This window comes from Ascaphus truei, chromosome 2 (assembly GCF_040206685.1).
Source record: "Ascaphus truei isolate aAscTru1 chromosome 2, aAscTru1.hap1, whole genome shotgun sequence".
NCBI lineage: Eukaryota > Metazoa > Chordata > Amphibia > Anura > Ascaphidae > Ascaphus > Ascaphus truei.
In genome coordinates, this window is record NC_134484.1 from 244,592,382 (window position 1) to 244,664,470 (window position 72,089).

Genomic DNA, 72,089 nt, shown 5'->3' on the forward strand with positions numbered 1-72,089 from the left:
TGTTGTGATTATTAGCAGCCACACATACTCAGTATACCTTGGAATATCAGAAAAGAATTGAGATTATACTCTGACCTATCTTTACTTACTGTATCAGCACTCCTCATTAAGTTGAACACATCATTAATATGGTTGCCTTTGGACTTATATAATTAATATATCCTGTGTGACTCTGTAGCACTGATTTTGGTACTTTGGTTCTCTCTGCTATTAGGACTGTGAAGGTGAATGACAAATGAGAAGGGCAACTCCATAGCAAGGGGTACCAGGGCTGGATGTGGGAAGGGAATGCTATAGGAAGATGTAAGGGTCAGCGAATACCAGAGAGCAAAGTGACAACACTCTAGGGTGGGCATAGCAGGCAGTATGCTGAAACATGGGAGTCATGATAAAGAAGACTAGCTTTTCAAATTTTCTTACAGTTCGCTTCAAATGCATGTTGTTTTCTCAAAATTTTCAGAATTGCTCAGAATTTCCCCACATTTCAACAGAATTTAGCTAAAATGGCTTGGAAAGCACACTGACAATTCTTGATTAAATGTTTTTACAAAGCTTTCTGTTTTAGCCAAAATGTTCACACAAAACACATCACAGCACCTTTGGCCTGATGCATAAAGTTCAGTGAAAAGTGTGCACATCTCTAATTATTATATAAAGCTGGGGACAGTAAACAGTACATCTGGGCAACTTTTCCTTTATAGGGTGCAGTCTCTTTCCTCTGTTATGACGCGGTAGCTACTTAATTGCTACCCACTTTACCTTAACTTAAGCTAATTACTTACTTCATTGCTAGTAGCAGTTCTTGAGCAACGTTTCAGTCTCACAATCATTATAATTGCTTTTTATTTGTAATTACAATATTTATTATAGAACCTTGAAAAATATGTATTATTTGAATAATAAAGCATGAAAAATAGAGCACCTATATAAAACCTTTCGTTTAGATATTAATTTTTGGTTTACATTTCACATTCGAATTATGTAAAATATAACTCCATAGTTTGCTAAAAAATAAATTACTTACTACACAAATAATGATTTACTTTGTACATATATGCACATGCATCAACCTATTTCTGATGTCCTTGTCACAGCTTACATAATAGGTAAATATATACATGCATTTTACTTGCTTGATCTGAAAGATACTTGTTTAATGAATGTGAGAACTAATGTTTTTCTAAGATGTTTTGGGGTAAAGATTATTTTACAAATGTATGGGCAAATGCATGTTGTATGCAAAAAAAAAGTTGTCACTTTTCACTGTTTGACATAGCAAATCTGCCATCTCTGCTTTGTTGGCCTATATGCATGAATAATTTTCCCAGTATTTGATTGTAATAGAGCAAGAGAAAGGGAGAATTACCACAGCACAATCTCTTGTTGTCCTCTATCAAAATTCCGTTGGTCTGAGCTGGCTTACAACGGTGTAAAGACATCAGTGGCATGTGTTATAATATATTGGGCATTGTACTCCTAGAGAACGTACGAAAGAAAGAACATTGTTCTACCAGGGAGCAATTCATTGGGTTTTTCCCAGAGACTCTTGGGTCAAGTTTTTATAGGCCTATTTGATTTTCAAATTCTCTTTTTTTTCTCTCTTTCCTCTCTGTGAGCCTTAGTGTCCAAACTTGTCTACATTTACTTCCCATGTTTTGTGCATGGTAGATGTCCTTTAAAAAGAGTATCTCAAATAGGTCTTTATTCTTGTTTTGTTGGCTCTTTTTCTGTGTTTTCATGAACTCTGGCCCTGGCCATGGCAACTGCGAGAAAAATGTTAACATTGATTGACAGGATTAAAAAAGCCTCCATCCCTATCCGCATTTCAAACACTTTCAGAACAATAGTGTTTGGTGTGATTGAATTAATGAGATATCGTGGACTGTCAAAAGAGCACACATACTTTACATAAACCTGATTATCTTTGCATGGCAGAAACTAAAAAAAGGAGGGAGCAGAGGTTTGGCTTTCAGTTATACCTCCAAAGGAGCCATCAAAGTATAGGCCCTGGCTCACAGAGTAATGTGTTCACTCAGCTGGCCAACCCTCCCTCCCTCTCCACAAAACTGCCTGGCCCTGCTTAGCATATATCAGCCATGGGTTTTAACAAGTCTATTCAGGAAACCAGGCCCAGAACAACACTCTTTTCAAAACTCAGCACCTCTGTGCCGATTCTTTTCCAAGGATTCATTGTTTAACTTGAACTAAGCATACATTTCAAAGTGTAGACTTTCACTGGCCCCAAAATGCCATGTTAACTCTGTCAGAAGGACCACGACACTTATTATGTAATAACCAAATATATTTTGAAAACGAAGTGTAAATTAATTTTACTAGTTGCGAAAATTAACTGGCAAATACATAAAGTTCCCCTCCCAGACCTTTGCCACAAGACGCTTAAGGGTTATGACATCTTGTTTTTGCTATAACTAATGTCTTAGCAAGACATTAGATCTTAGCAAGCATTCACATTCTCACATGCAGAAAAACATGTACTGTAGACATGGATGTGCACAGTAGAATTTTTTTAATAACATTTATTATTTCAATGCTACTCAAAACTTGCAGGACTTTTTGTTGCAATAAGGGTTTTTGTTGTTTAGTTTACACTTTAAATGTCATAATTTTTTAGTATCGGAGACACCGAAGTGCAATTTCGTTACATTTATATTTTAACCACCAATGCACTTCAATGTAGAGATGTTGCTATGAAACACAACAACAATTGTATGAAGAAATAAAAATGTTTTGATTCTAATATAAAAGATGTAAACTTCAAGCAAGCATTTACAGAAAGTATTGACTATTTTGCTTCTTTAAATTGTAGCAAGATCCATGAAGAGATCAGATACTGTATATACACCAAACAACAGCAGATGTCCCTGTTTCATGTACCCATTGAATAGAATATATTTTCTATTATCTCCAATACAATATGCAAATTTCCACGCTAATTATTTCTGAAAGTTCAGATACCGAAGGTTACATTAGTAGTACATATACACGTGAAACACTACCTGCACACTTATCCAGCACGGAGCAGAATTCCTGTAAAATTGTCAAAAATATTGTTAATAGTATTTATTATGATTTAATATGCAAGAAAGAAACCTCAGCTGCTCATTATATACTATGACTCGGTTCATAATATATTTGCTCAAATTTATTTTTTATTCAATAATTGGATGTTTTAACGTGAGCCGTAACATTTCAAAGAATCAGTATTAATTATTTATTTATACATTATAAAGCCCCAGTCTTGTATTAGCGTCCAATTTTGACTTACATTAACGGCTGTGGTTCTCTAGCAAAAACTCCTTGTTAATTGTCAAAAGTAGCATTAAACAAAGCTAATGGCGCTAATCGAAGACCTCATTATATATTTTTAAGAGCCATGGCTAACAACACTGTAGTGCCCAACTCTAAATTGAACTCTAATTCCAAAATTAGCTGCACCATCCCTAAGTTTTTTTTTTGTTTGTTTCAAACTATTTTTATTTCTTTTTTGGATAACATGGTGGGAGGGTGTGGGTACAGAATAAAGAAGGGGTGGGGGAAGGAGGATTCAGCCCCCACCGTAATCAACAGGATAAACAACAGTGATAATATCGTTAGAATAATTTTAACAATCTTGGTGGTTATAATCAGAGAGGAAAACAATATAAACAGACAATCAAGGTGGGAGTGGGGGAGGGGGGTTTAGTGGAGATGCAGGAAGGAGGTTGCTTGGGTAATAGTCCTTATATTTTTCTGATTCATTGATTTTTTATATGGTTTCATTTATAACTCTCGGACAACTTATCCATTACTCCCATAAAATTGTAATTATGACTTAGTATTTTTCAAATACTTTAAATTTGTATATATTGTAGTGATGCTATGTCTTCTGGAAAAGCACTTAACCAAGGGTTCCAGATTTTTTCAAATGTATCCGTAGTATTATTCATAAATGCAGTAAATGTTTCAATTTCTAAGACTGTCGCACCTTCTCTTGGAAATCTTGATATGATGGTATAATAATTTGTTTCCATTGAAGTGCTATTGTGCATCTGGCTTCTGTCAACAGATGTGCGATAGATTTGTTTATGGTGTACGACACATTGGGCGCTGCTTTCCCTAGGATCAAAATTACAGGGTCCATTGACATAGAAACCTCAAACACCCTGGTGATCTTTCTTATAATTTTCCTCCAAAAGAGAACAACCTTTGGGCAGGTCCAGAATATGTGGAATAATGTGCCTCTACAGCCACAATTTCTCCAGCATAGCGCACCCGCTCCCTTATAAATATGTGCAGATCTCTGACCAATCTTCTTTGGAAATCTATGCTCCTATATCGTTTTCCCATTGAGTCATATACAAGTGTTTTTCGTTTTTGTCCTGAGAGCCGTGTCAAGAATATATATTTGATATCAACACTCTTTGGTACGTTTGTATATGCAATTTTCTTCAAATTTGGTTATTTGTGTATCCCCTTGCGGGAAAGATTTTGACATAATAAAATGCCCGATTTGTGTGTATCTAAAATATTATACTTCTCTCATATTTCTTCAAATGCATATATTTTCCCTTGAACATAACATCTTTAATCCTAAATATTCCTTTTAGGATCCAAATATTATTTCTACCTGTTATACATCCCCTCCATAGAGGGGTCATAAGTGAGGCTCGTCCCTTTAGTCCCTTTCTTTTCTCCCAATTATTCCAAATATGTAATGTATATTTAATAACCGGATGACTGTATAACTCTTGAGGCCTATTCTTTTTAGGGATCCACAGAAAAATATCCATATTCTGCATCGGAATCTCATTTGCCTCAATTTCGATCCATTTAATCTCTTAACCAAATTTTAGTTGGAATAGGGACTGGAAGGCTATGAAACAGAAAGAGTAATTTAGGAAGACAATTAATCTTTACTGATATTATTCTGCCAATCCATTATATATACACTGGCGACACACTTTATTCGAGCTCGGCTAGTCCCACGAATTCGGGTATACCCGGGTGTATTGAGGTTTGTGACTGTTTTCTGCCCGAGTGCATTGAGGTATTTTCCAGGCAGGGATTGAAGCATTTTATTCCCGCTGGCTGCAATACTGCACAGTATATATATATATACTGCATTACAATTCATGAATTTATGCCATCTGGTAGACACGCGAAGCATTGCAGCCTATTAAATCCTAATCATTATCATTTAACAGATCAGCCGCCCGTCAGCCAGGCATGAACCCAGGCTGGGAAGGCAAACGCAACGGGGCTTGTCAGAGGTGAGGAGCGGCGCATTCCAGGTATCTGCCAGGTACATACTGGGTATTTGCTCGAATAAAGTGTGTCGGTGCAGTAGTAGCCATTCCACTCTTCCAGATCTCACTTTATTATCTGAAACCGCTTGGGTAGTTAGCCTTATAAAGTTCTGAATATCTAACGGTCAGATTCACCCCCGGATATTTAATAATATTTTCTTTCCATTTAAAATTGAATTTAGTTTTAGTAATTTTAGTGTCCCTATCTCTACTCCTAATGTCAGTGCCTCTGATTTTGTGTTGTTTATTTTATAATTTGAGAAAAAATTGAATGTTGAGATTTCCTCAAATAGATTAGGAAGTGATGTCAGTGGTTTGGTAAGTGTTAGTAAAATTTCATCTGCGTAAAGAGCTATTTTATATTCTTTAGATTGTTTTGTCAGCCCTTTGATATTTTCTCTGCGCAAATAATAATGGAGACAATGGTGTAACGATGCACGGAACACGCCCCCTGTGGCGTGTTCCTTCCGTACCAGTTTACTTCTGACCGCCGCCCTCTAGCTGCGAGTCAAGATCCTGTGTTTTTAAGGATTCTGAAGCATACAACGCCATCTTGCTTCCTGGCAAATCCTGCCCTCTTCCTCCTGACAGGAACTCTCTTTGATTTTCTTTTGGCTATTAGTCATTTGCTGCCTGCCCTGGTGCCTGCTAGTACTATCATTGCATGCTGTTCCTGCCTGGACCTCCTTGGGACCTTTACTCATCTCATTTGGATTCCGGAAGACTGGGACTGTCACTCATATACTATTGAGGTTAGTTTACCGTCGGGTAGTGTAGGTACCTGCTTAGTAGGGTTCACCTTGATGTGGTAGCAGGCTTATAATTTCTTGGCCAATGGATTAGACTAAGAACCCTTATGTTTTATTTAGTTTCGCTGCACATTGCTGTTTCTAGCACTATGCCTTTAAGGAGGCTGGACGTCCTCCAAGAAGCAACTCCCTTGTGGGTGCTACCTTGTGCTCTGGACTCTACCTCCCCTGCTCCTTACTTGTGGCTTCCAACAACCAACGCGTTGGTGCCTGAGAATGCACGCACTCCTGCTCTGCTGTCGGAGCATGCGCGCACATGCAGCTGGATCAGTCGTGTCTCTGAGCCAGGCACCGCAGACGCGTCGCGCATTATCCTCTCAGAGGGAGTCGTTAAGCTTCCACATGTGTCTCACCCAAGTAGGATTGATATAATATAGCGTGCATGTTACAAGAGCGTGATCAGACCAGGTAATTGGGTTGATCTAGTGGGATTAGTGAGTGTTCTATGGAAAAATAATCTAACCTTGAGAATACTAGATGGGGAGCTGAGTGAAATGTATAGTCTCTCTCTTTAGGGTGTTAAATCCTCCATATATCCACAGAGTTACATCTTGTATACATCTTGCTAAATCTGTATCTTCAGAATTTTGCACTTTCAAAGTCCTTCTGGGGGGGAGGGGTTTGATTTTTCCAGCTTTATATCATAAACTACAATTAAATCTCCTGCCATAATTATTTTCCCCTCCACAAAACTTTGATAATCTAAGGAAAACTGTCTCATAAAAATCTACCTGTTTCTCATTGGGGGCGTAAATGTTAGCCAGTGTGACCATTGTGTTTCCCACTTTGCCCCTGAGGAACAAAAAACGACCATCTTTGTCGGAGCCACTTTCCTCAAGGGCAAATGGTACCAACCTTTCGACCAGTATAGCCCCTCCTCTTTTCTTCACCCACGCCGATGCGAAGAAACTCGAAGAGCCGACTGTCGAAAAACCTTGGTTGATCGTTTCCTGAAATGAGTTTCCTGTATAAAAACAACATACAACATTTGCTTATTAAAATCTTGCAAAGCTAACTTCCTTTTTCTGGGATTTTTTAAACCTTTAACATTTAACGTACCTTGTTTTAACATATTAAAATAAAACAATATTTTTGTTATTTTGTATGTGCGCAGAGACTTTGGTCTATTGTCTGAGTAGAATCTCTCCTGCTACGGGAATATGAGGTAGGGGGAGGAGTAAAAAAAGGAAGTGGGAAAACAAAAACATATACTCATTGTAACAGGGGACTTATCCCTGTTCACAAATGTGCCTCTAATCCAGCAGTGTGGTGGTTAACTGCTGGTAGGCAATTAACTAACACCACCTGCCGATTAGATGGCTTAGAAAAGCCTGTCTTTTGAGACAGGAAGAGAGACTCCTTTGCTCACACCTGAGCTGAACTTGGAGACAGAGCAGAGATTCCTTAGTCCACAACTGGGCTGAGCCAAGGAAGGGCAGATGTATTGAGCGACAAGCTGACCACAAGACAAAGAGGACAAGTTTCTAACCTGGAGCCTGACATTTTCTGTGCACACAAGTGTGCGGTTCCAGGAGAGCAGAGAAGCTTCCCCTACAGAAGCCCAGCTAACAGAGAAGACTTTTTCGTATAAGACTATTATCTATGTATGTGTATTGATAAATGTCTCCATGATTTGGGGCTGGTAAATAGCTTAGCTAACCAACCCAGTCAGAGAGGGCTGAGCTACATGTAAAGATAGTCTCCAAAGCAGAGATAGGTTTTCTTTGTTTGGCTCACTATTTCGCTTAAGTTGATTTTTTGCTGTGTTTTAAGCGACAGGCACAATAAAGCCTTGTTATAATTTCGCCTTACAACAGTCTCCATTGTGTACCTCTGCACATGTCCTCCTACATATGGTGTCAGAAATTTGGGATGAGAGGTGGCCTTTGAAGTTTAAAGGGCCGGAGATTGCCTGTGGAATTTGTTTTTTGTGCTTTTGCCTGCATACAGTCTTGCAAACAAACCTGAGCAACAAAAACAAAGATTCACCTGCAGCAGAGATCAGAATTAAAGGGATACACACCCAGGCAGGAAACTTACACTGCACTGAAACCTACAAAACCACAGATGGACTCTTTCCCCCAATCCCAAGAGGAGAGAGACTGCTGAAGCAGCAAAACCTTATTTGCCTTTCACAAAGTGTAATATGGTCATTGAAATAGGGGTTTTGCCTTCCAGCCATAGTCAGGGTTCAAGAAGTGAGTCAGCCCTTAAAAAGGGATAGGTGTTTGTTGTTTTCAAAAGTTTCGCTGAAGCAGTGAATACAGATGGTGACCCACGAGCGGTACTGATTTTGCAAATAAAGGTTGCCACACCACATAGGACTACCAGCTGTGAATGGAGTATATGCAGAAAAGTGTGAAAATTGATACAAGACAGTGCAGAAGCAGGGGAATTTTTAGCAAACAAATGCCGAGTGTAAAATTGCCCTACCGGGGAAAAAGTAATTGCTGAACTGTGTAAAAAGGTATTCCAAAGCCAATTGCTGAGTGTTGAGTCACCCTGCCGGGAGTGAAAGAAATATTCCACTGCAAAGAATGTTTTTTTTCTGCAATTAAAAAAGTCTGCCTGTGTATCTTGGGAGCAAAACAGACACCCAAAGTGTGAAGTGTGAATGCCATAATACCCAAAGATGAGACTGAAAATTACTGAACTCAAGCAGAAAACCAAATTTTGTTGCTGAAGCGGAGGTACACTGGCGACACACTTTATTCGAGCTCGGCTAGTCCCACGAATTCGGGTATACCCGGTTGTATTGAGGTTTGTGACTGTTTTCTGCCCGAGTGCATTGAGTTATTTTCCAAGCAGGGATTGAAGCATTTTATTCCCGCTGGCTGCAATACTGCACAGTATATATATATATACTGCATTACAATTCATGAATTTATGCCATCTGGTAGACACGCGAAGCATTGCAGCCTATTAAATCCTAATCATTATCATTTAACAGATCAGCCGCCCATCAGCCAGGCATGAACCCAGGCTGGGAAGGCAAATGCAACGGGGCTTGTCAGAGGTGAGGAGTGGCGCATTCCAGGTATCTGCCAGGTACATACCGGGTATTTGCTCGAATAAAGTGTGTCGGTGCAGTATGCACCTAGCAAGTAAATGGTGTAAAGCAAACAGAAGTTTTTACCTAGCAACTACACATCCAGCATACCTAATGAGGGATTATTCCTAGCAAGTAAATGGTGTAAAGCAAATAGACGTTTTTACCTAGCAACTGCACATCCTGCACATCCTGTATACCTGATGAGAGAAAATGCGTGCACAGTACTGCTGATATTGTGAAACTTATCCAAGAAAAAAAAAGTCTACAGAGATGCCTGTGAGAGCTACGACCTCTACAAGCAAAATATGCCCACCTGTAGGACTACCACAATTGGGGGTTGTAGCAAATACAGTGGCAACAGCTGCAATAGCACCTCCTGAGGTCAGGAAGAAAATTACACCTGAGAGCCCCAAAATGGAGGACAAGATGCAGCGTTCCTGTAATGAACCCTACTCCACGGAAGAGTGGCCCTTCCAGTCCAATAAAGAGGAAGACATCTCTTACGGGCAACCCGAACCGAGTCACACCCACAAAACACCCCAAGAATGGTGGGGGTGCCTGAACTCGGCACGAACCGAAAAGACCGCTCTCTCTGATGACGAATATGGTCGAAAGGAGAAAGAGCGGGAGCAGCAAGTCACCCAATATTTCTGTCAGCTAAAGCAACTGCAAGAAAAGCCTGGCGTATATAATGAAGCTGCTAAAGTATCAAATAAAGAAGGAGACTCCAGTATTCCTGATGGGACGGAGTCATCCAAAACAAAAAAGCGGAAAAAGAAAAGCGGTTTCTCACTTACCGTGGAAGGAACAGACACGTCCGCAGATCCTGTGGAGGAAAAGGGGGACTGAGTTGCCCTGCAGCCTAGAGAAAATGGAGAATTCGTCCCGCGGTTAACCGAATATCCAGAGGGCCCAAGGCAGAAGTCGTGTACCCCAAAGAAGTGTCTGTCCGGTGTCAACAGTGATGAACCCTCAACCAACCATCCCAGGGAAGTGGAGCCGGAACCAGTGAGTGACGATCCCTTGACCAGCCCTGAAGATGCCCTGAAAAATGCCAGGCATGACTGTGATATGCTCCGTGAACAATTGAAACAAAAGAAAGATGGTTACACAGAGCTACAGAAAAATAACTTGAGGCTACAAAAAGATGTGCTCACAATTTACTCTTTAGCCAGGACAGAATTGGACGATCTCAAGACTGAGCTAAATACTGCAAACGCTACTATTTCCGCCATGGATGAAAAGCAAAGCCAATCTGATAAAATGATGGCTAAGCTGAAGCGGAAGTATGAGGAGGCACTGAAGCAGATGACAGTCTTCCAGCAAGAGGTTCACACTCTTCGCATAGAGCTGAATGCCGCACAACAGGTCAACAGTGTCCGGACAGAGGTGGACGTATCTCAGACACTCCGCAGAGCACTGGATGCCTCACATCATGAGACCAACAGCTGCCGCACAGACCTGGAAGTTTCCAGAAAGGAACTACACAGTCTCACTGAGGAGCTGGACATATCTAAAGAAACGATTGTCAATCTTAAGACAGATCTTAAAGTCTCTCAGAAGAAGCTTCAGACCCTCAACCTAGAGAAGGAAATCTCATGCCAGGAGACTGTCATTCTCAAAGCAGATGTGCGTAAATGGAAGGAGGACTGCAAAGAGGCCCTGAATAGTACAGAGACTGGAAAAGGAGAAAATTTAAGATTGCAAAGATAAAAGTTAAAACTCTAAGAAGAAAATTTTAATTTGACAAACGACATCAAGGAAAAAAATGAAAAGCTGCACGAGCTTAAAGAAATAAATAGACTTTTGGAAGGTGAGAAGTTTGAATCAGATCACCGACTGCATAACCAACTGCAAGGTCTGCGTACGCACCTCAATAAGGCTGAGGAGAAGCAGCGAACTCTGCAGGAAGACAATCTGCAGACTGTTAAAGAAATTCAAGTGCTGCAGGAGCGTCTGATTACCCAGTATGTCCCCGCAAAGCAGCATGAGAAACTGAAGGCTATCCTGAGCGTTACCAAAGCAACGCTAAAGGCCAAGCTTAGAACCCAGGTGATGCGGCACAAAAGGGAGCACAAGAATGTCCAGAAACTGAAACAAGTAACTGTGGCCCAGGCAAAGAAGTTCATAGTGCTTCACAATGCAATAAAAATGTGGAAGCAAGCTCAGAGAAAGCAAAGTACGCAGATAAATTCCCTGAGAAGAGACTTGCAAGACGCACTCAAACAGGTTGAGACTCTGCAGACCAGTAACTTACAGATTCCTCCAATACGGAAAAAGGTATTGGCTCTGCCCAAGCACCAGTATCCCACAGTAACTAATGCCCATGAGGACAAGGGTACAGTGAGAGTTGGGGACTCCACGCACCTTTAAAACAAGATTATGAAGTTTGAGCCACCTAAGAAAGCACTAGCCAAACCTACAGCTGCCCAACAGGCAACAAACAGAGGTAGGAGTGCAGAATCAAAGCCAGAAGAATCCTTAGCTGAGGAAGCTGAAAAGATAGGACGTTCTCTGGAAAGGGCGGTGGAGGTGCAACTCAGTCCCAAAGAAGCTGAACTGGTGACTCCGTTGTGTGGAGGAGGTGCAGAAAAACCGCTTCAAAAGCGGAAAACTCTACGGGCTAGTCCTAACTGCTCTACAACTGTTGCCATACAGTTTGTCTTCAAAAAGAGGAGTGCCCGACGCAACGGAAATCTCATGACCGCGCACTCTGTATAAAGACTTTATTTGGAGAAAGTCCTCCTCGAGCGACTGAGGAGTGCTGATCTCAAACACCTTCGGGAGGAGACAAAAATAAACTGGAGAAAGGGCTCCAATCCAAGCGGGACAGAGGGTTCTCTTCCTCCATCCACTCTCATTCAAGTCACAAAGATCTCGAATGAGAGTGGAAGGATGGGCTTTGGCCGTGGTAAGCCCGAGCTTCCCACAAACAGGGGAGGTATGTAACAGGGGACTTATCCCTGTTCACAAATGTGCCTCTAATCCAGCAGTGTGGTGGTTAACTGCTGGTAGGCAATTAACTAACTCCACCTGCCGATTAGATGGCTTAGAAAAGCCTGTCTTTTGAGACAGGAAGAGAGACTCCTTTGCTCACACCTGAGCTGAACTTGGAGACAGAGCAGAGATTTCTTAGTCCACAACTGGGCTGAACCAAGGAAGGGAAGATGTATTGAGCGACAAGCTGACCACAAGACAAAGAAGACAAGATTCTAACCTGAGCCTTACATTTTCTGTGCACACAAGGGTGCGGTTCCAGGAGAGCAGAGAATCTTCCCCTACAGCAGCCCAGCTAACAGATAAGACTTTTTCGTATAAGGCTATTATCTATGTATGTGTATTGATAAATGTCTCCATGATTTGGGGCTGGTAAATAGCTTAGCTAACCAACCCAGTCAGAGAGGGCTGAGCTACATGTATAGATAGTCTCCAAAGCAGAGATAGGTTTTCTTTGTTTGGCTCACTATTTCGCTTAAGTTGATTTTTTGCTGTGTTTTAAGCGACAGGCACAATAAAGCCTTGTTATAATTTCACCTTACAACAGTCTCCATTGTGTACCTCTGCACATGTCCTCCTACACTCATATATAACCACATTTACTTACATTTTTAAACATACTTAACCTAAACTAATCTAAACTAAACTACACCTGTGGGATTTCCAAAGAATAAAGGACAGTAATTTAGCCCTCAGAGACTTCCAAGGGGAAGGGGGTCTGAATGATTGTGGGGTACCCCTTTCTTTTTCCTTCTCTTATAAAGAAAAAGACAGAATAGTGGAGGGGGTTTGGGGGGAATTGGGAACCTGAACAAAAAAACAAAAATCAAACACCACCAGAAAATTACTTTCAGGGTGCTTCCAGAGCTCCTGGGTCCTTTTCTTCTCTGGATCAGGGTATTGGATGGGTCGCAGCTGGAGGCTGGTTCCGATATCACTCCATATGGAGGCCAGACGGTCTTCCTCATCTCCCGGGCAGGGGAGGAAAAATGATCCTATTTGGAATCAAATATCTAGTCCTTTTCATTCTTTGTGTGAATTCTTATGTCTGGTAAAACCTTAGGTGACAGGCAGCAGTCATTTTTCAGAAACGTTTTGGATGTTTTCTCAGTCTTCTTGGTCTTTTTGCTTGCTTCCTTCCTTTCTGGGTCTTCCCCGGTGTCCAGACGGGTATCCTGGTAGATTTGCTGGGTGACCCTGCAGTCGAAGGGGGCTTAGGTCTTTGTATTAGACCCAATTTGATCAGTGCTTTTTTTCCTTCTTCTGGGTTCTTCATCACTATTGTTGAACAATTATGCCAGATCACTAGCTTAAATGGGAAACCCCACTTACAGATGCAGTTGCCGTTATTTGAACAAACTACTAGCTGTTTTTGTGTGCTCTGCTGTATTCCACACGGCATTAACGCGGCCAATCACCCCAGGCACTCGCGTTTATCGCTGTTGCTTTGTTTGAATTTAATGAATTCTGTTTCATATCCGTGGCAGAAATGAATGAATTGTAATGTGTACAGTACTGTGCTACTGTGCTACTGTATCAATTTCAGTGTTTAACACTGTTTAACACAAAAATGCCATTTTCTGCACTCACGTCTTAAGGTGGGAAGGGGCAGAAAGGTTGCAACGCGTGAAGAGTTCCAATAATGGCCGTTGCATCTGTATATCTGATTTGGTTGTCCCTCAGCATCTTTGTGACCAGTTGCAGTTCTTTTCTTTTTAGCAGAGTGGAGGGAGCTATGTCACTGAATATAGGTTTGACAAGAACAATCTTGAAGCTACTAGAATATCCCTCTTAGGGTTTAAAAGTAATAAAAAATCTAGCAGTTGCATAAACAACTTTGCGATAGACAGCAGCCGAGAAGATGGCCGCGTAGTATGGAGCTCCTCCGATCCCTGGGCAGTAAATAATTAAAAATCAGCTGATTGCGCGTCTGGGCAGAGAGCCAAACCACCGACAACAGCAGCGGATCACCCAGTAAGATTAAACTGAAAAGGGAGAAAAAACCCGAACAGTTTCAAAGTTTTTTTTTTTAAAGAACACTGCGGAAGCAACAGGATCCCGAAGATGGCAGCCACACAAAACTCCCTTCAGGATCAGAGGGAGAGGCAGAGGCTGAAGCAGATGCTGAAGCAGGGGCTGCAGGAGGTATGGATGAAAGCACCAGACCCACCACTAAAGTTGAACTTACTGAAATGTATGGTACAAAAGATGCAAACAGAAATGACCAAAGTAGTGTCGGAACTAAGAAGAGATTTGCACTTGATGACATAAATCACTGTCTAGAAAGCATACACTGGCGACACACTTTATTCGAGCTCGGCTAGTCCCACGAATTCGGGTATACCCGGGTGTATTGAGGTTTGTGACTGTTTTCTGCCCGAGTGCATTGGGTTATTTTCCAGGCAGGGATTGGAGCATTTTATTCCCGCTGGCTGCAATACTGCACAGTATATATATATATACTGCATTACAATTCATGAATTTATGCCATCTAGTAGACACGCGAAGCATTGCAGCCTATTAAATCCTAATCATTATCATTTAACAGATCAGCCGCCCGTCAGCCAGGCATGAACCCAGGCTGGGAAGGCAAACGCAACGGGGCTTGTCAGAGGTGAGGAGCGGCGCATTCCAGGTATCTGCCAGGTACATACTGGGTATTTGCTCGAATAAAGTGTGTCGGTGCAGTAGCTGACGAGCTGATAGCAGCCCAAAATGTCACGACCATTAACTACAAGCCTTAAAATCACAAGTAAACACCCTGACAGAGGCCCTGGAAGATAAAGAAAATTACGCTAGACTAAACAATTTGAGACACAGAATATACCGGAGACTATATTGCCTGAAGCGCTAACAGATTTGATCACGACTGCTCCAGTGCATGCTTCCCGACGAAACGGAAGAGAGACTGTTACTAGAGAGTGCATAGGGCTCTCGGTAAACAATTTGACCCTAATAAGAGAAGAGATGTTATATTGCGGGCTTACTATTATTCGGTGAAAGAAGCTGTTGCAGGGTAAATGCAACTACACACGCAGGTTCTTTGGATAAGGCTTATTTTTTAGCCTTAATTTATACAGCACACAAAACAAAAATAGCTTTTCATCAGCAAACAAAAGAAAAATTTATTTTTCTTCAGCAGACAAAACAGTTTCTCTTTATCAGACAGAGTAAAAATAAGGCAACTACTCTTTTCTATGCAGGAGACAGATAGTTCATAAATCATGTACTTTGCTAACAGACCTTGTATCAAGCTGTTCTCTCTCCAGAGTTTCAGGGGATTTTCCTGTTCCAGATAGCATACAACAGACAGACTTTCTATCAGTAATCTCCTCTCTCCTGAACAGCCAGCCCCATGTGTCTACAGCCCAGGGTTTTAACACACCTTGATTAGGCAGCTGGGATCCAACTAATTGTCCTGAGGTTCCCAGCTGAAGTTAACCTAGTCACTGCTGCACTGCAGACTAGACATAGGTCTGCCAGGCATATAGCTGGAGGCTTTTATTTACCCTGTCACATTCCTCCCCTGTTAGTGTGTGGCTGGGGCTACGCACGGCTGAAGCCCTACCATCCACCCCTTCTCTAGAAAAGAAGTCAGCATTTGCGTTCTCTTTTCCCGGCCTGTGCTGAATCTCAAATGAGAAGGGTTGGAGGGCCATATACCACCTATTCAATCTAGCATTGGAATCCTTCATACTATTTAACCACTTCAGTGGAGCATGGTCCGTCACCAAAGTAAAATGGACTCCTGCCAGGTAATGCCTCAAAGCCTCGATTGCCCACTTTACTGTGAGGCACTCCTTCTCAATCACTGAGTAGTTTTTTTCCCTCTGGAACAATTTCCTACTCAGGAAAAGGATAGGGTGTTCAACTCCCTCAAACTGTTGTGACAACACTGCCCCTAGCCCTATCTCTGATGCATCTGTTTGCACTATAAAAGGGCTGTTGAAGTCCAGGCTTCTAAGGATGGGACCCTCTGATAGACACCTTTTTATGTCCTCAAAGGCTCTCTGACAATCCCTTGACCATCCCACTTGTGAAGGGGCACACTTTTTTGTGAGGTCCGTTATAGGGGCTGCCACTTCCGAATAGTTGGGGATGAACCGCTGGTAGTACCCTGCTTAACCCAGCAGAGAGCGTACCTGCATTTTGTTTGGGGGGTCGGAACTTCTTTCAGGGCAACTACCTTGTCGGCTAGTGGCCTTACTTTTCCACCTCCCACTGCATACCCTAAGTATTTGGTTTCCGCCTTACCCAAGGCACATTTTTTAGGGTTGGCTGTGAGCCCTGCCTCTCTTAGAGATTTGAGGACCGCTTTCAACCTATTTAGATGGGCCCGCCAGTGTTTACTATAAATATGGCATCGGATATGCGTCAAACTTGGATACCACATTGACCTTTCGGAGGTCCATACAAAATCTTACCTTCCCATCGGGTTTAGGGACCATAACTAGTGGACTACACCACTCACTGCATGATTCCTCAATCACTCCTAAGTGTAACATTTCTTGTACCTCCTTCTCTACCAGAGCCCTACGACTTTCAGGCAACCTATAAGGATGGGAACGTACTTTTACCCCAGGTGCTGTCTCGATCGCATGGGAAATTAAGTTAGTTTGTCCTGGTAAATCAGAAAAAACATCATGGAATTGTGTAATTATTGCTAACAAGTCCCCTTTTTGTTCAGAGGACAACTGTTTACCCATTGGGATTTTATCGTCACTCACGATGTTCTCCCGTGGAGGCTGAGGACCCAAGTCCGTTTCCTCCTCCCCCGGGTGGATGACTAGAGACCGCTGCATCTTCCAGGTTTTCAGCAAGTTCACATGGTAAATTTGTTTACCCTTCCTGGACCCTGGTTGAGCGATCTCGTAATTCACATCCCCCGTACGGCGGAGAACTTCGAATGGGCCCTGCCATTTGGCCAGGACTTTACTCTCGCAACTGGGTAACAATAACATCACCTGGTCTCCCGGGTGAAACACTCTCATGCAAGCATTGTAATTGTAATGTCTCTCCTGACTGTCCTGGGCTGATCTAAGATTCTCCCTGGCAAAATGGCCGACCACATCTAGGCGCTTCCTAAGGTCTAGTACATATTGCAGGGTATTCTTAGAAGGGGACCGCTGTTCCTCCCAGGACTCCTTTAGGAGGTCTAGGATACCCCAGGGTTGGCGGCCATAGAGCAATTCAAATGGAGAGAATCCCGTGGAGGCCTGGGGAACTTCCCGCACTGCAAACAGCAGAAAAGGGAGAAGTTCATCCCAGGCTCTCTTATCTGAATCTACAAACTTCCTCAGCATCCCTTTTAGAGTTCGGTTAAATCTTTCCACCAATCTGTCAGTCTGTGGATGGTAGACCGATGTCTGAACAGACTTGACCTCTACTAACTTTAAGACATCCTGCATCAGTTTAGCCATGAAATTTGTACCTTGATCTGTCAACATAACCTGGGGAAGTCCAACCCATGAGAACAGTTCCAACAACTTGTTGGCTACTTGCTTCGCCGTTGCTGTTCTCAGGGGGAACGCCTCAGGATATCTTGTTGCATAGTCAACTATTACAAGGATAAACCTGTGTCCCTATCAGTACAGAGGCTGCAGCAGTGGGAATTCTTCTCAGGGACAAAATCAGGTTATAACAAACCCTGCAGAAAAATTTGATGCAAACACTTTAGGAATACACAATTTCCAAACACCAAAAGAATACTTCTTTTCAACCCAATGCAAGTGGCAAGGGTCTGCTGAAGCAGGCAGGTGATGAATCTTTTCCAGCGAGGTCCAGAAGTGGCCTTTGTTTCATGTAAAGGGGAGACTCTTGGGGTGGGTAGGACCTCGGTAGCCAGAACAGCGGGGAGCAGGCAAGAATTGTTGGGGTCACAAGCAGGGTTTGGTTCAGGCAGCAAGAAGGATAATCAGATTCACAAGCAGGGTTCGGTGGCAGGCAGCAAGCAGGATTGTCGGGGTCCAGGCCGGGGTTGGCAACAGGAAAGCAGGAGCAGGGCGGGGAGCAGGAAATGAGACCACGGATCAGGGAACAAACGGGGACAAGCCAGATCATAGGCAAGGGCCTTTAATACTTACCAGACTCAATACAGAACAGAATTGGACAGAAGCAGAAGCACAAGCATGGGCATGGGAGTCTGGCCACAAAACAAAGGCAAGGGAGGAACAGGAAACTATAAGTACAGGAGCAAAAAGAGGAGACAGAAAGACAGAGGAACCCCAGAGCAGACAGAAACTTGCAGCACACCCAGTGGACAGAGAAAGGAACTATGGCTAGGAGCAGAATGTCTAGAAAACCCTGACACTATGCTCGATCCTCAGGGAACCGACAGTATACAGTACATATCCTATGGGCATATCAGCCTTAATCTTATTGACCATAACATGTTAAACAGAGTAATTTACTGTACAGCACTGTAATTGGAAATCGCAAAGTTTATCTCTCCTGTCTTGCCTTCAAATAATTCTTGAGCAAGCTACCCCCGTATCTGAACAATCTTCTCACCTCTACCACACGCAACACTTTTCACCTGAGATCTGACTCCAAGGGATTATCCATTGGTTCCAAGTTTAACCAAAGTATCCATCCGCCCCCTTCTATTACCGTGCACCTGTGATGGTTCAAGGGATTCCTTCCCCTCCATGTGTCCCTGGCGCTGCACTCCCTCCTGCCTCTCATGTCTCTTCCTTGCCTCCCCATTCTGTTCTTCCTTCCTCCTCCCGCATCCATCCCTCTGCGGAAGCTCTCCCAGCGTCTGCGCGCGTTCCCTGCAGGGCACGCGATTCTTCTCAGTCTCCCGTTCCCCTCTACAACACTCCCCGCTCACGATCTCCCTCTGCTCCCGCTCCGGTCCCCTTACCTCCTGCAGACTCTCCTCCGGTTCTCCTCCCGCCCTCGGCGGGTGCCCCCGTGGCGCGGCACTCCGCACGCCTCTTGACACAGCCTGTGCGCGTGCACTCTAACCTTACAGAGGGCGCGCGCACACGCTCCTCTTGTAGGCATTCCCAGACCCCTGGCTCCTCCTCTCATGCTGTACAGGCTATCTCCCTCTCTGGCCCACCTGTCTCCTCCTCCTCTCCTCACCTATCCCTGCTGCCTCTCACTTCACCCTCTGCTCCTCCTCTCTCTCCCACTGGTGTTCCCTCCTTTATAACCCCTATCTGTCCTCTAACTCATTGCTCTGCATAGTTCTTTGTAACCTCTGTGTGTGCAGTCCTATGCTTGGCTCTTCTGTGTTTTCCAGCTTCTGTTCCTGCTCCTGCTTACCCCTGGTTTCCCCTGGCTTGACCTCTGCTTGTAATGGATAACCCTGCTCTCTACTGCACTTGAACCCTGCTTACGGACACGACTTTGCTGACTTCTGTATCCCTGGACTCTGGCTTACGAACATTACGATCCTGCTCTCTATACCCCTGAACTCTGGCACACGGACATCACTATCTTTACTCTTAATCCCAAGGCGTTACAAGTATTAACTAACCATCTTTCTACAGGCCCGGCAACGCCATACCACACTCCGGGCACGCCCTCACTGCTGTGGGTGCGTGGTAAAACTCTTCCCACCTCAGTACTGGGGACTGGCCAGGTCTGTGGGCATACAGGCGTTACAGCACCTCACAACTGGAACAACCTACCTGAGACTCTCAAAACCACCACCAGTCTAAGTTCTTTAAAAACTAAAGCTTTCTCACATTTTAATGTGGTCTGTAACTATTACTGTACATACACCTATAACTTATTTTATCTTTAACTGCAATGTCTCCATATTTATTGTATAACCTTGTTTACTTAATGTAATGCAATGTCTTTATATATAATGTATAACCCTGTTCACCTAATGTACCCATGTATTTGTAACAATGTATCTGTCATCATAACTCTGTGCCCAAGACATACTTGAAAATGAGAGACAACTCTCAATGTATTACTTCCTGGCAAAACATTTTATAAATAAATAAAATAAATATACTTGAGTAGCCGGAAACAATTAATAAATGTAATTGTTGCAAACATTAATAGAATAAAAAGCATCAAGCTGGCACAATACCATCGCCAAGCTAATAAGTCTAATAAAAAGTATTTGCAGATTATCACCCACTGAGCTGGCCTACTGGTAGGTGGCCGCAGGTTAATAGAGCTGTTTGGCAACAGTGAATAGCATTAACATAGCCTTTATCTTTGTATCTCATAAATATTCCTCTTAACCCTCTTAACATCCACATTTATGTTCCTTTTGGGAAGCATTAGGACTTATGGAGCAAAGCTTAATGTAAGGATTAGGGACATTAATATTGTCAGTGCAACCTTCATAGCCACAAACACCCAAACTACTATACATATATATGCACTCCCCTGAGAAAGGTCCCCCTTGTGGGATTGAAACGTTGGACTTCTGTGCTTTGTGTTTTAATACACTTTAATACACTTACTGAATTTACCGGTCTGAGTTCTGTCTCCTTTTTGCCAGTTTCTGGTAATGTATGTTTTTATATATATATATAAATATAAATATATATATATATAACACCACTGTCCTCTAGGGGCTGAATAGGGCAGCTATTGGACTTTTTGCACCACAGAGAGTTAATTTAATCCTCCCTAGAGAAAAACAGCAGCTGAAGCTAATCTGCCTACTCTGAATGATCAGGAAGTGCTTTAAGAGTATGGAAGCAGCAAGGCACTGAGAGACAGTTTTCCCCAGAGAAGGGGGGGGGGGGGAGACAGAGGAGCTCCCCAGCTACAAGGAGCTGGTTAAAGAAGCTTGCAGAGAGTGAGAGACACTGCTGAGAGAGCCATGCTGAAGCAGTGACGGTTGCAGATGACCTTAAAAGACTAAAGATAAGGCAAGCACTTTGTTATTATCTGCAGAGACTTGAATGGAATGTACATGTTTTGCGGCTGACAACCGGCTTAGCTGGCGGCCCAGATAGTAAGGGCCTGAGAAGTCAGTTAGTTTCCTGAATAGCGATAGGATTTTATTTGGTTTTCTTAAAGGGACGGTGGGCCTATTCGTATTATGTATCCCTGTAAATAAACCCCACGTATAGTGAAATACAGCGCTTCCTGCCTCATTTGGGACAAAAGAGACTACAATGTGGTGTCGGCATCACAATTTGGTGGAGAATGCGGGCAGTCCCTAAGGCACCCAGCAGCGGAAACTGTGGGTTTGAAGATAAATGTGGGGATTTAAAATTGACGCCCAACTGTAGTGAAAAGCAGGCAAAGCCCGTCCCACTGTGAGTGATCAGTTGTGCTTACAGCATGCACAGAGAATGTGTGAAGTGTGGATGCAATAGCCCCCAGAGGTCAGAAGATTTAAAGGTACTGAACTCAAGCAGAAAACCAATTTGTTTTTCTGAAGAAAGTGAAAATTGCATCTAGCAAGTGCTGTGTGTAAAGCTAATGCCTTTTGCTGAAGCGAGTGAATTTGCAGCTAGCAAGTGCTGTGTATAAATGAAATAGCGCCTCCAGTAGTTCAAGGTGAAGAATACACCTGAAGGTAGAAAATGGAGGATACAATGTATTTTATGTGTAATATGCATGGCCACACAACACAATGTCCTTTCAGGAATGGGTATCCTGTCGTGGTCCCACAAAAGGAACCGCACCAGAGATGTTTATGGTGTGAAAAGCTGAACCACACCAAAGACTGTCCCTTCAGGCAGTATGGTGACGGTGATGATAAGAGAGAATGTGTGCCCAGTGTTGCTACCTTAAAGCAGAACTTACAGCGGAGCCATGATGAGAATACTGCTATGTTAAAGCAGAGTTTGCAAAAGATGACGATGTCCCTACACCAGACCCGAGAAGAGCTACAGCCCAGAGCGTTTGGTGCAATAGTCACGGGAACAACGACACGCCTAGAGATGACAGAGGCTGCCGCTACCACCGTGTGCAGAGAGCCGAGCGAACCAGAGAGAACAAGTCCTGACTGGAGACTATGCTATGAGATGTCCCAGAGAGATGTGCAAAACTTCATCACAGACTTAGCAGTTTCTCAGCAAGAGGCTCGTGCTCTCAAAACAGAGCTGGAACTCTCACGCCATGAGGTCCGTGAATTGAAGGATGCTGAGGAAGAGATCCTTATTCATTTAGAAAAGGTAAAGAAGCAGTTGATCCTGGAAAATTAGAAGTGCAGGAAGCACTGCAGAATGCAGAGAGGGTGCAACTTGTCTCCCTGGAGCAGCACACACAAGCAGCGCACCTATGGCAGAGACAGCTGCAAGAGCTACATACAAGTCTGCAAGCGGCCAAGGAGAAGCAGCGCGTGCTACAGGAACGGCTGAGTACCTAGTATGTCCCCACAGAGCAGCACGAGGAGCTGAGGGCCACGCTGTATGCCACAAGAGCATCACTGGGGGCGGAGCTTGAAAGCCAGGTTATTCTGTATGAGAGGGAGCGTGAGAAGGTCCAGAGACTGGAGCAGGAGCTGGTGAAGCAGAGACGCAGCTGCATCCCCATGAGTCGGTATGCTAAGGAGAAAGAAGCCTGGAAAACAGAAGCAGCTGCAATTCTGGCAACAAAACTGCAGAGCTCCAAAAGATGAAGGAGGCGCTGACGCAAGCCCAGAGCAAGCACCATGAAGAGGTGAAGGCCCTGAGAGGGGACTTGCAGGATGGAACTGAAGTCCTGCAGACGCAGATTGCTGAGCGCAAAATACAGCTCGCCAAGAGGGAGGAGGTGACCGTCCGTCAGGTGGTTTGCCTGACATTGCGCTATGAAACCGAGATGGCAGATACCCGCAAGCTGCTGGACCACACAGCCAATGAGAGGGCTCGACTGCAGCTGGAGCTGGACAAGGTCTGGGAGGAGCACTGGCTGTTGCAGGTCAGAAATAAAGGAAAAGAAACAGATTTAAGCCTTGCGCTGAACCAGCTAGGAGATGTGGAGTCGCGACTCAACGCCAAAGAAACTGAACTGGCAGCTGCACTGAGTGAAATAAGAAATGCAGAGGGACAGCTTCACGACCTGAGGAAGGACCTGGAGTCTGAGCGTGTTGGCCGCAAGATGGCAGAGAAACAAAAGCATGACCTGGACGAGATACTCGAGGCCCTAAAGACTGAGCATGATGCTATGTTGGACTCTACTGCTGCCCAGCAGGAGGTTTCTCAGCTGAAGTTGGAGAAAAAGGTATTGGCCCAGCCCAAGCATTTGTATCCCACAGAAACGAATGCCCGTGAAGACAAGGGTACCATGAGAATTGGGGACAACGCTCAGTTGGAAAATAAGATTACAAAGCTTGAACTGCCTAGGCAAGTGAGGCGCTCAAGGAAGAATGACTGCAATACCGCTACAGTACTACAGATACTTTCCACAAGGCACAGAATGGGAAGACCAAGGTGCTATGGAGTAGCACAGTGGGAATCCAGTCATACTGCACTGGCCAGGGGACCCAAAGTGGATTCCTTGCCATGAGGGCAGTCACTGTGAAGAGACAGCCGCGAATAAGACGGAAGTGTGCCCATGATCGTAAGAGGAGAAAGACCGTACAGATGGCACAAGACAAGGAGATAGTGAGGTACCAGTCTTCAGGCCCAGATGACCTGGTAATTACCCCAAAAAGAAAATGCCTAAATTGGAAGGCAAGAAAAAAAAAGGGGGGGGGGAAGGCCGATGTCTGACAAAGAGATGGGTGCACAGGAATAGTGCACAGGCCGCTCACAGGATAATGTTTCACTGGGGGGAGGGATATGTGGTGCCATCGCTGTCCTCTAGGGGCTGAATAGGGCAGCTATTGGACTTTTTGCACCACAGAGAGTTAATTTAATCCTCCCTAGAGAAAAACAGCAGCTGAAGCTAATCTGCCTACTCTGAATGATCAGGAAGTGCCTTAAGAGTATGGAAGCAGCAAGGCACTGAGAGACAGTTTTCCCAAGAGAAGGGGGGGGAGACAGAGAAGCTCCCCAGCTACCAGGAGCTGGTTAAAGAAGCTTGCAGAGAGTGAGAGACACTGCTGAGAAAGCCATGCTGAAGCAATGACATCTGGTTGCAGAGGACCTTAAAAGACTAGAGATAAGGCAAGCACTTTGTTATTATCTGTAGAGATTTTGTATGGAATGTACATGTTTTGCGGCTGTCAACCGGCTTAGCTGGTGGCCCTGATAGTAAGGGCCTGAGAAGTCAGTTAGTTCCCTGAATAGGGATAGGATTTTATTTGGTTTTCTTAAATGGACGGCTGGCATATTCGTATTATTTATCCCTGTAAATAAACCCCAAGTATAGTAAAATACAGCGCTTCCTGCCTCATTTTGGACAAAAGAGACTGCAATGTGGTGTCGCGGCATCACTATATATATACACACACACACACACACACACATACACACACACACACACACACACACATTTTACGTTATGGTGGGTGTAAAATGCGACAAAAAACCTTCACCCTTAGCATATAGCCAATAAAGAATATCACATGTCTTAGACAGATCTGCAACCCAGACTTTCACCATTATCACCTAGCATTCAGCGCTACCACTGGGTTTCTTTTCAGGCAAAAGGTGACACATTGCATGCCCCTTTGCATGTCATTTCCCAGAATCCCTTCCTGCAGTGGAACCGCTTTACAGGGTCCGGTTGCGGCCTACCTGGATCAGGCGCTGGGTGGGGCCTATCAAAGTCCACAATGTATGGACAGGCCATGGACACTGCTATGCCCCTGACACCTGCTCTAGTACCCCTTGTCACACCCTATATAACTCCTGTGCAGGACATTGCAGACATTGTTCTAGCCCCTTCTGCCCAGGCCATGGTTCCGTCAATGACTCTTAATCCTGTGAGGGTAAAACACATTGACCCTAATGTTACCCCATTTGTGCTTTCCAGTTTCCCCAGTGATACTGTATCACCTGGGTTGTCCCCTTATTTGTGGGATTGGTCATTTGGAAAGGGGGATAGTCCCTCTGAGGATTAAGAGGGTGACATACCTGTGTCCCGTAGAGTAAAAAGATCTACGTCTAGAGGCTAATTTCAATCATTCAGGGAGTTATCTAGGTCACAATCTCAATGGTCCAGTGCATCTGATATGTCTTCCCAGGAGTGTGCCAGAATTCACCATCAGAGATCAAAGTCTTTGTCCGGGGAAACCCTTAAGTGGTGGGACCCTATGTTCTGTGGATGTCCCTAATATGAACGGGACAAGGTTCGTATTGGTTAATGGCCCTATAGTTGACCATTGGTGGGAGGAAGGCCAATTCTCTCCTGATGAGGAGGCAGGGGCCCTTCTATAAAGGCAGGGAGAAATTAACCTTGGTGTAAGGGTAACTAAGGGCCCACTCTATCGTATACCAAGAGGTGTATCCTAATGACCCAGGGTTTTGGGTACTACCTGGCCAGGGAGCTGGCCAGAAAATTATATGGTTGAGCCGGGCAGATAGAGCTATTAAGAACCGTTATCGGTTATCTCACGGTTATGAATTCCCATATGTGCCAGAACCGATCATGCAGGAGATAGATGACAACAGGCATCATTGGCTGAGGTTAGCCATTGCTGAGTATCTCCACTCTAAGACCAGTTATAAAGAATATGTTATTGAGTCTCTTATATGTGCCATTATGCGGTAATGGATTACAGGGACCTGTATATTTAGAAATTGTGGTGGTTCGCCAGGACACTGGTGGACCCAATGTTTACTATGTCTGGGTTAAGGATTTTGAGGGATGGGTGATCAGAAAGCCTGATCCCAAGTACTATTAGTAGATTTCCCATACTCTTATTGTTGGAAGAGTTAGTATTCAATTAGTAATCATAGCTGTAGTCAGTGGATGACTGGGGTTCTGCTTTGAGTATGCAACGGTTATGTGTACCATTCTGTAGGTAACCTGTTTTTTATGTGACTGAGCTCCACATCAGAACCAACGCTAACACCACCCTAACTCCTGTTACTAGTTTTAAATACCTGGGCATATGGTTTGACTCCCACTTAACATTCGAGATGCACATTGATACCCGGACATCCAAAACCTATGCCAAACGAGGTGTACTTTACAGGAACAAATCCTCCCTAAGCCTGCTGGTCAGAAAGCGCATCGCACACGCTAATGCCAATTATAGACTATGGAGACATAGTATATGACTCGGTACCACAAACCACCTTAGCAAACTTGACACCCTCTACAATTCAATTTGTCGTTTTGTTCTCCAATGCAATTACAACACACATCACTGCGAAATGCACTCGAGTCTAGGCGCAAAGTTCACCTTTACTGTCTTGCCTTCAAATACTTTCTGGGCAAGCTACCCATCTATCTGAACAAGCTCCTCACCCTTACCACATGCAGCACTTATCATCTGAGTTCAGACTCCAAAAGACTGTTCATGGTCCCAAGGCTCAACAAAGTATCCGGCTGCTCCTCCTTCTCTTACCGTGCACCCCAAAACTGGAACAACCTACTGGGGACTCTCACATCCACCACTAGTTTAAGTTCTTTCAAAACTAAACTGTCTCACATTTTAATCTGGTCTGTAACTTTTACATAAGCCTATAATATACATCTTTCTAACTGTGCATGCATATGTATTGTATATAATGTATACCCTGTTCATTTATGTAACTGTACTTGTAACCATGTACTGCACCGACACACTTTATTCGAGCAAATACCCGGTATGTACCTGGCAGATACCTGGAATGCGCCGCTCCTCACCTCTGACAAGCCCCGTTGCGTTTACCTTCCCAGCCTGGGTTCATGCCTGGCTGACGGGCGGCTGATCTGTTAAATGATAATGATTAGGATTTAATGGGCTGCAATGCTTCGCGTGTCTACCAGATGGCATAAATTCATGAATTGTAATGCAGTATATATATATATACTGTGCATTATTGCAGCCAGCGGGAATAAAATGCTTCAATCCCTGCTTGGAAAATACCTCAATGCACTCGGGCAGAAAACAGTCACAAACCTCAATACACCCGGGTGTACCCGAATTCGTGGGACTAGCCAAGCTCGAATAAAGTGTGTCGCCAGTGTATTATTTGTCATATTAACTATGTCCAGGACATGCTTGAAAACTAGAGGTAACTCTCAATGTATTACTTCCTGATAAAACATTTTTATAAATAAATACATTTTGCAGATTCTAGAGTGATGGATGGTGCAGCAAATTGTTCCAGTGAGGACATGGAAGTTTCACCTGGGGGAGAGTGTAACAGGGCTGGTCTCGATTGCCTCTCTACCACCTATCATGTAAGTCCCTTGTAGCTACAGGCTGTACCAGGCCATCCTGTGGGCATTTGACCCCCGTCATGCTACTCTCTGAGTGACAGAAGTGGTGGTGACTCATGGTATGTGTACAGTCTATCAGGGTACTGACCTTGAACCCTCCCCTTCGGGCTGTTCAGAGAGGAAGTGATAAATTGTAGTGAGTCTGCTTCCACCCTTCCTAAGGAGTGGAAGTGTGTGCTATCTCCTCCTGGCTGGGAGGGAGAGTCCAGTTAGGTCCTCATGGACTGGCTGGTTATAGAAGATCTAAGGCCCCACAATGCTAGAGCAAAAACCATCCAGAGGTCTGGGATCTTCTGAGACCCCTGCATCCGATGTAAAGAACAACTGCAGTGACTGCACAAGTCCCCTTTGCTTTTATTATAATCCTGCCTGAGTGTCAGACCCTGGGCAGAAGGGAAAGAATTATGCTTTTGTGGGGACTGATCTCTGGACATCCTGGAGCAAACTAAAGCTGGAGGCACTAACCATTCTGAGTTAAAGAATATCAGATCATCAAAAGCCTGTCCTGGTCTCCATCCAATCACAGACAGCTCAAATCTCCTGGACCCTCACAGGTACGCCGCACCACAACACCTTGTAACTAAAGCAGTATCTTCAAGAGGGTGGAGGTACATGTTACATGTGCTACATATATATATATATATATATATATATATATATATATATATATATATATATATATATATATATATATATATATATATATATACAGCTGCGGCCGCCTTTACCCTAGTGCGGCCGTAGCGGCGCAACTCTGATAACCGCGGGCAGATGCAGTATGTTTTTTTTCCCCGGAGTATATTGCGGTATTTTAGCGCTCGTAATATTAGCATTTTATTAGCTCTGTCTGAAATACTGCAATACCATCTAAAAACTCAGGGGGGCGTTCGCGAGCTTTTGTCTTCAAAGTCTAATACTTTAGCAGTTCAACCTACGTCAGTACACAGTCTGCGTGTGCGCGCGCATTAATTGTAAATTTGCATATTTATACATGCATGTGCAGTGCTGTATGTCTCATTTGAAAATTGTTGAAACGCATAGGCGTGTACTGTAACTGTATCACATGTCGGCATATACAGCGCTCTCCCCTTGTTCGCCCCCGCACACACACAGGATAATTTACTGCACTGCAGTATTTCAACTTCTTATCTTATCTACAGAACAATACACCTCTCCCACACCATTCCTTTGAATGTGTTTCTTTCTGGTTTCAATCACATCCCTGCTTGATAGCTGATGATTACTGCGCATGTGTCTGTAACTTCACCACTGCTTGCTTACGAAGTTCAAGAGTGAGTGACCAAAAAAAAAAAAAGCCTGCCTAAACCATCTTGATATTATGATAGTCAATCTGTGCTGTAGCTTTTGACTGCGACACTGTGTGTTTGTCTGCACATGGTTGATTTGTGTGCTTTTTATGTATTTGGGGGTGTAGGGATCAATTTATTATGATGACCTGCCTTTTGAAAATATGTCATTTCTTTGAACTGCAGTACAGCTAATCCTTCATGCAGCTGTACCCTGTACCCCCCTCCCCCACGCACACACACAAGGTTCACTCAAGAATTTGATCCTCTTACTGACAGACACCTCTCAAGAACCATTCCGTTTCTAAAGCTTGTCATTGTGTTTTTAATCATCTGTCCCTAGCCGAGCATCACCTCTCTGTGCCTGCGTGTAATCCTCTTTGGGATGGGAGCTACAGCCGTGGCCCCTTTAATCCTCCTGCTTACCCGTAAAAATTCGGGGATGTTTTCTGTTTCTAACGGACTTTGCCGCGCGTCAGCCACACTTCCCGTTTAGCGCTAATGGCGCTTAACATTGAAAGCGCCCACGGCGCCGACAATGACGGAAAACATGCCGCATCTGCCCGCGATTTCATAAATCGCGGGGAAACAGCCGCAGGAGACTAAAGGCGGCCGCCACTGTACAGTACATAGCTGATGATTTCTGCCCATGCGTCTGTAACTTCACCACTGCTTGCTTGCGAAGTTCAAGAGTGAGTGACCAAAAAAAATATATATATTTTTTTTCTCCTCATTTTTTATTTTTATTTTCTCCTCAAGCCTGCGTAATATCTTGATATTACGATATTCAATCTGTGCTGTAGCTTTTGACTGCGACACTGTGTGTTTGACTGCACATGGTTGATTTGTGTGCTTTTTATGTATTTCGGGGTATAAGGATCAAATTATTATGATGACCTGCCTTTGGAAAAATGTCATTTCTTTGAACTGCAGTATAGCTAATACTTCATGCAGCTGTACCCTGTACCCCCCTCTCCCACACACACACACAAGGCTCACTCAAGGATTTGAACCTCTTATCGACAGACACCTCTCCAGAACCATTCCATTTCTAAAGCTTGTCATTGTGTTTTGAATCGTCTGTCCCTAGCCAAGCATCACCTCTCTGCGACTGCGTGCCTAATTTTCCTATTGTTGGCTTTGAGTCACCTCTCTGTAATCCTCTTTGGGATGGGAGCTAACTGATGATTACTGCGCATGTGTCTGTAACTTCACCACTGCTTGCTTACGAAGTTCAAGAGTGAGTGACCAAAAAAAAAAAAAGCCTGCCTAAACCATCTTGATATTATGATAGTCAATCTGTGCTGTAGCTTTTGACTGCGACACTGTGTGTTTGTCTGCACATGGTTGATTTGTGTGCTTTTTATGTATTTGGGGGTGTAGGGATCAATTTATTATGATGACCTGCCTTTTGAAAATATGTCATTTCTTTGAACTGCAGTACAGCTAATCCTTCATGCAGCTGTACCCTGTACCCCCCCCCCCACGCACACACACAAGGTTCACTCAAGAATTTGATCCTCTTACTGACAGACACCTCTCAAGAACCATTCCGTTTCTAAAGCTTGTCATTGTGTTTTTAATCATCTGTCCCTAGCTGAGCATCACCTCTCTGTGCCTGCGTGTAATCCTCTTTGGGATGGGAGCTACAGCCGCGGCCCCTTTAATCCTCCTGCTTACCCGTAAAAATTCGGGGATGTTTTCTGTTTCTAACGGACTTTGCCGCGCGTCAGCCACACTTCCCGTTTAGCGCTAATGGCGCTTAACATTGAAAGCGCCCACGGCGCCGACAATGACGGAAAACATGCCGCATCTGCCCGCGATTTCATAAATCGCGGGGAAACAGCCGCAGGAGACTAAAGGCGGCCGCCACTGTACAGTACATAGCTGATGATTTCTGCCCATGCGTCTGTAACTTCACCACTGCTTGCTTGCGAAGTTCAAGAGTGAGTGACCAAAAAAAATATATATATTTTTTTTCTCCTCATTTTTTATTTTTATTTTCTCCGCAAGCCTGCGTAATATCTTGATATTACGATATTCAATCTGTGCTGTAGCTTTTGACTGCGACACTGTGTGTTTGACTGCACATGGTTGATTTGTGTGCTTTTTATGTATTTCGGGGTATAAGGATCAAATTATTATGATGACCTGCCTTTGAAAAAATGTAATTTCTTTGAACTGCAGTATAGCTAATACTTCATGCAGCTGTACCCTGTACCCCCCTCTCCCACACACACACACAAGGCTCACTCAAGGATTTGAACCTCTTATCGACAGACACCTCTCCAGAACCATTCCATTTCTAAAGCTTGTCATTGTGTTTTGAATCGTCTGTCCCTAGCCGAGCATCACCTCTCTGCGACTGCGTGCCTAATTTTCCTATTGTTGGCTTTGAGTCACCTCTCTGTAATCCTCTTTGGGATGGGAGCTAACTGATGATTACTGCGCATGACTCACCCATCCACCCCCCCAACCCTTTGAGGCTTTGTTTACAGTAACACTTGCGATAATCCCTTCTCGAATTTGATATGTAAATCTGATTTGCAAAGCACTGTGAAATTGAGAGTTAAAAAAGCATAATCTGATTCATGTTGTTGATGCAGTAAATTACCACTTTTTGTCATTCTTTCTTTTTCTTTGGTGAAGGTGTGAGGGGGAGGTGTCAATGATTATGATTATCATGAATGTAAAGAAATGTTTATTTTATCAGGAACAAAAAATACAAATATACAAATAATCATGAATAATACAAAATGCAGTCTTTATTCAGTTCTTCTGTCAGATGAAAATTGAGGGCCGGTGGATAATCATGAATAATGCACATTGATAATAATAGTAACTAATAATATATACTGTAATATATAATAATATATATAATAATATATATTTTTCCGTCTTTATCTTCTTCCTCATTCTGTGTACAGTACAGTAGTTCATTGAGAGAGGGGAGGTTTTGTGTACATAATGACTGCAGTTTAGATACACTTAACTGTACAAACAGTTCACAAACTTTACACGATACCCCCACTCTCCCCCATTCCATCCTATTTTTCTGAAAATGTGTGCAGTTATGTGCATACTGTATTATGGCATTGTGTGCTGTATAGTACTGTCAAACTAGTCTATACTGGAACTACTGTACACTGTAACTTCTGTTAAATACTTTGCAACCAGATGGCTGGTGCTGCTCTCTCAGGAAAGAAAAAAATTGAGCAGTTAGGTGCATATTATGGCATTGTGTACTGTATAGCTACTCCATATTGGACTACAGTATGCAGTTAGTACTGTCAAACTAGTCTATACTGGAACTACTGTATACTGTGACTACTGTTAAATACTTTGTAACCAGATGGCTAGTTCTGCTCTCTCAGGGAAAGAAAAATCTGTGCCATACTTACCTGTGTCATACTGTACTTACAATACTACAGTACAGTACTATACCATTTTACCTTCCTGATGCTTGCCTATTACGCGCGATCACAATGGGCAACACAGTCGCAATATGGTCAATATATTTATTGCATCGTTCCACGTGAATACATCGTTCCAAAACCTCATTATGCCTTGCGCCAACTCATCCTTTTTGGAGAGTTTCACGACTTTTCGGATATGGTCCTTCAGCTGATGCCAGACCATTTCAATAGGATTGAAGTCTGGCGATCAGTCATTGGAGGGAGGGGGAAAAAAAAGGACAATTAACTAAAGAGATACAGTACACAGTAAAAACAGTGGTAAAAAATGAGACACGGTTACCGCACTTACTCCGCTGGCATCTTCACCCAGTTGATACGCGCTCAAGAATATGCGCTGTTGACGCGGTGTGCTTCGGACCGTTGTCCTGGTAGAAACGGTGACCATCTGGGATCTCACATGTGATGTATTCCACAATCTCAGGCACAATTTTCTCTTGGAAAAAAGCTTTATTCATGATTCTTTTAACAAGAAAAGAAAAGTGCTCAAAAAACTGCACACTAGTACAGTACAGTGCATAAGGCAAAAGCGTGTGACATACATTTTACTGTACCTTCAATGATGACGATGCATCCTGGTCCATGCCTAGAGATGGCACCTCACACATGCATCTTCACTGGGTGTTTCGGACGCGGCTTCATAGATATGCAACCTTTTTTGTGGAAAGCAAAGGTGGCAAATCTCTCCAGCGAAACAGTAGACTCGTCAGTGAAGATGCAATCCTGGAAAGTTTCTCCACTGTCGATCCATAGGCCAGGGTGTGCAGCGCACAGCAAAGATGAAAGAGCAGGTCTTGCAATAAAAATCCTTTATTATTCAAACATCTAATGATAAAGATGTTTGAATAATAAAGGATTTTTATTGCAAGACCTGCTCTTTCATCTTTGCTGTGCGCTGCACACCCTGGCCTTTGGAACGTTTTACCATACAGCCGCACGCTTTGGAAGGGAGAGCCTGGGAAGGACAATACGTGAGTACATTACCTGGGGCTAACCCAATGAGGAAGGGGGGGTGTCTTTGGACAACCAACCCCAACCTTCAGGGTATCCTATGCCCACCTAAGGTTTAGTACTGTTTATATTATTATATACCCAGTTCAAGCTCCCTTCCATTATACACAGTCCTTGCACTTTTAGAGCACCATTCACAAACAAACTACACTCTCGATCCATGCCTGGGCCTGGACCACTCTCTTGATCTTGTTAACGTCCCTTATCATAGAGTACGCTCTGTAATGACAAGGAATAATTTTATAGGTACAGAACAGTTTCTTAAACAACACTTTAACCTCCTGTACTGTCCAGTACTAACCTCACACGTCCATATTTCCATCCAATTCTGCGTCTCATCTTCTTTATGCTGGTTTACAGTGAGATTGTGATTTTGCTGCAGAGTGTATTTGACCCTTAAGGCACTCTTCCCATCATTCTCTTCACTTCTTTTGTCGACCAAAAGAGTTGTCTCCCTACAGTGTATAGAAAAACAACAATCCGGTAAGTTACAGTGCAGTAGGCCACAAGTACAGCACATCATTTACAGTAAAAATAGTATAAAATGAGATAGATCTACACAATATATAGTTCTATTAATATGCAGCAATATAAACAATAATAGATATACTGTATTATATACTGTAGTTATATAAATATACCGAAATAACTATAACATGAGATAGATCTACACAATATATAGTTCTATTAATATGCAGCAATATAAACAATAATAGATATACTGTATTATATACTGTAGTTATATAAATATACCGAAATAACTATAAAATGAGATAGATCTACACAATATATAGTTCTATTAATATGCAGCAATATAAACAATAATACATATACTGTATTATATAATGTAGTTATTAAAATATACCGAAATAACTATAAAATGAGACAGATCTTCACAATATATAGTTCTATTATTATGCAGCAATATAAACAATAATAGATATACTGTATTATATAGTTATATATACTTATGCGTTAGTTACCGTTGGTGTCCTCGTGCGTTGTTTGTTTTTTCCGTGTGCATGATAGCACACGATGGTTGATGGCACAACGAGGCCAGAAGCAGCTAACCAGCGTTGGATATCAGCAATTCGTTGTCCGCTCGTGTACATCTCCTTAATTATCATGCTGAGATCCTTTGAAATCTTTTTAACAGGCATTGCTGCGAGTAGAAACAAATACAAACACAAGAATGTATATTCGATTTTTAGTCGATGTGTATTCAATGTGCAGTGAATCCATTAAATGGATGGTGTATTTATACGTTAATGACTCACATTAGAGTACGCCCACTTTTAATACCTGTACCTCGTCGCCATGCATAAAAGGTTACACACTTTGCATAGCCTCCCACTCAATGATCTGTATCTGAACTTGCCCTTGTCCAGATACTGCATTGTGCCATCTGCTTCCATGGATCAACCTCGATTCTACGGACGCAAGAAGCCACTCGCCTCTGCAGTGCCTATCACACAGAAAAAGCGAAAGGCGGCAGCCGTTTCCAAGCCAAGGCCAAAGCGACAGGCTAAGGCTAATAAAGAAAACCTTCTGCTGACCCCAAAGGCTAAGGGTTTTAATACAAGTAAGCCTTATTATGTCAAGAAGAAATTCGGTGATGTACTGCACCGACACACTTTATTCGAGCAAATACCCTGTATGTACCTGGCAGATACCTGGAATGCGCCGCTCCTCACCTCTGACAAGCCCCTTTGCGTTTGCCTTCCCAGCCTGGGTTCATGCCTGGCTGACGGGCGGCAGATCTGTTAAATGATAATGATTAGGATTTAATGGGCTGCAATGCTTCGAGTGTCTACCAGATGGCATAAATTCATGAATTGTAATGCAGTATATATATATATACTGTGCAGTATTGCAGCCAGCGGGAATAAAATGCTTCAATCCCTGCCTGGAAAATAACCCAATGCACTCGGGCAGAAAACAGTCACAAACCTCAATACACCCAAGTATACCCGAATTCGTGGGACTAGCCGAGCTCGAATAAAGTGTGTCGCCAGTGTACACTCAAGGCAAAACAAATGGCAGCCAACCCATCGAACCCGCCAGGCCTCTTCCGCGATTACGCTTCGACGACTCTGCCGCCGCTCTCCCAGAAATCTACAGCCCATCTTCTCCACTACTCGTCCACGACGCTACCGCCGCTCTCCCGGAAACCCACAGCCCATCTTCTCCACAGTTCATCGACGACGCTGCCGCTGGTGTCCCTGAAATCCACGGGTCACTTTCTCCATTACGCTTAGTCGACTCTGCCGCTTCTCGCCCGGAAATCCACAGGTCGCTCTCTCCATCCCTCTTCGACGACGCTGCCGCCTCTCTCCCGGAAATCCAGAGGTCACCTCCTCCATCCTTCTTCGACGACGCTGCCGCTTCTCTCCAGGGAACCCCCATCTCATGCTCCGTAGCACCCACCCAGATGTCCACAGCATGGCATGCACAAGAACCAGCTCGTTAGAACACATGCTGAATGGGTTAAGTGTGGATATCCCCGGGAACTCTACTATGCTGGTAAAGATAGATCTGCTTTTAGAGGCCATGCTAAATATGGATCAACGGATGGAGAAGATAGAGACTGACACAGCGGGGATTCAAAATTTGCTCGGTGTTCATGCCCCTGTATCCCCAATGCCGGAGCAGGAGGGTGGCATGTATGTGATGAATGGGACCTTCGACCGCCTTCCAACACCAAGCGCACCCCCTCCACGAGAAGAATTTGTGTACATGTATACCGTTGAGGCGGAGGATAATATTCTAACCCCATCAAGACCACGCCAGGAGACAACACGGCGACCACGACAGGAGGAAAGCTTCCTCCCAGACAACCTACCCTCGCCCGCTGCCACAAAAACACCCGCTCCCAGAAGAACACCCGCTCCCAGAACCCAACCTACATACGCTTGCATCGATACGGTGCACGACATCATCCTGCGCGAGCTGCCAGCGGCACTCAGGAGAAGTATAGGGTGATGAGTGCTGGTTTACCCAGAAGTATGCCATGTTAATTTTTAAGCACCATGTGTCCTAGTTGGTGTACTGCTGGTGGGTCAACAATGTAAACTACGAAGGAAGTCGGGAATAAAGGGCGCTTCCTTAAAATTTAAGAAGGACTATTGTGGAGGAATTGTGGCACTATTCTCCAATTTCAGATCCTTTAATGAAAATCGTTCGAGACTCCATTAATGGCATTTTGCGCCATACAAGGCATCGGCCCTGGAAGGACAATCTGGTGGGGATCGAATTTGTGTGACTGTTCAACTGTTGTTTATTTTTTTTATTTTTTTTACAATCTTTTTTCCTTTATTGGAGACAGATGAAAACTGTTACATACAGGGGTTACAATCGGTATAGTACTTAACATTTTTTGGAATAGCTGAACTTGATTGTGGAGTGCGTAATCATTCTCAATAAAACAATTTCTCAATTTGCAGTAAGAAAAAGGCGGGCAGGGGGAGACTCAGGTTGGGGTGGATAGATGGGAACGACATAAGAGGGGGGGGATATACTGGGTAGATAGGGTAGATATTCTCTCACTTGGCAAAGGGACTCAAATTTGGTTAGGGGGGGGGGGGGGATTTTGAGGACGGGGATAGAGCTCTGAGGAAATGTCTTACTTGTAAGAATGCGAAAATGGGGAAATGGGGGGCCGTTAGTTTGTTTTTGAGCTCTTGGAAGGACAGAGCTTCGTTATTCTCTAGCAGATCCGCTACCGTGTTAATATGAAGGTCCTGAAATAGACCGATTTGGGCTTGGGTGCATACCGGAGGGAATTCAGGGTTCCCAAGTATGGGGGTGAGTTGGGAGAGGGGTGAAGTTAGGCCATATTTCCCTCTGTTTTTCGACCAAATAGACCACGTGCATTTCATTGCTCCTAGTTCAAATTTCTGGGGAGGTTTTTCTATGTATTCTGGGGACCATAACAATACTGGGAGGGGGACAGGGGATACATAGCTAGCCTCCATTTCTAACCAGCAGGCTGTACTCAGGGGGTTGTTCCAAACCACTGTCTGAGCTGGGCCGCGTGGTAGTATCTGACCACATCTGGTACACCCAGTCCGCCTCTCGTTTTAGCTGCCATAAGCACCTACCTCGGGACTCTGGGTTTTCTTTGCTTCCATATAAATTGCATTATCTGCGTTTGTATATCTCTCAGCTCGGCTAGTGGTATTGGGATTGGGAGGGTTTGGAAGTAATATAACAGGCGGGGAAGAATATTCATTTTAGCGGAGACGATTCTACCAAACCAGGAAATCTGGTATGTATTCCAAGTCTCAAGGTCTCTTTTAATTTGACTAAATAGGGGGGGATAGTTAGTTTTATATACACTGGCGACACACTTTATTCGAGCTTGGTTAGTCCCACGAATTCGGGTATACCCGGGTGTATTGAGGTTTGTGACTGTTTTCAGCCCGAGTGCATTGAGTTATTTTCCAAGCAGGGATTGAAGCATTTTATTCCCGCTGGCTGCAATACTGCACAGTATATATATATAAACTGCATTACAATTCATGAATTTATGCCATCTGGTAGACACGCGAAGCATTGCAGCCTATTAAATCCTAATCATTATCATTTAACAGATCAGCCGCCCATCAGCCAGGCATGAACCCAGGCTGGGAAGGCAAATGCAACGGGGCTTGTCAGAGGTTAGGAGCGGCACATTCCAGGTATCTGCCAGGTACATACCGGGTATTTGCTCGAATAAAGTGTGTCGGTGCAGTAGCATGGAATACGTTTTAGTAATTTTTATCCCTAGGTATTTTATATGGGACGAGTTCCTACTATATTTGTAGTTTGATTGGAGAAGTTTCCATGTGGTTTCGGGGAGGGATATATTCAGTGCCTCAGATTTGTCCCTGTTTATTTTGTAGTATGAGGCCTGATTAAATTGATCTAATAAATTGTGTAGGTTGGGCAGGGAGATATGTGGGTTAGCTAGGATCAGAATGACGTCGTCCGCGAAAAGGGATATTTTATAATTTTTGTCAGCTATAGTTATACCTGTAATGTTCGGGTCTGCTCTAACTTGAGCCGCCAGTGGTTCTATTGATATTGCGAATAGTAAGGGGGATAGGAGGCAACCTTGTCTGGTTCCGTTTCTAATATGGATCGGACTGGATTGTCCTGCTGGTAATTTCAAGTATGCCGTGGGGTTCTGGTAAAGTGCTCGGATCCCCTCTAGAAATGGGCCTGAGAAGCCGAATTTGATCAGAGTTTTATCTAGGAAGGTCCATTTGATACGATCAAAGGCCTTCTCGGCGTCTAGACTTAGGATCATAGCTTGGAGTTTGTTGAGATGCACGTGGTCGATGATATTAATAATTTTGCGGGTGTTGTCAGAATTAATGACCTTTCCCTATACATCGTCATTTTTCATGCCACCACAATATACAGATTGCTAGGTTACATTTTTAGACAGACAGGTTCACATCAGTGGATAACTCCAATCACACATAATCTTATTATTCCTCCTGATAAGCTGAGGGTTTTCTTAGGTAGCTTTAAGGAGACCGGTTTACTTAATAGATTGCCAGTCGGGGGAGCCGGGGAGGGGGAGGGGGTTGTGGAAAAAGGGGGGGGGGGTTGGGGAGGGACTGTGGGGGGGGAGGGGAGGGGTCTTGGAGATTAGTGACCTTTCCCTATACATTGTCATTTTTCATGTCACATCAGTATACAGGTTTTTATGTTGCATTTTTAGGCTGACAGGTTCTCAACAGAGGGTAACTCCAATCAAGCATTATCTTAGTGTACATCTTGGCAGGCTATGGGTTTTCACTTGTGACTTTAAGGAAACCATTTCCCTTTATATATAACCAGTCGGTGGAACCGGGGAGGAGGGTGGGGGGTCCCCCTGGGGGTGAGGGAGGGGAGGAGGGGAGGGGGGCTGGGGGAGGAAGCTGAGTTATCTCTCTAGACATAGGTATAGTTCACAACTTATAGGTAAGCGTTTTGACAGTTTGCGACAGTGTTTAACCCTTGCTGCTCTTGTTTTTTGTACATATCCTGAACAGCTGCGGGCCTTTGTCGCCCGTTATTAATCAATAGTTCACCTTCTATTCAATCAGGGGGGGGAGGGGGGGGCTGATATAAATGTATGCATTTGGGTTTGTATATTACATTATTTGAGGATATCTATGTGTGGCAGTTCACGGCCCCGCGAGGGGTTTCTAGAGTTCTTGCCATAGATCGGAGCGTCCTCGACAAATCTAGGGCACCAGCTGTGTCAGGGGGAGGGGGGGGTAGAGGGGGAGGGAGGTTGGCGGTACATCTTCTATGCCCTTAGGGGTGGTCGGGGTGGTGGGGGGGGGGGAGGTGGGGTGGGGTGGTTGCTTTCATACGACCTGTCATTTGGAGATTGCAGCCGGGGGGGGGTATTCCGTTGTCCAAGTGGAGTTCAGGGGACCAGCGGCCCTGTCAGTGCGGGTGTCCTGGTGTTGAGTTCCCTTCCCTCCGGGATATAGAGACGGGGGGGGGGGAGAGGGGATAAAATAGGAGGTGGTCGCCACCTCTCGGGGTTGCTTCGCCGTTTCACGCGTGCGGGTCTTGCAATCCCGTTCACGGAGTGAGGTCCACGGAGCTGGTGACGTTGATGGTTTCGGTCCTCGTTGCTCCTCGGGGTGGACCGGTAGGCGGATGGATCCACGGTGCTGTCTCATCGGTGGTGGGTTCGTCCGGCTCTTGCCGATGGAGATCCATCTTCTGTCGGCTTGTGCTGGGGATCAGAGCAGTTCGGCCCAGGGCAGAAGAGGTAAGGAGGAGGAAGGGGGGGGAGGGCGATGGGATTTTGAGGGGAAGGGAGGGGGGGGAGTGGAGGGAGACTTGGGGGGGAGGGGGGTGGGGGGGGTAGGAGGGGGGTAGGGGGGAGGGGGGGATATGGGTTCTAGGGGGGGGAATTTCCTGGAGCTCTTGTGTTATGGACGGTTTAGGGCGTGTTGCACGGGGGTGTTAGTCTGAGTGGGGCGAGAGTTCGGTGTGGGGGGGAGGCTTGGCTGAGGTATGTTGATCAGCCGTCTTGCTCTTGAGTTGCAGGCCTTGCTGTTCCCTGGGTCTTTTGGCTGGCGATTCTTTCTGATGCTCTCGGTGTTTCGGCCGGGTCTGCCCGCGTTGTTCTGGGGGGGCTTCTCTCTCTTTCCTCATCTCTCCGGGTGGGGACGTCGATCGCTTTGAGGATGTCTTCAGGGTCGGTGATTGTGTAGAACCGCCCGTTCCTTGGGACAATGAGCTTGAAGGGGAAGCCCCAGCGGTAGGGGATTCCGCGGTCCCTGAGAAGAGCTATGAGAGGTTTCATCCCTTGCCTCTTTAGGACTGTCGATCTGGAAAGGTCATTAAATATTTGGATTGTGCAGTCATCCATTTTGACGCACCCTTCCCTTCTCGCAGCCGCAGAGATCTTTTCTTTCGCTGTGTACGTGTGGAACTTCATTATTATGTCCCTTGGGCGATTACGGTCTGGCGATTTGGGGCCAAGGGCTCCGTGTGCCCTGTCGAGAAGGAGCTCATGTTCGGTGAGGTCGGGGACCAGCTTTAAGAAGATCTTCTTGAGGTAGGTTGGCAGAGATTCCGGGGGGACCGTCTCAGGTATTCCCCTGAATCGCAGGTTCTGCCTGCGGTCTCTGTTTTCATGATCTTCAATAGTATTTTTTAGCTCTGCAATCTCGTGACCCATTCTTGCTAAGTCGTCTTCTAAGTTGGAGTGTGAGTCCGCAATCGTTGTGATTTTCGCCTCCACTTCGTCTGCTCGTGCACTCAATTTGCTGATGTCTGCCCTGATGTCTCTTAAAACCTTCTCGAGGTCTTGTACAAATCCTTTTCTCATTTTGAGGAGCAGGGCCTCGAAAAAAGCTGGGTTGAGCTCCTGTTGTGCAGGGTTTGCCTGATGTATATCAGCCGCCTCCGCGGCGTCCTCGTGCTCTTCGTCGCCATCTTGGGAGTCTGATGCCAGCTCCATCTGGCGCTGTGCTGGCTGGAAGAACTTGGTTACGGGGTTCTGCGATTTCTTCTGATTCTTCCCCGTCATGCCTGGCTACTTTGGGGAGGTTGCTAGTCACTTTTTAGGGTGAAAACGCTCGGTTTGGAATGCTTTTTTATAGCGTTATGGGGAGGGTGTCGGGAGCTCTCCTTTTACCCTTCCATTCACGGTGACGTCACCGGAAGTCCGGTCAACTGTTGTTTATTTTTTGTAAATATTTTTGTAAATGTTTTGACTTTCTGTACTTTAATAAAGTAGATGTTGCGTTTTTTAAATGTTATGAATAAAGATTTTTTTTAATAATACCATACTGTTGTGCTGTACATGTTTTGATTTTCTGTACTTTAATAAAGGAGATGTTGTATTTTTTAAATTTTATGAATAAAGAATTTTTTTTAATAACACCATACTGTTGTGCTTTACATGTTTTGACTTTCTGTACTTTTTAACTTGTATTAATAAAGAAATGATTTTACTTACTGTACACAGGACCTGCACAATTCCAGTCCCCGAGGGCCGCAAACAGGCCCGGTTTTCAAGGTTATCCTTAAAACCGGGCCTGTTTGCGGCCCTCGTGGACTGGAGTTGTGCAGGCCTGACTGACTGTTCTGTACACCATCCTACTGTAAATGTTTTGACTTTCTGTACACGTAAAATGTTTTTAAATTGTATTTGTAAATAAATGTTTTTGTACTTACTCCACCAATAAAAGAAAATGTTGATTTGTTTAAAATTGTTCCATTTTCTCCTTTTATACTGTAACAAAATACAGTGCTTCTAGAACATACTGTACAGTACTGTCCAGGCATACTGTACAGTGTACTGTAGGCATGCTCAGCACTGTACAGTACATCACAAGAGTATTAAAACAATACATGCTGTACGGGTATAGAATACACATATGTACTGGAATACATGTAGAATAAATGTATGCTTTTTATTTTTCGGTTTTATTATACACTATATATAAAAAAATATTGTATACGGTCTGAAAACAACAGCATACTGTTTCAAGTATTCTATCCTAATCAAAAACAACGGCCACTAAACTGTAGACCCGGTACGTGATTTTTTTAAATCAGATTCAGCAATGTGCAGGCATTGATGGAAAAAAAAACCTCCTGTGCCGCTTACGCAAGGATAAGGATATGGTCGTGGATAAAGTTCTTCTCTTAGGCAATTACCTCAAGAAAGGAAGACAAGACATGCAAAAAACACTACAATAGTGCATAGGGAGGTTTTTTGGCATCGCAGGGACACCGTAGCAGTGAGATACAGGAGGTGACGTCAGCAGAGGAGCCGATCGACCAGACTCTGGCAGCAGCAGACTCCGAGTATAGACGGCGATTCTCCCCTAGTGACTAGCTTATTTCACCCCACGGCGAGCGGTATACCTGGCGAAAAGACCCTAAAACCAATGTGCATGTCCTAGTCACCTTCGGTGAGTAGGATTTCAATTTTTATCAAGGCGGAGCAAGTTCTATCTTCCAAGTGCAGCAGCACATGAAAGTTTTATATTGAATTCTGTATGTTCTTTTATTATGTTTTGTTTAATTGTTTTATATTAAATCGCTCTGTTTAATCCATTTTGTCCCTGGGTAATGCACTATTGTAGTGTTTTTTGCATGTCTTGTCTTCCTTTCTTAAGGTAATTGCCTAAGAGAAGAACTTTATCCACGACCATATCCTTATCCTTGCCTCAGCGCCACAGGAGGTTTTTTTCCATCCATACATCTACATCTGGTTGGGAGAGACCAGAACAACCTTTTGGGAAGCTCCAGGGCTATCTTTTGGACTTTGAATCATAGGTTTTTTTATTGTCACATGTATTAATTTGATCTCTTTTTGTTTACACTAGCACTATATTGCACTTATATTTTCACAAGAATGTGCAGGCATTGTAACACAAAGCGATATTATCCATCGAAATCCCTCCAATTGCCGTTTTCCGCATGAGATGACAAAGATTTATTTTCTGAGGAAAAAAAAGTAAAAGTTTTGCTGTAATGGTCAGTCAGTCCTCTAAAGAAGTTCCCACAGTCAGTCCCACCAATAATTTTCTCGGGTGCGTCTCCTGTTCACATGCGCATGCGCCTACTGTAGATGTGATGACGCATATGCGTTTCAAGAAGGTGCCAATGCACATGCGCCTAGCTTTTCACCAATTGTGCAGTATCTACTGTAGAAGCTGCTCAGCCAATCATATTGCTTACAGGAGACTCGCTTGACTGTGCATTGATATTTCAAAAAAATAATAAAATATGGCAACTTTACTCACCATAGACTTTGCCAATCAGCTGGCGCCGAGCCACTGCCAGTCCCGTATTCTTGATCATACACGTAGTTGCCAGGTGACAGCGGGACTACTACACCTGTAGTCAGCTGATGAGGCTGGAAATCGCTTAGGCACATGTAAGCTTGGTATATGCAAGCTTGCTGGAATCTGTATGCACAATCCAGCTCAGGCTGCAGGTATCCGGGCGGGGATAGACAGCAAGGGTTGTCGGTCACCAGGTTTTCACTGACGGTGGGACCGTTATTGGAAGCCGGTGCTGGCGCATTGCTTGCCTGCGACTGACGTTTCTTAGTTGGTTTTGACATGACCTTTCGCCTTTTGAAGTCTCCATGATCATAGATACGGGAAAAACCCGGTGATACACACCAATACCCTCCAATAACATTGGGATCAATACGAAAAAAACATGGATCGATACATAACTTTTTCCTTATTCACACACATGAGCATCTGGTGAAAATTTGTAAAAGTCATAGTTTTCGATAAAATACTGATACATTTGAACAACAACTGTTGCCATCTTATCATCTGTTGCATTAATCGCGGCCCATATTAAATAAGCGTACGTTCTGTCGGGTTTTAGGAACACGGACTGCAGTTTTGCACTCATCTCGGAACTCTCAGGACAATACTGTAGAACACCAGTCACTGCGCGTTTAGTTTTAATATGAAAAGCCTAAATTGATACATTATTGTAACTTCTTCAGTCCAAAGGCCAATTTACAATGGACCACTGTGGTATTCTTTTAAACACCTGCAAGTCGACACATTACTGAAGCGCATGCGCATTTCAATTCATGAATATCTGCCATCTAGCGGATACGCAAAGAATTGCAATCAATTAAATCCGAACCATTATCAATAAACACATCAACCGCGCATGAACCGCGGGTGTTAATGCAACATGAATGCGGTCAGAATGCGGTCAGAATGCGGCATGAACGTGGTGAAGTGCGGTGAAGTGCGTGGCATTCGGAAAAAATCCCGAAAAAAATTGGAGATGTTGGAGAATAAAAGGGGCTGCGGCTGTATATATATATATATATATATATATATATATATATATATATATATATATATATATATATATTATTTGTAATTAGACAATTTTATATTTGTTTTTCAAAGATATGTAAGGCTATATAATTAATTTTGTTAGGCCACTATGTATAAATGAATAACAATGGCATTCACTGAATTGAAGTCTTGGGGGCGATTCACTAAGCAGTGAGCTTCTATGCCCGATTGGGAAATTTTTAATCCCACAATAAAAATGAAGCCAGACGCGGGATTCACTAAGAAGTGAAGCGCATTTGGTTAGGTGCGGTCAAAAACCTACCCGATCACGTGAGCTGTTTTTTCCCTTGTGCTTAAAATTCTAAAGCGTGAAAGCTGATTATAAAAAAAGCAGCCTGTAAGAGCAGCATGGAGACGCTGCGTCTCCATGCACAGCTCTTACAGGCGATCGTACAGTATACATATACATTTTAATACTGGTGTACATATGCAGGAGGTCTCCTGAGCTGAGCCGCATTGGGTTCAGCCTCGGGGACACCATACTTTATGAGATACAGGCCCTGTTATGGGGTGCCGGTATCCCCTGTGCTTTTAAAGCTCCCGCATCATGTGATCGGGGGATTTAAATACTGCTGGGGGATGCCGGCACCGCATAACCGCTATAGTAATGAAGCTGCTTTAATATCATTTTTATTAATAGTGTGCGGGAGCAGGGGGTCTCCTGAGATGAACCACATTGATTTCAGCCTCGGGGACTCCCTGCTTCCCGAATTAAAGGCCCAGATATAGGGTGCCATTATCTCCTCCATTATTTAAATGTCCCCCGTCATGTGACGCGGACGTTTTAAAAATGGCGGTGACACTGGCATCCGATGCCCCATACCTGCAACTCGGGAAGCAGGGGGTTCCTGAAACATAAATCAAAGCGGTCCAGCTCAGGAGACCTCCCGCTGCCACACACTATTAAAAAAAATACATTAAAGCAGCTTTATTACCTTAGCGGCTAGCAGCTAAGACAATGAAGGGGTTAAGGCCCAATAGCAGCTTTATTGGTGGCAATTGTCCCCAATAAACCTTGCAATATGTGCTATCCACCCATCCCCTGTTCTCCCAATAACTCTTATAACCCCCTAACATACCCCTCAGATATGGATAATAGTGCATTTGTTCATTACAAATAAAACATTAAGCTGCAGATATAAAATAAATAAAACTTGCACTCACCCCTGCCAGGCTGCCACAATGAAGGCCATCCTCATCCTCATCACCGTCCATGTCCTCCGTTGCCACAAACAATGCAGTACAATCAAGATTACAATCTAATGTCTGCATCATTCAAAATCAAAAGTAAAAAAAGAATCCATTAAAAAGCAAACACCAATCAAAAGCAAGAAATAAACAATTTAAAACTGTCACGGGACTATAGGAGTGCTCACCACAAACCAGACTGGACCGCGAGGCCGAGGTGGGGATACAGGAAAACCACCGCCCTACAGCCGCGTGAGCGGGTCCGGTAAGCAGAGTAGTGTGGATAGCCTGGGTCGGGCAGGAGAGTGTAGAATCGTAGAGGTACTTGCCAGAGTCAGGGTTGGAGAGATCAAGAGTAGTCGAAGTAAAAAGCCAATGTCGAGGGGAGGAGAAGGTAGAAGTCCGTAGGGCGAGCCAGGGTTCGAGGGTGCCAGAGGTCGGGAGTCCGGATTCAAGCAAGGGTCTGTAACGGATTACAAGAGCAGACTACGAAGTAGCTTGTAGCAAGCACAACCAGAGACTGACTATGCTCAGCAATCAGCTCTGGGCTGGTAGCACTAAATACTGATAGGAGCCAATGAGAACTACCAGCGGTGATGTCAGATGAAGGTAGAACGCTGATAGGCTGAGGCAGGATGCAGGGCAGGTGTGGGAGGAACAAGTACATTGGCGGCAGTGGAGATGGACATAGTGGCGTTTGCGCGTGCATGCGACGCACGTGACAGAAGAGGAGGCGGGAGCACGCCAGGAAGGGCGGCAGAAGCCGTCAACGCGCGCGGGAGTCTGCACCGGCGGCGCGCATGTGCGGGAGCCGATGGAGGGAGAGAGGAGAGACCACGGGACCGGATGCTGCGTGGCCCGGCGGCGGAGGTAAGGGCAGAAGTGGGCGCCGTGGGTGACGGCCTTACAGTACCCTCCCTTCAAGGTCAGACTCCGGACGATCCTTACCAGGCTTAAGCGGAAATTTGAAATGAAATGCCCGGGCCAGCCTGGGAGCGTGTACCTGGTCTTGCGGAATCCATGCCCTCTCTTCGAGGCCAAAACCCATCCAATATACCAAATATTGGAGACCTCCTCTTGTGATATGAGAATCCAAGATGCACTGTACCTCAAACTCTTCTTGTCCATTGACCAGTCTGGGACGAGGTGTGCCGTGTCGGATCTGAGGATTGGGTATGAATGGTTTTAATAGAGAGCAATGAAAGGTAGAGGGAATCTTCGTAGTTGCAGGTAGTTTCAGTCGGTAGGTAACCGGATTAATCCTCTCCAAAAAAGAGAATGGACCAATAAATCGAGGTGCCAGCTTCGGGGATGTGACTTTTAACCATATGTTCTTTGTGGATAGCCATACCTTCTGACCTGGGGCATAATTGGGTGGTTTCTGATGATGGCGATCAGCCTTTCTCTTCTGCATAGCCGTGGCCCGTCTGAGATTCTCCTCAATCCTAGATCAGGAAGCTTGAAGATCCAGAATCCTCTCTTCTGCGGCCGGAACTCCTGTACTAGGTCCAGACTGAGGAAGGGTGGAGGGATGAAAGCCAAAATTAGAAAAGAATGGAGACTGTAGTGTGGACTCATTCCTAAGATTATTATGAGCGAATTTTGCCCATGGGATTAGGTCGAGCCAATTGTCCTGAGAATCAGATATGAAGCAGCGAAGGAACTGCTCCAGGGACTGATTGGTTCATTCAGTTTGACCATTGGTCTGTGGGTGGTATCCAGAGGAGAAGTGAAGCGCCACGTTAAGTTTTTTACAGAAGGCCCTCCAGAATCTCGAGACAAATTGTGACCCACGATCAGAGACTATGGTTTGGGGTGACCCATGGAGCCTGAAGACTTCCCTCACAAATACCTTGGCAAGTTTAGGGGTGCTGGGTAGGCCTTTGAGTGGGATAAAGTGCACTTGTTTGGAAAAGCGATCGACCACTACTAGTATCGTGTCCATACACTTAGATTTGGGGAGGTCGACAATAAAGTCCATCGAGAGATGTTCCCATGGTCGATCGGGAATGGGAAGGGGTTGCAGGAGTCCTGGAGGTTTATTCCGTGGTATCTTGTTTGTGCGCATGTGGGACATGCTGAGACGAAATGCTGAATGTCCTTGCGCATGCCTGGCCACCAGAAGGTTCGTTGCAAGAGGTCGATAGTCCTTTTGATCCCTGGGTGACCTGCCGTGTTAGCCACGTGCCCCCATTGCATTACCTTCTGGTGGAAGGTAGGGGGTGTGAAGAGTTGTCCAACTGGCACCCTGAGACCCTGAGGAATCTGATCTTGAACCTTGGTGATCTCCGTCAGTGCATCAAAGGTATTGGCCGACAGGACACATTTAGGAGGAAGGATAGTCTCTTGAAGGTCCTCGGTTTTATCTTCTACAGAGAATTGACGAGACAGTGCGTCCGCTTTAACATTTTTAGAACCTGGGAGGTATGAAATAAGGAAGTTGAACCGGGTGAAGAAGAGGGACCAACGTGCCTGCCGGGCACTCAGAAGGCGGCCAGTCTCAATATATAAGAGGTTTTTATGGTCCGTAAGGATGGTGACGGGGTACTCGGCGCCCTCCAGCAGGTGACGCCACTCCTCCAAGGCCATCTTGATCACGAGGAGCACACGGTTACCCACGTCATAATTCCGTTCTGCTGCTGAGAACTTTTAGAAAAGAATGCACAGGGATGCAATCTGGCTGTGGGTTCTTCCTTTGGGAAAAGATCGCCCCTGCCCCTATGTCCGAAGCATCCACCTCGAGTGAAGGGTTGTGCCGGATAAGGATGCACCAAGATAGGTGCTGTGACAAAGGCTTCCTTGAGAACCTGAAAAGCCATGATGGCCTCGGGGGACCACAGTGAGGTATTGGCGGTCTTCTGAGTGAGAGCTGTGATGGGTGCGACCAAAGTGGAAAAATTCTTTATGAACCTGCGGTAATAATTGGCAAAGCCTAAGAACCTCTGTACCACTTTCAGGGAGAGGGGTCAGGGCCAATCCAAGACAGCCTTCACCTTGGTTGGGTCCATCGCGAGTCCATTGTCTGAGATTATGTGTCCCAAAAATGACATGGATGACTGGTGGTACTGGCATTTTTCAAGTTTGGCGAACAGACGGTTCTCCCACAACCTCTGAAGTACTTGTTTGACGTGCCGAGTATGTTCCAGGGGATTCTGGGAGAATATAAGGATGTCGACAGGTAGACCACCACGTGTTGATCCAGAAGATCTCTGAAGACGTAGTTAACGAAATCCTGGAAGACGGCTGGCGCGTTGCAGAGACCGAAGGGCATCACGAGGTACTCATAGTGCCCATCCCGCGTGTTGAAGGCCGTCTTCCACTCATCTCCCTTACGAATCCGGACCAAGTTGTAGGCTCCCCGGAGATTCAGCTTGGAGAAGATAGTGGCGCCTTGTAACCTGTCGAAAAGTTCGGCAATCAAGGGAAGTGGATACCGATTCTTGACAGTCACCTTGTTGAGGCCACGATAATCAATGCAAGGGCGAAGTGTGCCATCCTTTTTCTTTACAAAAAAGAAGCCTGCTCCTGCCGGAGAAGAAGACTTACGAATGAAGCCTCTCTGGAGGTTCTCCTGTATGTAAAGTTTCATCGCCTTGGTCTCAGGGGGAGAAAGCTGGTAGGTACAACCTCTGGGGGGAATCGCGCCAGGAAGAAGCTCGATCGGGCAATCGTAGGCGCGATGGGGTGGTAATTCCTCCGCCTGAATTTTGTTGAAGACGTCTCTGAACTCCCAGTAGGCGTCCGGAAGGAGGGGATTCTTAGAATCCGGACATGTGGCATCTACTAGATCCTTAGGCGAATCCAGACAAATGTCTCGACACCGGTCTCTCCAGGTGATGGGTTGTGCCTGGAGCCAGTCGATCTGGGGGTTATGGTGCTGGAGCCAGGGAAGACCCAATATCACATCTACAGCCGGCGTGTGGATGGCATCCAACTGAATATGTTCGCAATGGTGACCAGTCATCTTGAGATGGAGGGGAATGGTCTGCTGTGAAATGAATGTGGGCTGCAAAGGCCTACCGTCAATGGCTTCAAGGCCCCCGGGCCAATCCTTGGCTACCAGAGGAATCTGGTTCTTCTCAGCAAAAGCCTGATCGACAAAGTTTCCACCAGAACCAGAGTCTAGGAAAGCTTGTGTGGTGATGTCCCCAAAGCCTCCTTGATAGGGTTATGGGAAGGAGTATCTTGGATGGTATTTTGGGAGAGGAAGGTGAGGTTAACATACCCAGTGTAGTTCTCCCAGTACTCACTGGGGGCTGGCGTTTCTCGACTTGGATGGACAGGTACCCACCAGGTGTCCACTATTTCCACAGTAAAGGCAGAGGCCCGCCCAACGCCGGCGTAGTCTTTCTGTCAACGAGAGACGAGTCCCACCCAGCTGCATGGGTTCTTCAGTAAATACGGCGGCGGACTCCCCTAGAGCTGTATGTGGGAAGGAAGTGGATTTGATACCTTTTTGACGTTTTCCTTTCTCTGCTCTTCGCTCCTTGAGCCGCTGATCCATACGGATACAGAGCGCGATGAGTTCCTCCAATGATGTAGGTCGCTCCAGGGTGGCCAGTTCATCTTTAAGGGAGTTATTTAAGCCCTGCCAGAACACTGCGGCGAGCGCTTCATCATTCCACCTTGTTTCTGCCCCAATAGTGCAGAATTCAAGTGCGTAGCGAGCCACAAAGCGATTTCCCTGCATTACATTGAGGAGAGAAGATGCAGCTGTTACCCTCCTACCTGGTGTATCGAACACCCTCCGGAATTCAGCACAGAATCGGTCCAGGTTGGAAGTCAGATCCGGACGTTGCTCCCATATGGGTGTAGCCCAGGCCAAGGCATCGTCGGTCAACAGCGAGATAATGTACACGGCCTTGGAACGGGGAGAAGGAAAATGTGAGGGTAGAAGCTCAAATTGGATGGAACACTGCCCCAGGAAGCCACAACATGCTGAAGGCTCTCCCACATAGCGATTGGGAGTGGGTAGGCGAGGTTCAGAAGGGTGAGTCTGAGGTACCGGCAGGGAGAAGATAGGTGGAGCGGCAGCGGTATCGGGAGAGGACAGAAGAGATTTGAGTTGTTCCGAAATGGTACCTAAGGAGCTTTGGAGCAGTTCCATACGCCGGTTATTTTGAGAGAGACAAGTCTCTACTTGAACAGGCCATCGTGTTTGCTTAAGCGTCGACCCACCTCGGTGGAGTCCAGGTCGGTTGGGCTGAGCATAATGTCACGGGACTATAGGAGTGCTCACCACAAACCAGACTGGACCGCGAGGCCGAGGTGGGGATACAGGAAAACCACTGCCCTACAGCTGTGTGAGCGGGTCCGGTAAGCAGGGTAGTGTGGATAGCCTGGGTCGGGCAGGAGAGTGTAGAATCGTAGAGGTACTTGCCAGAGTCGGGGTCGGAGAGATCAAGAGTAGTCGAAGTCCAAAGCCAATGTCGAGGAGAGGAGAAGGTAGAAGTCTGTAGGGCGAGCCGGGGTTCGAGGGTGCCAGAGGTCGGGAGTCCGGATTCAAGAAAGGGTCTGTAACGGAATACAAGAGCAGACTGCGAAGTAGCTTGTAGCAAGCACAACCAGAGACTGACTATGCTCAGCAATCAGCTCTGGGCTGGTAGCACTAAATACTGATAGGAGCCAATGAGAACTACCAGCGGTGATGTCAGATGAAGGTAGAACGCTGATAGGCTGAGGCAGGATGCAGGGCAGGTGTGGGAGGAACAAGTACATTGGCGGCAGTGGAGATGGAGATAGTGGCGTTCGCATGTGCATGCGACGCGCGTGACAGAAGAGGAGGCGGGAGCACGCCAGGAAGGGCGGCAGAAGCCGTCGACGCGCGCGGGGGTCTGCCCCGGTGGCGCGCATGTGCGGGACCCGACGGAGGGAGAGAGGAGAGACCATGGGACCGGACGCCGTGGGGCCCAGAGGCGGAGGTAAGGGCAGAAGCGGGCGCCGTGGGTGATGGCCTTACAAAAATTCCAGCAAAAATTCCTGACTACGTCAATATGCAATATAAAAGCATACAAATTTAAAAACAAAGAACCAATATACATTTAAAATACATATTGCCAAAAATAAAAAATATTGCTTCTTACTGTATGTATGTGTAGCCCTAAAGGGCAATAAAAAAATACATTTGGAGTGAATGTGTGAAAAAAACATAAAATCAAAAAAAAATTCAATAAATAAAACCTGTAAATGAAAAATAACATACATTCAATTTTTTTCCTTACCTTTAGATGTCTTCACCCTCCGATTCCCGTGGTTACCGCAAGCTCTCGTACCAATCAACAATCCCAAAAAGCAACGGGTCACAGGTAAAAAAAATCTGACGTCCTTTTCTTCTTTCTTTTTTCTTCAACTGTAAATTGTAATCCAATTTTGGCTCTTTCGTGGTCTTCTATCTTCTTGTGTTCATTTTGCAATGTAATGTTGTTTTATTTGGGGCTGTTTTTTTATTCCTTCAGAACTTCTTGCTATATTGGTAAATCAAGCCCATATTATATGAGCATGATGTACCCACTTTACCAATGAATGAGTGGGGGTAGTACCTGGGGAGGGTGGTTAGGCCTCTTGGGTGGGTAGTGGGTTAACACCTTAATTACTATAGCATTAACTAAATGCTAAGGTGAGTACGGGGTTAGGGGACATTAGATTGTATTTTTTTATGTACTGTAGACTACCGCGGTGATCACCCGAGGGCCCCGGAATCCCGCGGGTTTCACCCGAGGGCCCCGAATTCCCAGGGGGATCACCCGAGGGCCCCAGAATCACGTGGGGATCACCTGGGGACACCCTCTGGCCTGTTGTATTAATTGTGTGGTGAAAAAAATGTAAACAATGATTTTATTCATGACTCTATTTCTTTTGTGCCAGACTTTAACTGGTGCAAAAATCTTTTGTGCTTTTAAAGTACGATTCACTTGTCACTGCTTATTGAGTCGTGCTAACTGGCAAATAATGGCGCGTTTGACGTTTTTTGCCTGATCGGATGTATTTTTTTTCTTTCAGAAAAATGCCTTTTACGGCCGATAAAGCACTATTATCACTGCTTAGTGAATTGCGCAGCTAGCTGGCAGTATCTGTCTTAAAAGCCATTTATCGTACATAAAAGCAGTTATCACTGCTTAGTGAATCACCCCCTTTATCTGTGAAAAATGCATGTAAAGGGTTAACATCTACATTGACTGCAATTTCTCAATCAGCTCATAGATGCCTCAGGTCAACTTTGCTCATAAACTCAAGACAAATATTTCCGTTTGTATCAGCAGAATCCTAATTTTCCTCACAGACCAGTGTCAGTCAGATTATTACACAATATAAAATATTAATTACAATTCTCTGATAACTGTAATCTGCAGGGGATGCTTCTATGATCAGATCTTTTTATTCTCATAAAGCTGTACACCTATAGAATTCGGTTTGGTTGTATTTATTTTAAATATACGTAATATATCAATTTAAACCAATTTTATGTCACTAGTATTAAAAGAATTAACATTGATAATAATGGCACAGCCTGCTTCCTACATGCTAAAGAAATATCATTTGAAATTTGATCATTGGTGGGAAGCTGAGAGGATTTGGGGAATTTGGTAACAGGTTCTGGATCAAATTTTGCAAAGTTCAGAATTTTAGCAAGCAAATGTACCCATCCTAGAAACAGAATTTGGTAACCAGTTTTGAGGAATTTAGGCTATCTTGCTCCTTTACACTTCTTTTTTGCACACAGAACTAGAGCAACAGTATAACAGTGGCTGGAAAGTTTCACATATTTATATTAAGTCTTGAGCAGAATAGAGTAGTGACTGCTTTTTAAACCCTTTGGGCAAGGCCACCAAAAGGGAGGGAGAGCTGGCACTCTTGTCCCTGCTTGGGAAGTCAAGTGGTATGGGTCCTGTGCCGGCAACCCTAACATGCAGTGCCATATTGACAGTTGTGCCTGTCAGAATAGAGGGGCATGCTTTAGAGTGTTGTCAGATGGGACCTGGAGGTCAATAACTACCCCCTTCAAATCCAGAACTACCCCCACATCCCTAACATTTCCCCCTAGTCTATAATTGCCCCCCCTCACTATTTCCATAACTGCCCACCCCTCTCGGGTCCATAACCCCCCCTCTGACCCATAATTACCATGCCAGGTCAATACCTACCCCCCTTCTAGCCCATATCACCCACTCTCCCCTATCTCCTCTGTCTCCCAAGTGAATATGTACACCCACTCAGATCCATAACTACCCCATGCCCACAAGTCCTTATTACAGGGTTGCCAGGTGTCCGCTTTTGAACCTGGCAGCACGGTATTTTGCCCCTGCATCCGGTATAAAATGAAAGGTTATACCAGGCATGTATGTGTCTCGTATTACCTCTCTCTGAACGCAGGGTGGCTGCGGGGGGCCCGGCAGCAAGTCAGAGAAGTTGCCGCCGGGCCCTGCTCTCCCATAGCAGCAGGCATCTCCCTCACTGTCTTCCTCACGCTGAGGTGGCTGATGCTGATGTTGATGCACGCCGGGTCTCTCTGACATCAGCACGCACCGGAAGTCAGCAGAGCTCAGCTTCCGGTGCGCGCAGGCGTGAGAGGAAGGCCCGTCCCGCATCAGCATCAGACACCTCGGCATGGGATAGACAGTGAGGGAGGAAACTGCGGGAGGGTGGGTGTATTTTTATATGTATTGAGGGGTTGGGTATATTTTTATATGTATTGGGGGGTGTATTTGTATTTGAATTGTGAGGGTGGGTGTATTTTTATATGTTTTGAGGGGGTGGGTATATTTTTATATGTATTGGGGGTGGGTGTATTTTTTAAAGGTATTGGGAGTGGGTGTATTCTTTATATGTATTTGGATAGTGGGTGTATTTTTATATGTAATGGGGGTGGGGTATTTTTATTTATGTATTGGGGTGAGGGTATTTTTATATGTATTGGGGGGTGGGTATATTTTTATATGTATTGGGGGTGGGGGTATTTGTTATATGTATTGGAGGGGTGGGGTTATTTGTTATATGTATTGGGGAGGTGGGGTATTTTTTATATGTATTGGGGCCTTCATCTCCTCCAGACAGAGATTATTGGCCACTGATGCCCCATTCTTCATTACTTAGGCAATGCTTAGTAAATATTCCCCATAGTCTTCAAGACAATTCTTACAATCCTGATACATTTCTCCAAAAGTACCTAATGCTGAACCTTTCACAATGAATCCCTTCACTGCAAGCAATGCATTTCACGCAATGTGTTCCTACTGCAGAGAGGTGGTTAAATACACTTTAATATGATCAATGGGCTGAAGTAGTAGCTCAGTGGTAATGTCACTGCCTTTGAAGTGTGTGGACCTGGTTAATCCCAGTGTCAGCTCTCCTTGTGACCTAGGGCAAATTAGTTTATCTTCCAATATTTTAGGCACAAAACAATAGTTAGTAAGCTCTTCAGGGCAGGGACTCTTTATGCCTTCAAAATTCTAAGTCGAACACTGAGGGGGCTATGCACTAAGCAGTGATAAGTCGTTTTAAGAGCGCAAAGTGCTCTTAGAACGTGAAGTCCCGCCGGGCGCTATTCACTAAGCTGCGCAAACAGGAAATTTTTTCTAAGTCCAACTTTGCTCGTACGATCAGCTGTTTGCGCTGAATCCTGCCCTTCTGCGGGATTCACTATGCAACGCAAACTGATCGTACGTGAAAGTTGCGCTGAATAAAGCTCACCAGCTAAAGGCAGGTGATAAAAAAAAGCAGGACTTAGAAAAATTTCTTTGTTTACCTTTTTTGCATGCGCAAAACCCATACAACAGGCCGGCGGGTGTTCCCGGCTAACCCCGTGGGTGTCCCTGGCTGACCCTGCAGGGGTCCCTGACAGAAGCCGGGTGTCCTGCAGGTGTCCGGGGGTCCTGCGAGTATTCGGGGTCCCCGCTGGCATGCGGTAGCAATCATGTGCCACCCCCAAAATGAACTATCCATAAAAATTCTAACAACCTCATAACACATACAGTACAGTATAGTGCAAAATTACTTTTCTCCACATATGGATAATACTGCATTTCAGTTTATAACATACATTAAGTTGTCGAAAGAAAGTACATTTAATTAGCACTCAGAGGGGTCCAGGGGTGGTCCTCGTTGCTGTCTGGGGGTCCAAGGATGTTGGTGTGAATATATTTGTGTCACCCGTAGCTGATTAACAATCTTTGTAATTTGAACACATGATTGAATTACAATTAATATCATTGCGTGAATAGCCCTAACTTTAAAGTGTACCAGCAAACGTTAGCAGGGGGTTAATTTAAAGGGCAATACTTCCGACAACCAAAAACAACCATCCTGACAAGAATCAAAACTTCAAACACACCTTTACAGAAATAAACGATTACTTCTTGTGATGTAACACCTTCATGACTGAACATGTAACATACAAATGTCATTGATTGAGTAGGGGGTCTCCAGAGCTGAACCGCATTGGTTTCTGCCTCAGGCACCCCCTACTTCAGGAGATACAAGCCCCTTTATGGGTTGCCGGTATCCCCTGCAGAACGTAAATATCCCGGTCACGTGACACGGGAGCTTGAAAGTGCAGGGGATACCGGAACACTATAACGGGGCCTATATCTCCTGAAGTAGGGGGCCCCTGGACCTGAAACCAATGTGGTTTAGCTCTGGAGACCCCCTGCTCATGTACACTATTATTAAAATGTATTTATTTAGTGTACGATCGCCTGTGATTTGATGGCAAATCTACATGCAAATGTAACATGCGGCTTTTTTTTCTATCAGCTAGCGTACGGGAAGTTTCAGTGCACTAGCAGGGGGAAAATACATTGCACGCACGATAAGCCAGTTTTGGGCACGTCCGATAGAAAATGAGCTCGGGGCCTTAGTGAATCGCGCCGCCGGCTTCATTTTTTATCAGATGTACTAATTTTTTTCAGGCCAGCGCGAAAACACGAAGCTTAGTGCATAGCCCCCTGAATACACTGTCTTTACTACATTATGTAAGATAAAAGATATTATTATTATTATTATTATTATTATTATTATTATTATTAATAGTATTATTGTTAAAGATGGACAAATGTGTCAAAATTAAACCCACAAATTATTCCCATGTTTTTTTCGAGGATGAATATTCAAATCTGAAGATGTTAAAAAGTTTGAATGAATATTCCCCTGATGGACACTATTCGCACATTCAATTTGACCTAACGTTCAATTTGCTCAGATGTTCCATACCCTGAAATATGGGTTTTACTGTGGAGGGAGTTAGGGAAGAAGAGCACAGTAGAGAAAGAGAGGGAGATAGAGAGGGAGATAGAGAGAGACAGGTTGTTAACACAAATCTACAAAATCTCTCTCTCTCTCTCTCTCTCTCTCTCTCTCTCTCTCTCTCTCTCTCTCTCTTTCTCTTTCTCTTTCTCTTTCTCTTTCTCTTTCTCTTTCTCTCTCTCTTTCTCTCTCTCTTTCTTTCTCTCTTTCTTTCTTTCTTTCTTCTATGCAAACTTTTTTCAGAGGATCTCAAAACACCTGGACTTTTTCTGCCTACTGTGTGTGTGTGGATTATTTTACTTTGTAGTATGTCATACTAAGGAAATGGATAAATCAATAACATTAGAATACCTACAATGTCATAAATTACTTTTTTTTTTAAAGTGTAGAAATTTATTAGCAACTCTAATTTAATGAACAGAAAAAAGCTCTGTCACAGAAAACATAAAACAATCCCTTACACCTGTGTTGTAATTTGGATAATTTATATTTATTCTAAAAGTGTCTTTCTCAGTAGGAACATCTTCAGTCAAGAGCACAAATTTTGCAATGGCAGGTTTAATTCACATTGGACCCTGAGAGAAAGCAAACAATTGAGGTGCTTGTTTGTAAAAGGAATTTTCAGTGTATAGCATACATACTATCATTGATTGCAGTAAATAAATAAAAACACTCCTGACTTTTATTGTTGTAGGGAGTAATTATAATTCACAGGGCCAGACCTTTTTGTGCCACTGAATGCTTCATTTGTGGTTTGCTTGAACAGATACATTAACTTCTCTAAGCTCTTTTCATTAGAATGCTATTACTCACCGAGGACTGATCAATACATCATCTATACAACATCTTGAATGTGGTTGTCTGGATCCATTGTGGGCTTGCTGATAATGACTTCTTTATTCAAGCTAGCATGTAGGAACAAGGAGATAAAGAAAGAGGAAGAGAATTATAGCATATGCTCATGAAAGTAATTCAAAGGATATAAGCAGGAAAGAAAAGCATGTTGACACAGAAAAAAAGAAAATATGGACTGAAATAGAACTAAAATTTCTTTATGAATAGCAGAGGTGTGGGGGAAACAAAACACGTAAGACATTATGCAAAGCAAGTTAGGTTTTAATAACACTTCTTTTGAAACCAATCATCCCTGTAGGGATTATATTGCCCTTCAGGATTTTTATCCTGGCGCTTTCCTTGTCATATGAGCAATTTTAGTTTTCCTGTGGTGAATGTGACATTGCTTCTTCCACATTAAATACTTTACTTATCCCTTAAAAAAAATGTTTTTTAAAATTGCATTTTTGAGCTCTCATTCTTTGCGTTCTTGTATTCATAACATGCTTTTCTTTCTTATTTTCTTCCTATTTAAAGCATTTTTGGGGGGGATGTAGGAGACTCACTGTATCATGTGCAGTTCTGATTTCACATTAATTAAAAGAGGGTTATTTTCTGCTGTGCTATATTTTCTTGATTTGAAATCCTTATCCATGAACTACTGTTCCTCTTTTATCGGCTATGGGGCTGGACCTAAAATATGCTAGTCAGGGAACTAATTTAAATGTTATCTGCTGATATTCAAAACAATTACAACCGGTAATCCTTAGTACCTCAATCAATATTGTTCTGCAGGTGATTTCTTCTTTATCATCATAGGAGATCCACACAAAGGGGGATTGGTGTAACAGTCTAAACAATACTCTTATGTAGAATTTCACTTGTGATGAAAAGGGGCCCATGGACCAGTATAATAATGGTTAAGCACAGCCCCTGGTCCCTCTCCATCCTTCCCTAGGGTTCATCTTGCCCCCAGACCCCAGACCTACCCAGTTAAAATGTACTGTGTAGCCTATTGCATTCCCTGTACTTTGATTCTTTTATTCCCGTTGTGTAAATGTAATAAAGCATTAAAAATGTGTTTGGTTGGGGCGCATGCGTGAGGTCTAGGGGAATGGATGCTTGATCCGTGAGCTCCGTATCCCACGGCCTCTATTCCACATCAAAAGCATGCCAATACAAGCAGAACAACACCGGAAAACTAATTAACACGTTGGGGTCACTGTGCAGTCTCAAATGAGACAAAAAGCGGGGCGCTCTTCAAAGGGGTTAACCAGCTACTTTAATAAAGCTACACTTGCGCGCTCGTGGAGAGCGGAGGCACCAGCCCCTTTGGCGGGAACGGAGTCAGAGGAGGATGAGATGCTGTTATCTCAGATAAGAGAGAGAAAGATAAAGAGACAGTTACCAGACGTGATCTAAGGGAAGTATGCAACGAAATAAAAGATTGCTTTCGGAAGGAAATAGCAGATCTGAGGAAGGACATCAATAGCATCGGGGACAGGACAGATGAATTAGAGAAGAGGCTGAACACAACGGTTAAAGCAGTGCGCAAAAATGAAAAAACAACAGCTCATTTAAAAACACTGATAAATGACATCGCAGACAAACAAGAAGACGCCAAAAATAGAGACCGGCGCAACAACATAAGAGTGAGAGGTGTCCCAGAAGAGATAACAGACCCGGAGGAGTTTATCTCAAAATGGCTGACAAGCATGTTCCCTGACAAATCAAATGCAGACCTGCACATGGATCGATGTCACCGAGCACTCGGATCCAGACCTCAAGCTGGTGACCCCCCGCGCGATATAATTGTAAGGCTGCACTTCTACAAAATAAAAGAAGCAATTTGCAACATATCCAGAGCCACAGGGACAATTGAATTTGAAAGCATCAAGATGTTAATCTTTCAGGACCTTGCCCCATCCACTCTGGCTAAAAGGAGGAACCTTATACCAATCACTAAAATGCTCCGTGATAATGGTATAAGATACCGTTGGATTTTCCCCTTTGGCCTGCAGGTGCTCAAAAACGGTGCTGCCATCACTCTAAGAAGCCCAGAAGAAAAGGAGCCATTCCTGAAGAAACTGGGCCTTAGGAGCGATTCTACTGACCTGGAGGCAGAAGGGACATCCTCCCCGGATCCAGCCTGGAGCAAAGTGAAGAGCTCGGCGCGAAAGCAGCAAGAGAAGTCCCTTAATTGATCCCAATTCAGAATCAATTAAGGCTTAAAAGGGCACTACCACAGCTGTGTTCGTTTGTTCACGAGTGCAATCATTAAAGTTTGTTTGATTCACACAGTTCACAGTTCACAGTTGCAGACAGAGACGGCGGCCATCTAGGATTCCCCTCATCTCCACCGGCAGTGCAGCAGACAGGCGCAGGCAAGTGAGCTCTGCAAATAGCCCACAAAACACAGCCAGTAAAGAAGAGCCGGTCGACTGACGGGGCTGGGTCGCCCCCCTTCCCCCCCTTATTCCTGGATGGCCCCACCAAATGTTAATAAAGATTGAATGGGAAACACGGAGGAGACTTTAGGTCTGCGGAGGGGCTTAATAGAAGCTGTTCAATGGGCACATTACATTTGCAACCAACACCCTGAGGGGGAGGGCTACAAGATCCCATAGAGGGGCATACGAGAGGTCAGACATTTTAATTATATCTTGTGGGACCGGAGCAGTTTAAAGTCCTGAGAATAAAGACTGTGGCCCCCTACAGAGAATGCAGAGGACCTGGAACAGCAACAGGGCACCAGATGGCCCTCGGAAGGGAAGGGGTGGGAAGGGAGCTGGGACACAGAAATAACAATGGATATGCCCAGAAGATTGAGGGGACCAGCTTTTTCTAAAACTTTATTGAAAACTGTGTTGCACTGTTTGATACATGATGTTTTCGTTCCTCCCTCTGTTTGGAGGGGTCCTAAGGTGACATTGAATTAAGGGGAATATCTGTTATTTAAGGATTAGACTGTGGGGCTGTTAATAATGGTTAAATATAAGTTGAAAGTTCACGGATGTCGCAGGCTATCAAAGGTAATAGGGGTAAAAACAGTACTCTTCTACATAAGGAGGCATGCCAGCACGTGTCTTTTGTCTATCCCTAGCTCCCGTACACGCTTTTAGTGCCCCTAATCTACCCGGCTATAAAGGGTAGGAGTAAATATGCATACCACATATGAACAAATTGGTGTGCAAAGAAAAAGATGGTTCATGGGATGGATAGCGAATAGATGTATGTGGGCAAATATAATAGAGTGGTGTCAATTTGAACACAACAGGATAAACGGGGTGGGGAAGGGGTAGGGGTGGGGGACAGATAGCATGTATTATAAATAGTACTGAGAAGAGTAAAGAGAAACATATTAAAATAAGCTTTGCGCTACATTGGGATATGCTTGCATACAGTCCGGTGTGTTGTTATATGTTATATGTTAATTTGGTGTGTTTATGAGATATAAAATAAGCCACGCCGTGGGGTGGGAGTATCTCACCCACGGTCCTCGCTATGCGACCATCAAAGATTGACCTGGAGTTAACCAGGCCAATCGATAAAGACCTCGGGGACGCTGGGGGCCGAGTACGTACGGCCAGTAGGACACACGGCAGTGGAGACCTGCTACCCAGAAAATCCCCAGAGGCAAGAGATTCGAAGTGGTCTAAGGTCTCAAGAGAATCTCCCAAGTTGTTTCTTTCCCACCCGTTTTCCCTTCCCTTTACCCTTTCCCAAGGCTGGTCGAGGAGTCCGTTCAAAGCCAGGAGAACCAAAAAACAAAACCAACTGCTATCTGCAAGGACAGTTGTAAGGTAAATGTTGAATCTATACACATTTTACACTCCACTATGGATTTATGTGATTATCCATCCAATTTCCTATGGGGCTGACACTACTATCTCACAATGTGAAGGGACTAAACTGTCCAAGGAAGAGAAGATTGGCGTTTACAGATTACCAGAGGCGACATGCCGACGTAGTGTTTTTGCAGGAAACGCACTTTAGCACTAGCAGTTCCCCCAAATTTTTAGAAAAACACTTCAGACAATACTATACAGCATCATCCGCCAAGAAAAAGAAAGGTGTGGCGATCATCGTTAACAACAGATGCCCATTTAAGTTAGAATCCATGGTCAAAGACAAGGAGGGTAGATATCTGATCATACAGGGCACAATAAATGGACAACCACTTACACTGGCGTCAATTTACGCTTCATGTGATTGCGACCCCTCCTTTTTCACAATGGTCTTTAGCAAATTGCACAAAACAACGAAGGGTCCACTAATTGTAGCAGGGGACTTTAACACAGTCCTCAATCCGAAAATTGATAGATCAGGCCCTCCGCGAAAATTTGACAGAGAGGCCCACACCACACTAAAAGCGGCCCTGAAAGACAACAGCTTAATAGATATATGGAGGAAACTACACTCATTCGACAGGGATTATACATTCTATTCACATCCACACACTTCATACAGTAGAATCGACTACTTCTTTGTATCGAGCAGACTGGTTCCAAAGATCTCCCATGCGGGAATCCACGATAATTCGTGGTCAGATCATGCACCTATAGAGCTGAGGTGCACCCAATTAAGCCTAGAAAAACCGGGAGCAAACTGGAAACTAAATGAGTCCTTATTAAGAGTCCCACAACTGGCCCAAAAGATAGTAGAGGAAATAGACCAATACTTCAAACTAAATATAGGGTCAGTAACTTCCCACTCCTCGCTATGGGAGGCGCACAAAGCCACTTTAAGAGGAGTATTGATCAATCTTGCAGCTAGAAGGAAAAGGGGAAGGGAGGCTAAAATAGTACAGCTGCAGTCCAAATTAAAAGACCAACTGGAAAAGCATAAACGAGAACACAATCCAAAGGTCCTCATGACAATCAAAGATATTAAAATTGAACTAAACCTCCTTTTAACCTCCCAGGCCGATAACTCACTGAATTGGTCAAAGAGGAAATTTTTTGACAAAGCAAACAAGCCAGATACTTTGCTAGCAAATAAATTGAGAAACAAATTGCCAAATTATAGTATTCAAGCGATACGACGTAAATCAGGAGCCATCTCCGCAAACCCTAAAAAATAGTAGAGGAATTTAACTATATTATGAGAATTTATATAACGGAGAGAAAGTGGCACAAACCCATAGTACTAAAAGAGCTCTGAATAATTTTCTAACGGGCTCAAACCTAGCAAAATTGACAGATGGGGAGCGTAGTGTTTTGGGGGGGGGGGAGTTCACTATGGAGGAAATCACGCAAGTGATCTAAAACCTGAAGGTATCTAAAGCCCCAGGCCCAGACGGGTACTCAGGCCTGTACTACAAAAAATACATAAAACTACTAGCCACACATCTATTGCGTATGTTCAATGCGGTACTGGAGGGAGCCGCTTTCCCGGAACAAATGTTGCAGGCGTCCATATCATTAATTTATAAACAAGGAAAAGACCCATTGGATTGTAAGAGTTATAGACCTATCTCACTCTTAAACACGGATATCAAAATCTACTCTAAATTGATTGCCAATAGACTAAGTCAAATCCTACCTAGACTCATACACCCAGATCAAGTCGGTTTCATAAGAGATAGACAATCAGCAGACAACACCCGACGAATCATTGATCTGGTAGAGATAGCCAATGCACAGCAAGTACCCGTAATGGTGTTGAGTCTAGATGCGGAAAAAGCGTTCGATAGGATTGACTTGCAGCGTTTGGGTTCAGTGAAAAAATAACATCAGCCATATTAGCTCTCTACTTGAACCCCGCAGCCAAGGTGGTACACCAGGGCTTCCCTTCAGACCCCTTCAAGATCAAAAGTGGGACAAGGCAAGGCTGTCCCCTCTCGCCCCTCTTATTCGCCCTGTGTATGGAGCCGCTAGCGTCTCAGATTCGTGACCATAAGGATATTACAGGCCTGGAGTATGGGAACCAAACACATAAATTAGCCCTTTATGCAGATGATGTTCTCCTGGTTTTGTCCAGACCCTTGACGTCGCTTCCCAATCTCTTTGAGTTGTTGGGTCAATTTAATAAAATCTCATTAATAATAGTAATAGTAATAGCAAAATGATGTCATTTGCACAAATTAACTCAGACAAAAATATCCCACAATCAGAACTGTATAGATACCTTCAGATCAGAGCTTTCTATAATAAATTTAACCCTCACCCCACATTGACATAATTCGAAAGGCTCTGTCTTAGTGAGACGTCAACAAAAGGACTCACATCGCAAATGTATAGAGAGGTAGTCGGTTAAGCTGTCAATGTAACAAGCAAATTAAGCTATATGTTAAATTGGGAAAAAGATCTAGGCGAGAGCCCAGACATGGACGAATGGTCACAGATGGTGACAGCAGCCTCCAAAAGTTCGATTTGCGTAACATTAAAGGAGAACGCATATAAGACCCTGATGAGATGGTATCACACCCCACTAAAATTATCGAAATTTATTCTGGGACGCTCCCCATTGTGCCCGCGACAGTGTGGAGAGTCAGCAGACTTGTTACACATGCTGTGGTCTTGTCCTCACTTAGTTCCAATATGGACCAAAATTAAAGATTGGCTACAGAGGATATTGGGCCTCGAAATTCCAATGGATCCCTGGCTCTTTCTATTGAACAGAGCAATACCAGGACTAGCAAAAGTTGAACTTAAACTAATTTCCCACTTCGCAACGGCAGTGAGGAGCACGATCGCAGCATCTTGGAACCAGAATGTAATTCCTACAATTCCCAAAATTCGGAATAAAATTTGGTACCTATGTCAGATGGAAAAGCTGACGAGCCTTATTAATGATTCAGGCGAAAATTTTCTAAAAGTATGGACACCCTGGTTAGCCCAGACAGACATCCCGGGGGTAGAGATAACCACAATAATGCTTTAATAATCACAGATGCGTTCTCCTGTGATGATATCTTTGGTCGAACGGCTGTCAGTCACTATCAGGTAGAGTAGTTGGAGTGGCATATAATCGAACACACAATCCTGATTCAGGGAGCTAAAACCTAGGCAACATTGGTTTGAGTGGATCCTTGGCCGTCCTCCCCTCCCACCCACCCCCCACCTCCCTTTGCCTGCCTACCTATTCCCTTCTTTCCCACTGACCCAGTTAGGTTTAAATAATGTTCATACACTGTACTCAGTTATATGGATGGAATGTAAAATACTCACGATCCTGTAATGAATATCTGTTGTACTTTGTCTGAACTTTAAAAACCAATAAAATACAAGTTATAAAAAAAAAAAAAATGTGTTTGGTATAACTAAAAAGCAGAGCCAGAGTCTCTGAGAAACCCCAGGTGTAGACGGCAATTCCAGAGAAACTGCTACTGCTGTGTCTAGAGGGGAAGGGCAGGGAACAAAGGAAATAGTGTCCAAGGGTGGAAATCGGGCCTGGAGGAGACGGGTGGGACATCCGCTTGAAGACTGGAGACATTTGCTGCCGCCCCAGCCATAGTGCACCAGTGAGTAAGGGAGCCAAGTATTGAGGCCGGTCAACGTAGGAGAGCGGGCCGAGAGTTCTGGAGCTGCCGAGAGCCTGCTGAGAGTCTAGCCCAGCTTAGAGCCTATGCATCATCACGTTGGGCACAGGCAGAATGCAAATACATCGTCTCGCAACGTCACGTCAGTGAGCAAACCTGGCACCACTGGTTTTTTTTATAAAGTTTTATTACGCTATTTTACCATTTGGGTTTATCTTTTTCTTCACATGAACGTATATGCAATCTACTCATAACTGCCCCCTTCACAAGAGAGAGTTAAGTATATTACCATTTCTTGCTGTTTATTGCACGTGCATGTATATTGGTGATACTAAGGATATTCCAGTTTCATATAACTGTAATTTTGCTAAGTCCTACTCTCTTTCCCAGTTCTAGGGTACTAGTGGCTTGATATATGTCAGAGGATAACAGTTTTAAAAAAAATGTAGTAGTCAAACTACAGTAGGTAACATACTGCATGATTGACACCCAAATAGATCTACAAAATCCAATCATAAATGTCCATTATTTATCTCACAGTTTAATAAACAAAGTGGGAAAATTAAATCTATCATTTCCAAACATTGGAATGTATTATCTATGGACCCTGTGCTCAAGAAATATACTGATTCTTGTCCTGCATTTGTGTACCGTAGGGTGAGAACCATCGGATCATATGTTTCCCCCTAGTGACTTAACTACTTCTAGGATTGATAAATCTTTCATCACCAGGGGTTCTTTCAAATGTGGTTCCTGTAGCGTTTGTAAACATATGAAGCCAGCCAAAAGTTTTTTTCAGGATAATTTTCCGCAGTCACATGATGACGACAACACTCACATTAAGAAATTTTAAATTAATAATTTCATAAATTGTAAAAGTCAATTTGTTGTATACCTTATAACATGTGGCTGCGGCAAAAGATATGTGGGAAGAACGATTAGTGCTCTTAAGGTCAGGATATTAGTGCATTTAAGACTTATAAGATTAAAAGACACTAATCATCCTGTTTCTAAACACTTCTATCGAATGTGGTCAGGGAGGTATCAGGAATTTCTCCTTCCTGGGCATTGAATTAATTAATAATAGGCCTAGAGGAGGTGATCGCATCAATCTATTGAATCGTAGGGAGGCGTATTGGATTTTTATTCTCCAAACGCGCTTCCCTATGGGTTTGAATATTGATTGGCAATTGGCCCATTTTCTATAAGAGATTTATTATTCTTTTATTCTCTCTTCAGTTATTCCAAATTTTGATTATTAATTTACTATTATTTGGTTATATTATACACTTTGGCCCCCTTTTTTTGTTTGTATTACATTCCTTTGTGTTCATTTTACATATATATATATATATATATATATATATATATTGATTATTACATTTCATGTGTATTATCATTATTATTCCCCTGTTGTTCCCCTATTATTTCAATCTAAATTAGTATTGTTTTCGTTCCTTATTTCAATTATTGTTTTTTTGTTTTTAATTACTATTATCTTTTTGCATTATACATTTTAATATATTTTGTGGTTATATGCATTTTTAAATATTATTTTTCTCCTGATCGTTTTTTTCAGATTAGTTGTAAGAGGTTCAGTGGTCTGCTATCATTTTTGTCTTTTGACATGTCTTTTTTTGTCCTACTGTGGTTGCAGTATGTATTGCCTTTACTTATAATGCTTCACATGCCTACAGTGACAATTTTGCCCTCACACGGCGCCGTGTCGCTCTGCACATGCGCGGTGACGCGCATTGCGTTATGGCGTCATTGTGCGTCCCTTTTGGTTATGAATTTGCCTGCTTATTATACCGTTAGAATTACTGTGTTATCTTATGCATTGTCCTTACTTACAATACATCACACTGCCTGCATGGATAGTTTTGCCCTCAGACGGCGCCGGATCACTTTGCGCATGCACGATGATGAGCATTGCATCATGACGTCATCGTGCGTCCATTTTTTGGTGCGAATCTGCCTGCAGGTAAGAGGGTATTTAATGGATGGTATTACACTATGTTTTATCCTTGAAAAAGAACGCTGTGACGTTTGAAACGCGTTGGATGGGTCGTTTGTCACATTAAAGTGCCCCTTTATTTTATTTTTGATTCTGGGTCCTTCCTGCTCCTTTTTTGCTTGTGCGCTTTGTTTCACCATTTATTCCTGCTTACTACAATATTGGAAGCTGCACAGCCTGCCTAACACTCCTAGGATTTGTGAGTATTGCTTATTATTCAGGGGAACCTGCCAATGAGACTGATTGTGGGTGGGCTTGTACCATCTACCACCTGTCTTCAGGAAGATAGTACCCATACAAGTCGTCATTATGTACTAATACTATTACTCATTCCTTATACCTTGGATGAAGTGGTTTTGGCTTATATTATTTAATTCCTGGCATTGGAGCGCTTTAGCCTATTTTTTCTATTTTTTTAATTTTTTTTTCTTACATTACAACGGTGATTACAAATAAACACAATTCATGGAATGGATTTAGGTTAATCCCACCAGGGGTTATTTTAAAGTTTCCCAACTAAACCACAAAAGGGGATTTTAACTAATCCCCATGGATTGAAGTTGGAACAATTCGTCTGCGGGTTCTACCCCCGTGGAACGTATTTTGAAGGGAGAGCCCAGAAAATTCTGGGCAATAAATTAGAACATGTTCAACCATCTTTAGTGTGGACAACCTAAAGACATATCCACCGCAGGCTGTTAAAGTTAACACAGCAGGCCTTAACACTATTTTATTTTAGGTGATGTCTATGACTAGCGTTAGATGCATCAAGCGCCTAATGGGAAGTCGCTCAACATCTCTTGGCCTTGTCCAAGGTACTGAAGTGGGTCACTTTGGCTTCCAATATTGTGTTAGTTGAAAAAACAGCAATGGAAAACTCAGGGAGCACAAGTCATCGGTTTGTACATTAAAAAGGAAACACAAGAATAGTGCAATCCTTTATACACACAGAATAAGGGGAAGGATGGTGGACTCCCCAAAAATGCACACTCACAATTCTGATAAAATATATAAGCCTTGAACCCAGAATCAGGGATGATGCCTTGATATAGTCAGCTTGAGGAAGAACTCATTCCTTTTTTGTCTGACCCAAACCTAGCCAAGCATACACTTGGTTTGTGCCTCCTTGTCCCCCGCACCACTGCCTGCCGTCCTGTGTATCTAACGCCACTGTGGACACTCCTCTACGCTCCGCAATAAAGGGGAATCCTGTGACGTCATCAGTAGACGCACCACGGGACTGAGCGACGTGCTGCTGGTGTCTTGCATCTGTGGGACTTACGGAGGTATCTGTGCCTTGCTACGGGACAGTTCACGGGTTCCTACTTCCTGCGATACAGGCGCAGATATGGGGTTCCCCTCTGTATGAGAGAGAATCCCCACTGATCAATGACTCCATTGCCTTTCTCCAGGCATTTTAACGAGCCTTCGATGCCCCAGGTCGCATCTCCTTCGTTTCTGCTTCACTCATTCGAATCCGACAAAGAACCCATACCGCAGGCCATTGAGTTCCAAAACCTTGCTGTGGAGATGGGCTGGAATAATGAAACTCTGGTGGTAGCATTCTGGCAGGGGCTTTCTGAGCATTTAAAGGACAAACTGACTTGCCGAGACATTCCCAAAGATCTGGAGAAACTGATTGTCCTCTATTTCAGAATGGACCTCCGGCTACAAGAATGGCAGACCGAGCGAGTCTCCAAAAAAAACAACAATTCGTCTCCCCATGTCAACACTCCTCTTACTGCATCTCGCCCAGATGAGGAACGAATTCAATTAGGGGATACCAATTACCTGAGCAGGAGAGAACTAGGAGATGAACCAGGGGGCTGTGCCTGTACTGTGGGCGTAAAGATCAACGTGTCTGAGACTTTCCTAAATCAGGAATACCCCAAAGCCCATTGAAGATTGAGGAATACTCTCTGGACATTTCTTCTATTTTTCCTTCACCACAACCTTCATGGCTCCTCCTGCTGGTTTCACTCTCCTGGGGATTAGCCTCCATCTTCGCTCAGGATTTTGTGGTTTCGGGAGGCACAGGAAATGTAATTGACCCCACATTTGTGGAACTCCACTCCATTCCTCTCCGCACTAAGGAGATTCCACTAGTGGCAGTGGCCATTGACGGAAGACTTCTGATACCTGGGACCATCACCCATGAGACTAATCCATTGCTGGTTTCGTTTAGGGTACTTCACAAAGAAATACTTTCTATTTATGCCATTTACTTTACCTCAACTCCAGTGGTTCTAGGCCTCCCCTGGATGCGGCACCACAACCCCAAAATGTATTGGACAAGAAGTCAGGTGACAGCCTGGGGACAACATTGCGATCTTGTCTTCCTGGTGTCATGCACCATCTCTGAGGTTCGGCTACTCACGGAGACTTTCTCGTCATGCCTTCCAGTTTTCTACCTGGACTTTGCCGATGTATTCGACAAAAAAATGCAGAGGAGTTACTACCACACCGACCATACCAGACATCATGCTGAGAGACCAGCACCCGAGCACCCGTGAGAAATACAAGATCAGATGTGGTGGTCTCCCTCTAAAATATGCCCAGTTCATCTTTACACACCACGTTAGTTTTGAGCTATACAGCGAGTTAACCCAAAATGTAAATTATGAAGACAATAAATACAAGAAGGCTCTTCCAGAAAATTTATGGAGGAAGTGAAGTGCAATTTTAAAGCTACCAGTATTCTTATAAAACTGTGAGATACAGCATCAATAGCCTTTTGAGGCATACAAGGGCTTTTTCTTGGAGGTCCATCTACTTGTTTGATGACTACTAGTTATACATTTATTTACAAATAAAGATATGCCGCTAAGTCGGCCACACCGAGTACGGGAGTACTCAGCAGGTACCTCTACAAAGTGCACCAACAACTCATGGGGTAGCGCTACTCCATACACTTTGGGTGGGCTCAGACATTGGGGAAAAGGACATCAGGTTGTTGGTGCCTAGCACCTAATGTACTTTGGGGACACTCCTTGGTGGTACTGAGTTGGGGTTGTTATATTGTGTGGTACAGGGTACTGTTTATGGTGTATAGTAAAGGTTGTTATTATATACAGGCGTGTGTGTATTAATATTGGTTCCTGTGAGGGGATCCTCCCACTACACTGGGATCCATCGCAGGTAGAGGCGCTGCACTGCGGCGAATTATATACCACCCCAGGTTCCCAGAGTCGGAGGCTTAGGCCTTCTGTGAGCCAACAGATAATGGCAGTACCGGTAGTCTCTTTAGCCAGGGGAAATAGGACTACACCCCATAAACCTAAGGTACTTTAAAACCTCTAGTCCTACTGTAAAGTGCAGACATGCTTTGTCTCCTCCAACCCCCCCCCTCCAAAGCAGAAGGTACAAGACACTCTACTGTTCCCCATGTCATGCCCTCTCTCCCCAAACACCCCAAAAATTTGGATTGAATAATGTATGGTGCAATTGTAAATATATAATATTGTCTCTTTCTTTACAGACCAAGATGTCCAAGAAGCACCATCCATTGAGAAGAAGAAAAAGGCAAGATTGTAAATTTGGAAGAAGAGGTGACGTTGTATTTTTGTATTATGCATTTTTCCTTTGTTATCCAGAAAAATAAAATTTTTCATTTTTTACATATAATTTTTTGGTATATTCATGTTTTACTGTTTACACACTTACAGTAGTACAGGTACAGTAGTACACCGCACAGTACATAAAGTTGTAAAGGCATTTAAATATATATAAATATCTGACATCCAGTTCAGTACCATATACAGTATATCAATCTTGTAATTAGTTGCTTTTTGTGCTTAAATAGTACTATAAAAAATTAAAGTATTGATGTACAGTAGTTTAAATATAGTATATCTAAATACTGTTAATCTTTGACATACAGAACACTATAAAATATCTTTAAAATCCAGTACATACTGTAATGTAAAGTTCTAAATGCATATAAAGGCAATACTGTATTGCCGATGAGTATTCTAAAACAAATCTGGGGCAATCACTAACAAGACGCATGTACATGCTGAGTACATGCTGTAATATTTCAGTGACATTTCTGCAGACAGACTAATGGCCCATCGGATTAACAGCGGGGGCCCCGAGCAGTCCCATTCAAACTGAATGGAACTGCCAGGGACCCCTGCTGTGTTAATCCGATGGGCCTTTAGTCTCTGCAGAAATGTCACTGAAATGTTTGCAGCATGTACCCAGCATATAACCAACAAGACCCAGGTACATGCTGGATACATGCTGCAAACATTTTAGTGACATTTCTGCAGAGACTAAAGGCCCATTGGATTAACACAGCAGGGGTCCCTGGCAGTTCCATTCAGTTTGAATGGGACTGCTAAGGACCCCTGCTGTTAATCCGATGGGCCATTAGTCTGTCTGCAGAAATGTCACTAAAATATTACAGCATGTACCCAGCATGTACCTGGGTCTTGTTGGTTATAGCCCCAGATTTTCCAAGGCAAGTTTTAGAATACTCGTCAGCGCACCTGCAAAAATGTCTAATTAAGATACTGTACACTGGCGACACACTTTATTCGAGCTCGGCTAGTCCCACGAATTCGGGTATACTCGGGTGTATTGAGGTTTGTGACTGTTTTCTGCCCGAGTACATTGCGTTATTTTCCAGGCAGGGATTGAAGCATTTTATTCCCGCTGGCTGCAATACTGCACAGTATATATATATATATATACTGCATTACAATTCATGAATTTATGCCATCTGGTAGACACGCGAAGCATTGCAGCCTATTAAATCCTAATCATTATCATTTAACAGATCAGC